At 39.0% G+C, this 72089-nt stretch overlaps 1 protein-coding gene and 1 long non-coding RNA gene across 3 annotated transcripts; both read left to right on the top strand.

Annotated features, from left to right (window-relative positions):
• Nucleotides 1-16828: 16828 nt before the first annotated feature.
• On the top strand, nucleotides 16829-55112 carry LOC138900754 (uncharacterized). The gene is made up of 4 exons (XR_011412001.1): nucleotides 16829-16930; nucleotides 53359-53744; nucleotides 54204-54327; nucleotides 54621-55112. It is a non-coding gene; the product is annotated as an uncharacterized lncRNA (long non-coding RNA).
• Nucleotides 55113-58044: 2932 nt separating this feature from the next.
• On the top strand, nucleotides 58045-64491 carry LOC104103037 (uncharacterized). 2 transcript variants are annotated; one of them, XM_009610903.4, is made up of 15 exons: nucleotides 58045-58513; nucleotides 58731-58803; nucleotides 59123-59144; nucleotides 59222-59300; nucleotides 59401-59433; nucleotides 59783-59931; nucleotides 60062-60218; nucleotides 60639-60879; nucleotides 60963-61204; nucleotides 62170-62433; nucleotides 62506-62616; nucleotides 62997-63221; nucleotides 63289-63492; nucleotides 63585-63761; nucleotides 63849-64491. In XM_009610903.4, exons 1-15 carry the CDS (start codon nucleotides 58133-58135, stop codon nucleotides 64032-64034), a joined length of 2544 nt encoding a protein of 847 aa, XP_009609198.2. In that variant the 5' UTR covers nucleotides 58045-58132; the 3' UTR covers nucleotides 64035-64491. The 2 variants fall into 2 exon arrangements, with proteins under 2 accessions (XP_009609198.2, XP_018628630.1); XM_018773114.3 differs by lacking the exon at nucleotides 58045-58513 and having other exon boundaries at nucleotides 58741-58803; nucleotides 59133-59144.
• Nucleotides 64492-72089: the final 7598 nt, after the last annotated feature.

Raw genomic sequence — 72089 nt, 5'->3', positions numbered from 1 at the left:
ACTATGCCAGGATTACCTTGGTTAGAGTAGAGAGGTACCTTAGAGTATACTCCCAGTAGAGTTATTTCATTTCTTAAAGCTGAACGAATGGTTGAGAAGGGGTGTGATGCGTATCTAGCTTATGTGAGAGATGTCAGCATTGATACCCCTACAGTTGAGTCAGTTCCAGTAGTGAGGGACTTTCCAGATGTGTTTCCAGCTGATCTTTCGGGCTTGCCGCCCTACAGAGATATTGATTTTGGCATTGATTTGTTGCTGGGCACTCAGCCCATCTCTATTCCTCCATATCGTATGGCTCCTCCTGAATTGAAGGAGTTGAAGGAGCAGTTATAGGAATTGCTCGATAAGGGCTTCATTCGGCCCAATGTGTCACCTTGGGGTACTCCTGCCTTATTTGTGAAGAAGAAGGATGGTTCTATGTGGATGTGTATTGATTACCGCCAGTTGAACAAAGTCACAGTGAAGAACAGGTATCCATTGGCTCGTATTGATGACTTATTTCATTAGTTACAGGGTGCCAGAGTGTTTTCCAAGATTGATTTACGTTCCGGCTATCATCAGTTGAAGATTCGGGAGCCAGATATCCCGAAGACTGCCTTCCAGACTCGGTATGATCACTACGATTTCCTTGTGATGTCTTTTGGGCTAACCAATGCCCCGACAACTTTTATGCACTTGATGCACAGTGTGTTCCGGCCTTATCTTGACTCATTCATCATTGTGTTTATTGACGACATTCTGCTATACTCCCGGAGTCGGGAGGATCATGACCAACACTTGAGGACTGCGCTTCAGACCTTAAAAGAAAAGAAGTTATATGTAAAATTTTCAAAGTGTTAGTTTTGGCTAGACTTAGTGGCATTCTTGGGTCATATAGTATCGAGTGAGGGGATCCAGGTGGATCCGTAGAAGATTGAAGCAGTGTAGAGTTATCCCAAATCATCCTTGGCTATGAAGATCCAGAGTTTTCTTGGTTTGGCGGGGTATTACCGTCGATTTGTAGAGGGTTTCTCATCTATTGCAGCACCTATGACCAGGCTGACCCAGAAGGGTGCTCCGTTCAGGTGGACAGAGGAATGCGAGAAGAGCTTTCAGAAGCTCAAGACAGCTTTGACTACAGCCCCAGTATTGGTATTGCCTATAGGTTCGGGGTCTTATACTGTATATTATGATGCCTCGCGGATTGGTCTCGGCGCGGTGTTGATGCAGGATGGTAGGGTGATTGCCTACGCATCCAGACAGCTGAAGGTGCATGAAAAGAACTATCATGTCCATGACCTTAAGTTAGCAGCTATTGTTCATGCCTTGAAGAGTTGGCAGCATTATTTGTACGGTGTTCCTTGTGAGATTTACACTGATCACCGGAGTTTGCAGCATATGTTCAAGCAGAAGGATCTTAATTTGCGTCAGAGGAGGTGGTTGGAGCTACTTAAGGATTATGATAGCATAATTTTTTACCACCCTGGAAAGGCCAATGTGGTGGCCGATGCTTAGAGTCGCCGGGCAGAGAGTTTGGGGAGCTTAGCAAATCTACCAGCAGCAGAGAGGCCCATGGCGTTGGATGTCCAGGCCTTAGCCAGCCAGTTTGTGAGATTGGATATTTCTGAGCCGAGTCGAGTATTGGCTTGTGTGGTCTCTCGGTGTTCTCTTTATGATCGTATCAAGGAGCGTCAGTATAATGACCCCCATCTGCTTGTCCTTAAGGACACGGTTCAGCACAGTGATGCTAAAGAGGTCACTATTGGAGATGATGGTGCATTGAGGATGCAGGGCAGTCTATGTGTGCCCAATGTAGATGGTTTGCGTGAGTTGATTCTCCAGGAGGCTCACAGTTCGCGGTACCCTATTCATTCGGGTGCCGCAAAGATGTATCAGGACTTGAAACAACATTTCTGGTGGAGGAGGATGAAGAAGGACATAGTAGAGTATGTGGCCCGAAGTCTAAATTGCCAGTCGGTGAAGTATGAGCATCAGCGGTCAGGTGGGTTGCTTTAGAAGTTGGAGGTTCCGGAATGGAAATAGGAGCGGATCACTATGGATTTTGTTGTTGGACTCTCACGGGCTCCGCGGAGGTTTGATGCAGTTTGGGTGATTGTGGATAGGCTGACCAAGTCGACTCATTTCATTCCTGTGATGACTACCTATTCTTCTGAGCAGCTAGCTCGAATCTACATCCGTGAGATCGTCAGGCTTCATGGCGTACCAGTATCTATCATCTCTGACCAGGGTACGCAATTTACATCATAGTTTTGGAGAGCCGAACAGCATGATTTGGGTACTCGGGTTGAGTTGAGCACAATATTTCACCCTCAGAAGGACAGACAGTCCGAGCGCACTATTCACATACTGAATGATATGCTTCGCGCTTGTGTGATAGATTTTGGGGTTCTTGGGACCAGTTCTTTCCACTTGCGTAGTTTGCTTACAACAACACTTATTAGTCCAGCATTCAGATGGCACCGTATGAGGCTATGTATGGTAGGCGGTGTCGGTCCCCAGTGGGTTGGTTTGAGCCGGGCGAGGCCAGATTATTGGGTACGCACTTGGTTCAGGATGCCTTGGAGAAGGTTAAGGTGATTCAGGATAGACTTCGCACAGCCCAGTCCAGACAGAAGAGTTACGCGAACCGAAAGGTTAGCGATGTTGTATTCATGGTTGGAGAGCGGGTCTTGCTCCGGGTTTCGCCTATGAACAGGCGTTATGAGATTCAGAAAGAAGGGCAAGTTGAGCCCAAGATTCATTGGTCCTTTTGAGGTGTTGCGGCGTGTTGGGGAGGTTGCTTATAAGCTTGCCTTACCTCCCAGCCTAGCAGGAGTTCATCCGGTATTTCATGTTTCGATGCTCCAGAAGTATCACAGTGATCCAGCTCATGTATTGAATTTCAGCTCAGTCCAATTGGACAAGGATCTATCTTATATTGAAGAGCAGTGGCTATTTTAGACAGGTAGGTCAGAAAGTTAAGGTCAAAGAACATTGCTTCCGTGAAGGTTCAGCGGAGGGGACAGCCGGTCGAGGAGGCGACTTGGGAGACCGAGCAGGATATGCGCAGTTGTTATCCTCATTTTTTCACCACTTCAGGTATGTCTCTATGCTCGTTTGAGGATGAACGGTTATTTTAAGATGGGGAGGATGTAACGACCCAGTCGGTTGTTTTGAGAGTAATAGCCCCGATCCCCTATTTACTGCTTCTCCCATATCTATTTCTGCTATTGTGACTAGCCGGGAGGTTTTGTTTTGGGTTTTGGAGTATTTTGGGACACTCAGTCCCTAAATGGAGGTTTAAACCTAAAAATTTGAACCATAGTCGGAACTGTGTGAAGACAACTCCGAAATAGAATTTTGTCGATTCTGTTAGCTCCGTTAGGTGATTTTGGACTTAGGGGCGTGTCCGAATTGTGTTTTGGAGGTTCGTAGCTTATTTAGACTTGAAATGGCAAAAGTCAAATTTCGATTCTGGAAGTTGGAGTAGGTCGGTAGTGTTGAATATGACTTGTGTGTAAAATTTGAGATCAAACGGACGTGGTTTGGTTGGTTTTAGCATCGGTTGTCGAATTTGAAAGTTTCAAGTTTCTTTAAGTTTGAATTGGAGGGTGATTCGTGATTTTAGCGTTATTTGATGTGATTTGAGGGCTCGACTAAGTTTGTATGGTATTTTAGGATTGGTTGGTATGTTTGGTTGAGGTCCCGGGGGCCTCGGGCGTGTTTCGGATGCTCAACAGGTCATTTTTGGACTTAGGGAGTTGGCATATTTTCTGGTGTTATTGCAGACATTTTTCTTCATCGCGTTCGCGAGGGAGATCTCGCGATCGCGTAGGTCATCTGAGAGGTCAGCTAAAATTGTTCTTCGCATTCGCGAAGATGAAGATGCGATCGCGTAAGGTTATCAGGCAGTGCACCGCGAACACGTGGGCTAGGCTGCGTTCGCGAAGAAGAAGTGAGGCAGCAGTGGAGTTTGAGTGTTACTCTTCGCGGTCGCGTGAGGACAATTGTGATCGCGTAGGTGTGATAAGCTAGTGCATCGCATTTGCGTGAGGTGTTACGCGTTTGCGTAGAGTAAATTTCTGATGGAGCGAAGTTGTTCTTCGCGATCGCGAGGCTGTTTCCGCGATCGCAATGAAGGAATCACTGGGCAGTGCTTAAACACTCCAAAAACGAGGGTTTTGCCATTATATCAAAAACTTGAGTTGGGAGCTTAGATTTGGACGAGATTTTGAGGGAGTTTCAGAGATATCGATTGGGTAATGATTCTACACTCCATTTTGGTTATATTCCACTAATCTATCATTAATTTCCTTTTTAATTTCGGATTTTTGGGTTGAAATTGAGAGAAAAATGGAAGAACTTCTTCAACAAAGATTTCGAGTTTTGAAAGGGGATTTGTGGTCGGATTTGCGTAATTTTTATATGGTTGGACTCGTGAGTGAATGGGCGAGTGAATGGGTGTTCGTATTTTGTGACTTTTACCCGATTCCGAGATATGGGCCCCACAAGCGATTTTTGAGTTAATTTCGAAATTTTTTTAAAGTGTTGATTTCATTAATTAGATGAGTCTATTATAGTTGTATTTATGATATGTAATTGATTTTGGCTAGATTTGGGCCATTCGAAGCCGGATATTCGTGGGAAAGGCATTGTGACGGATTGATTGAGCTTGGTTCGAGGTAAGTAGCTTGTCTAACTTTACGTGGGGAAATTCTCTTAAGATTTGGAACTATTGTGATATTTGAGTGCCATGTACGCGAGGTGACGAGTACGTACACGAGCTAGTTGTGGAAAAAGTCCGATTTTCTTACTGAGCAGCAACCTGTTTTCCTTTTATTTTGAGTTACACCATTTTAATGAGTATTAATCTATTTTCATTCTTAATTGAGTTATTCCAATATGTATAGCTATCCTGTTTAGTCTAATACAGCATGTCTACGTGTCTTAATTGCTTATGTTAACTCTGTGCAGCATGTTTAGTGAATTTTCTGCTTCTTCCTTGACTGGTACTTAGTCTAATTCGTAAGATTTCATGATGTAGTTGTATTTTTATTTTTGCGCTGCATATTTGCTTTGGGACTATGGAACGGTATTTCGGGAGATCCCCCTGTACTGCATATTTACTTTGGGACTATAAAGCGGTATTCCGGGAGATCTCCCTGTCTTGCATATTTACTTTGGGACTATGAAACGGTATTTCGGGTGATCCCCTCTGCACATTTACGTTTGGGACTACGAGACGGTATCTCGGGAGATCCCCTATTGTAATTCTGTGTATTGAGCTGTTACCTTCTATAAATTTTTTCTTGTTAAATTTCAGTCTTTATTTTACTGCGATATTTCATTTTTGCCTTGCTTTATTATCATGTTCTAGTAGGGCCCGGACCTGACCTGACCTCGTCACTACTCTACCGAGGTTAGTCTTGGCACTTACTGGGTACCGATTGTGGTGTACACATGCTACTCTTCTGCACATATTTTGTGTGCAGATCCAGGTACTTCTTATCAGCCCCGCTACTAGCTGAGAGTGTTTGCTGTTGTACGGAGACTTTAAGGTATATCTGCCGCGTTCGCAGACCTTGGAGTCCCCCTCTATTCCCTCCTATGTCATTTACCTTCCTTACTTCTATTATTAGACTCTGGTATATAGAGATACTAGTTTTCTTCTGTAGCTTGTGACTTTTGATATTTTGGGTTTTGGGATTACTGTGTATTTTGAACAGTTAGTTGTTTAATTCATGTTTTTATTTCATTATTCCGCAAATGTTAGGCTTACCTAGTCATAGAGACTTGGTGACGTCACGACGTCATACGGATGGGAAATTGGGTCGTGACAGAGAGAATACTACATTTTTTCATCATCGATTGTGTAAGGGTCTGGAAGGGGTGTAAACGATCCTCGGCTACTTCACGCACTGTCGTAAGGTCTTGAATTATATGTTCATATTATTTCGCAATATTCATCCGCTTAGGAGGAGGAGAAGTGGTGTCCCTCTACACTAGGACTTCAGAATGCTAAAATAATGTACTGAAGCCAACAAGGTTGATTCATTTCCAAAAACGTTTTTGTTGTAACAGGGAGAGCAACGTGCATCTTAAACTGTTGATCAGTATAAGCACTATACAATTTCAATATTTCAATCAATCAAGAAATAATTTAAGTATAACAAAAGAAAGGAGCTTTTTGCTCATTAATGTGACGTCTCAAAAGAAACTTGGTTGGTGTTGCAGGAGCTCAAGTTGAGCTAGTAGTTTAGCCTCTATAGGTTTTAACAATGATTCACTACTCTGTGCTAGATCAATGAGCACGACTTGTGATATTTATCTTTTTGTTATGATTGACTGTTGTTACGTAATTAGGCTTTGGCTGTGTACTAATCCATTTTGGCTTACTTCGTGGCATTTCTTCTTATCATTTAGAAATATTAATAAAAGTAGGAATAGGTCTATCAATCACTATCACCATCTAATTTATTATTTAAAATAAAAAAACATATTGATAGTGGGATATTGTATGGAAAAAACTTCAGTGACATAGTTAATCAGTGGACATTGTCTTCTTAAGTTGAAGGGAAAAATATTTGGAATGAAATAACAGCAAGTAACATTCATTTGATGCAAATGAAATAGTAGAATAAATCACAAGTTTTAGTTTCTTCATTACTTTCTTTTACTACAGATTCACATATTTGGTATCTGGTAATAGAACTTACAACAATGATCTTCTTTCTTGTCTTTACCATTCATTTTAAGACAATCACATTACATTTTCTGTAGAGAATATTTTTGTGAGTATTTTCAATGCACAATGTGTTGAACTTGATACTGACCATGACTGCAACTTATTTTTGCCTTTGTAGAAGTGAACTACTGACGCTTCTGTTACATTCGGTACCACAAAAAGAGTTGCTCAACATGCTTACAGGTAACCAACTATCTTATATTTATATATTTGTAAACGCAGGCTCCTATTAAGACATTCTCTGTTTCTCCTGCCTGTTGTACTGCTAATCGTTAATGTTGTGGACCATTTTTATTTCTACAGGTTGTGCTATTGTGTCTATCTATAATTTTGTTTGACGATAGCCATTGTTGGTGCTCACAGCAGGTGTTGTATATATCGAGGTGCAATATCTTTTTGTGCTTCCACATACTCGCTAATAGAAACTGATACCTTGCTAAAGGGTTGTGTGATAGTTTGCACAACTTCATTTAGGAGTAAAAACTACGACTCTGATGGATCATACACACAACAATAAACGTCCCCTCTCAGAAACAGATAGAAATGTCAGTCGACGTGAAAAATACAAAGAGATGACAGTAGAGAAAAAGCAAAAGTTATTGCTACAACGTCGACTAAAATACTAAGAGTCAAAGAGATATACGCTTTCTGAGAATATAATTGCTGTTCCCTTGATTGGAACAATAGCTGGTAAAGAAAGAGATGAAACACGTCCATTCTCTGTCTATGAAAAAGGTGAGTATGCCACCTTCTTTGCTCGCTTTTAAACTAGCTACCACTATTTAGTGTCACTTAAAGACCACCTACCTTTGTTTTAGGTTCAACGTCAACTGTATCCAGTGAACTACATAACAAAGTCTCCATGATAACACCCAAAGGTCTATTCAGTTTTGTCTCCCATTAACAGTCATGACTGCTTTTGCTTTGCCATAGTTTTAATTATCCATTTCGAATACATATGGTAAAACAACCACAAAGTTTACTCCAAACATCAGTCGGTTGCGTTCAAACTATGTTTCACTTCAGAAAGTTCCAATATGCAAATTTTGCTCAGCAAAAAGATTTGAATATGAACCTCCTGCATTCTGTTGTCGTACTGGGACAGTAAAGCTAACTTCTCATCAAATGCTTGTGAAATTGCGTAATCTATATCTTGGAAATAGTGTGGCGTTTAAGCACTTTTGAACATACATTAGAACATATAATAATCTTTTTGCATTCACGTCACTTGGTGTAAAGTATGACAAAGATCTAGCAAAAAGAAACTCTGGTATTTAGATCTTCAGAGTTCAAGGGAAGATGTACTATTGGATAAATAATTTACACCCTACAGATGACAAACCAAGAAACATACAATTATATTTCTATGATAATAGCAATGAGCTGACACGTAGGATGGCATGTTCCGAGAGAATACATGAATCGGTAGTGAAGGAATTGATAGATATATTATCAATAAACCCATACTCTGTATTTTTACGATCTTTGGTACATATACCGAACCTACTAGATTTCCATATAGCTCTCAAATATGACTTAAGACTTGGACCAGAGAGTATATAATTTACCAACTTCATCTAAAATTGCAGCAATATGGACCTAGGAAAATGACGACGCAGCCTTTAATGCACCACATATTCAAATTTAGCCTCACACTGATTGAACACAAATAGTGAATTACTATTATGGCTGTTACAATGTATTGCAATATCCGTTATTATTTCCGCTAGGACAACTTGGATGGCATTATGGTATTAAGAAGCTCCCAACAAATTGTCTTGCATACGTAAGAATTGTGCAGCACGAAGAAGTACCAACCATATGAAATGTTACCTCCCTTGACGGATATCTTGAAACGGAAGCTAAAATTCTAAAAAAAAGGGCAGCGACGAAGGGATACAGTTTCTGTCCATGACTATTATTGTTACAAACTACAAATGAGAAACGATGATGAAGATGAAATATTACATACCGGAAGAATATTTTAGCAATATTCAGTTGATGAGTTCATTAAACTTGAAACACAAAGGTTGGATTTTGCAGTATTCAATCAAGATTTATTCAGAATGGCTATGCTACAAGGACTTCATTTTGCGATTTGGGGAACGCGATGCTTCTAATATCGGGAAACAAAATTTCCTTTCAAGTTCTTTTATTGGAGGGCCCCGGGATATGCGTCAATGGTACATGGATGTTATTGTGCTCGTGCAGCATTTCGGTAAACCTGATTAATTTATAACAATGACATGTAATCCCTCTTGGACAAAAATAAAAAAACATTTAATCTCAACTGATAAGGCATATAACAGGCCTGATTTGATCAGCCGAGTATTTAGAGCGAAAATAGAGGAATTCAAAAAGGATATACTAAAGCGAAATATCTTTGGGAAAGTTGCAGCTTTTATGTATACTGTAGAGTTCAAAAAGAGAGGTTTATCTCACGCCCATTTTCTTATAATATTAACTAATGAATACAAGTTACTTACTCCATAGGTCTACGATAATATTATTAGTGCAGAAATACCTGATGAAAAAGCAGAATCAAATTTATATTCACTTGTTCTTAAACACATGATGCATGGTCCGTGCGGTAATTTAAACCCAACAAATTCTTGTATGAAGAAAAAAGGTTATTGTAAATTCAAATATCCAAAAAGCTTTGCGGATCATACATCAAAAGGAACAGAATCTTACCCAATTTATAGAAGACGCAATACAAGAATGGTGGTAAACATGAGAGAACGATACTTGGATAACTCATGGGTTGTTCCATATAATCCTTTTTTGCTCAGAAAATTTGATTGACATGTGAATGTTGAGATATGTTCTGCTATTAAGGTCGTTAAGTATTTTTATAAGTATATATTTAAAGGACAAGATAAGATTACATTTTCTGTACTCAATAAGGACACAAACTCAGAAGTATTAGACGAGATAAAAGAAAATTAGTCTGCTAGGTGTGTCTCGCCTCCGGAAGATATGTGGAGGTTGTACGGTTTCTCCATTAGTGAAATGTCACCGAGTGTATGCCCTCTTCAGATTCACCTTAAAGGACAACAATTTGTTTCATTTAAAAGCAGCGCAAATATAGATACGCTTATAAATAATTCGATGATTAAGCAGACGATATTAACATAATTTTTTGAAATGAATAGAACAAACGCAGACGCTGGAGAACTCAATCTATTATACCGAGAATTCCCCGAATATTTTGTTTGGTCTGCAACAGACAAGATATAGACGCGCCGGAAAAAATAACGTGCTATTGATCGTGTAGTAATATATCATCCAACAGAAGGAGAGTAGTACTATCTTAGAATGTTACCAATGAATATTAGAGGATTAAAATCATATAGGGATTTACTAACTATTAACGGAGAATGCTGAAGCAATTTTAGAGAATCTGTGAAAAAACACAGATTGCTACAGAGAGATAATAGTTTGACAGAATGCATGTCTGAAGCAGCAAGTTACCAAATGCCATACAACTTGAGACGTTTATTTGCTATATTATTGATCTACTGCAATCCGACTAACCCCGAGATAACTGTGGGAGCAGTTTGAAGAGCACATGTCCTAGGATTATAGCTTGTTACCTAATATTCACAAAAGAGACATACGATACATGGTTATAAACCATATTAACGACATATTGTACTCTATGGGTGGCGACATAAATGAATATCATCTCATTCCAGAATCAATAAGGTCTTCTATAGTTGTAAAAGACACAAAAAAGGTATACTATGAAAGGACCATCACTGTCACTGAAGAGGATATACTACTACACAAAAAGTTGAATGAAGATCAACTCAAAGCGTACAATGTAATTATAAAGAGAATTTTTTCAAACAAAGCGGGAGCATTCTTTATTGATGGTCCGGGAGGAACTGGAAAAACCTTCTTATACCGTGCGTTGCTGGCAACTATACGATCTAAAGAATATATAGCATTGGCAACTGCCACTTCCGATGTTGCTGCTTCTATACTTTCTGGTGGACGAACTGCACATTCACATTTTAAAATTCCAACAAATATTGACGAGAATGTTACATGCAACATCAGCAAACAAAGCTCACTAGCATGTTTGATTCAGGATGAAAAATTAATCATATGAGACGAAGCATCTATGGCGAAAAAGAGAATGATTAAACTGCTTGATTTACTTTTAAAGGACTTAATGGATTCAACAATACTATTTGGTGGGAAGGTTGTAGTTTTTGGGAGGTGACTTTAGACAAACACTTCCGGTAGTTCGAAACGGGGAAAAAGAAGATTTTATTAAGAAAAGTTTACTATATTCTCATATTTGGGAAGAACTTGAAAGGTTGCGATTATTTGAAAATATGAGAGCAAAAGATGATCCTTCATTTTGTAATTATTTGTTGAGAGTAGGAAATGGAAAAGAAAAAGTTACCTCAACAAATAAGATTGAAATTCCAGCATCCTTCATCATTTCCTATACAACTGAAAAGGAATCTTTCGATAAACTGTTCACGATAACTTATCTAGATTTGCATATATTTTTTTTTTCCTCATCCTGCACAAGCTCCCGTGTTATCCTAACAACTAAGAATGATTTCGTTGATGAGATTAACGACATGCTTGTTGCTCGCTTTCCAGAGGAAGCAAAAACTTTTATTGGCATTGATGAAACCATTGAACCTACTGATCAATCACAGTATGAGGATTTGCTGCATAGTTTAAATCCAGCTGGTCTGCCGCCATACAAATTAACATTGAAAAAGAACTGTCCAATTATATTATTACGAAATTTAAATTTGTGTGAGGGTTTATATAATGGTACACGTTTGACTTGCTATGACTTTAAATTGCATGTCATTAGCGCCAATATTTCAGTGGGTGACTTGAAAAGTACACATGTGTTTATCCCAAGAATACCCTTACTATCATCCCAGGATGAAAAATTGCCTGTCCATTTAAAAGGACACAATTTCCTGTAAGATTGTGCTTCGCCATGACAATAAATAAAGCATAAGGTCAGACATTGGATTTTGTTGGAATTTATTTGCGAGAACCTATTTTTTCACACGGTCAACTTTATGTTGCTTTGTCTAGAGCAAAGAGTTCGAACCGTGTAAAAGTGCTAATTCTACCCACTATACCAGGTAACTATGATGATCACTGCACAGAAAATATTGTTTACAATGAAATTATTCAAAAGGCTATTTTATGAGGATATTGCAACTAGAGCACATAGTATCCTAGCTAAAAGAATATATGAAGAAGCAGAAAATACTGCTGATGCGCAATCTGGTTCGTAGTAATCAGAATGCATTCACTGAAGTGATGTCTAGAGAGGACTTTGTACATGATTGTTTTGACCCAAGACAAAACAACAAGGGGATGCAATATTGGCTAACATGGTCATACAGAGACACTTGGGTGCAGATCTGGTACATGCTGTCAATACTAATAAGTAATATCCGCAAAAGTGACACTTTTATGTAGGGGACAAAAGCTAAAAACATACACATATGCTGGTAGAAAATGATTCCTATATGTAATTTTTGCAGTCTAGGAAGATCCAAGAAATGTTTTTAGACAAGCAGTAATCTTATCTTTTAAAAAATATAAATGTTTACACAACGTGAGTGTTTGGTGCAGTAGGACTACTATAAATGACAACAACAATATGTTAGACTTTGTTAACTCACTACACACACTTAGCTTTTGTAACTCATAGTGCCAAATTCGTGTTCTAATTGTCATTACATGTACTTTAGAAAACAAATAGCGTCCTAACAGTTCTTCTATTTTACTATATGTGGGTGTCTATAGTTTATCTTTCAGTATATGATGATTTATTATTATTTTTTCTTCTTCTTCTTTTCCATTGCAGAGTGTACAGAACATATGGAGTACAGACTAACCATTGATAAGATCACTCCACGAACAAAAGAGTGGACATCAAAGGTACAACTCATTTAGAAACATCGGCCAAGGAAAAGTAAAGATGGAAAGACCCGATTCCAGATTGCTGTTGTCCAAGACAAAAATGTATTCTTCTCTCTATCGTGCTATTTCTTCTTCTATTGTTTGAAATATAATTGCAATCACCATTATTTTTTAATTTAAACAAAAGAAAGAAACTTATTAGCTTAAGTTATCATACAATTAATTATTTCTCGTGGCGCAGACTATGTTAAGAAGTAAATATTAGAAGAGCTCTCTAAAGTCAGATTTTACGCATTTACCATTCACTCCTGCTTGATATTTTCTTGCCCAGCCTCTTTGGATAAAAACTTTTGGTACCAAACTTTTGCGTTTCTGTTTTGGATTAATTACTTGCGCCCTTTTAACTCTTGATTTGTCTAAAATGATATTTTTGCATTACTTTTTGCACTCGCCCTGTTCGAAATTTGCCTTCATTTACATATATAATTATTGTTGGCTACTAACAGGACTAACCAGTTCTGCTAAATTTTATACATTCTGGGAGCTAACAGTTTGGATTTTAGGAAGCCTTTTCGAAAATAACTACTACATGTGTCATCATAATATTTGAATTTTATGCATGCTTAGCACTTTTTACATGTGTGTTTTTGGAATCTCTCTGTATAATGGTATAAAAAATATAGTTAGGCACTTTGCACCAATTAATATATCGAGCGAAAATGTAGATCTAAAGAAATATAACTATAATATCCATATCATTATTGCTGCTCTATGTCTGTATGCTTACTTGTTCCGCTGTGTTGTAGCTACAAAATATATTGAACAATAATTGTCTCTTCTGGGACTTATTTTGATTTGTAGTATCATTGTACGAATATTGGCTCGGTTGTGAAAACATAAATTTTTCTTGTAGAGGAAACTAGAATAGTAGCAGTTGAGTATATGTGATTGGCATGCATATATATTTTCAGAAGTGATCAAGTTTTGATGTCAGTTCCAAATCCAAAGAAATACTAATTAAACAAGTAACTGACTCATGATTCCCAATTGGAGAACAATCATTATTAATGTGATCAAATATTCATGTTGTTGTAGCTATTTGGAATATACCATTATCTTTACATATTCTTGATATATAGTGTTGCTGCAATGCTCTACAAATGACTTCTCTGCAGACGTGTCATGTATTTGATGAGTTTAAGGCGACACGTACTGTACTTGTTGACTATTTGAATATTTCAATACTCTATATTTGTATGTTCAACCGTTTTGAATGGGTTATCGACAAATTCGCTGTTGTCGAAGAGGTGAAAAATGATAACAAACAAGACCCACCGCTCCCACCTCCGACGAGGTTGAATACTGTACCCTTTGCATATCTACGCGAGCAACACCAAAATACAGAATTTGGTAACCATTATTTTACGTGTAGTATCCTTTCACAATTAAATTTATTTGTATCCTTACATTTTGGGACTGTGTATATTGGTCTAAATTATAAGCCACTTGCAATTTCCATTAAACAGATATAATTGTCGTTGTGATCAGTTGTGGCTCGGTAAAGTATGTTGGCTCTAACAGTAACAAATGCCGTGAAATCATCGTAATGGATACCAGGTAAGTCTGCTGGCATTCTATTTACCTTATTACTTTCGTTACAGCTTCCAAAAAAATTGGCTACAAATATATAGCCAGATACTGTATCACGATGTCGTCTTATTTACTTGATTACTTTGGTCAGATACTTTCAACTAAGAAATTATAACCTCATGAGATTATAATCTCAATCATCTCCTCATCAGTGCCACCTTCTTCGACTAAAGCTGATAGGAAGAAATTTATCGAGACTCACTTATTGCACCTTGAGCTTGATCCATGCCACTTAGGTAAGCTTACCGTTTTGTTCAACAAATTTAATCTTTCTATGAACAAGGCATAAGATCCCCAAAAGGAAACTGTATAAGCTTTCAGACATAATCCAGTTTTCTCTTTGTTTTGACATTTTGAGCTAAAATATTCCAGTGTAGAGAAAAGAAATGCAAATAAGTCTGAAATGTGTCTATCACTGCTTCTTTTAATGTAAACATTGACTGTTATCATCTGAAACATCTTAGTCAAGAAAACTTGATTAGTCAATGGGAGATCAAAACTCCTCATTTTCTATTGTCCATGTCGTTTCTGTAGATAAGCATGATTCATATATATCAGTTAAGACGGTTTGTTACTCATTTTAGATGATTATTTTCAAATGTGCACTTAACTCTAATATATGGATCAAGCTGAAGGTGTAATAAGTTTGGGATTTAAAGGGTAGTTTGGTCATTTTAGTTAAAATAGAAGATAATGGTTGGTCAAAAAGGAATATTATTGTAGCTGATGTATAAATTTTTGAATGTCTTGACTAAGTTGCCCTTTGCTTATATCATCGTCCATCATTATCCACTTTCCCATACAACAACATTAATTTGTACTCCCCGCGTGGACCTCACGCCCAAACTACTTCACCTCCATTTACCAAAATTCATAACATGTATTCTTCTCTCTATTTACTGTTGCACACACTTATTAATTTATTAATTTCATATATTTCATTATCAAAATTTACTTAAGGTCAATTTGATTAATTTTATAACAAATGAGAGATTAATTAATTTTAAATTAATATAATATTGTTACCAATACATATTGATTGAGAGCATTATTTGTATTAGGATAGAACTTTATGAAAACAAGTCCACAAAATTGTAAAGAAAAATTTAGAGAAAATTCACATAAAAAATTAAGAGAGGATTTAGATTGAACCCCAAAAACACTAATTTTGTTATGCAATTTGAAAGTTTCTATGTGATTAGCTTTTCAAATAGTTCTTTTAATTACTGCATTGCTTTCTTGAAATTTTTATTAATTATTTTTGCTCTAAGACTTTTCATTGGAAACTTGATCGTGCAAAGAATTGTGAATTTATATGTTTAAATCAATTTTTATCTCTTTTAAAAATTTTAAAATCTTTCAAAGAAAGATCTTAAGATTATTAGAAGATTTTTTTAGCGTCGACCGTATATAAATTGTATCATACTTGAAATATTTAGAATACTCTTTAAATACCTCATCTAAATAAAAATAATATTTAAATACAAGGGGGAAAATGAACATAAACCAATATAATAATAAAATGTGCTTATTGAACTAGGAGGAAACACAAAGTTGAAACATGAAGATGTCGACCTATCCCAAAGTTGAAAGTGAAATATCACTCCTATCGAGAGCTTTCACCAATTTAGCATTGTTTTTGCGGTTAGTACATAGTAGTAACTAATAAGGTGAGGTTCAAAAATAATAAAACTAAATTTTGACACAGAAAAAGATTTTCTTAGCTCAATATTACAGTTTAGATTGAGTTGAATCAGAAAGAGAAGATTGAAAAGGGAAGCGAAATCTTACAGCTACTAGATTACAGAAAAGCATAAATACAGCACACAGACAAACAAATGGCATTGATTTTGTTAAACGATGTAATAAATAGAGTAACAAAATACTTTATATAAATTATATTACTAATGATTTTAAGTGATTTTGGCATATCTATGATCTTTAGCAGAGAACCAAAAATATGCAGACAGATATCTATTTGGTAATTTATTTGTTCTCTAATTTTGTATCCTAAAATATATATCTTTACTACGTATTCGATGCATAGATTTTAGAAAATACAGTGATAACTACATACTTCAGTAGTCATTAGTTCCAAACTGGAAAAAACTGTATAAGTCATGCTGCATTTATTTGCTTAGGCATGCAAGATGCATCATTTGAAAAACCTTTCTGTCAACCTTCACTTATCCTGCTCCAACGTGTCACTTAATTCTTTTAGCATTGTTTGAATAGCGGTCTTACTGAATTATCTCTGTTATTTTAAAATTTACATCCTCTTCTTTATTATTCTTGGTGACATTATTACAATTGTATTTTTTTTTTGGGGGGGGGGTGTCCATTCCTTCTATTGTAGTGTGAAGCCTACTATCCTTTTTGCTGTGGGAAGACTTCACCGACGCTGATGGAAGCATCTAGCTGCACAGGTTGCTGAATATCCAATAATTGTAGCAAAACGAATTACCCGAGCCAACTATGGTGGTATGGAAAAACTTACGCTTTTTTCGTATGGTAAGAAATCTGTTAGGAATTCTTTACTAACATAATGTATCATATTGGATTATCATTATCGACAAGCTACAACTCAGTCATACTGATAAATCCACCATATTCTCATGTTGGAGGACTTCTGAACTGGTATGGAACAAATATTTATGTAATCGAATTTTATACTTCGCTCTTTGTTTCATGCAAACTAAATATGTGCGGTAAAACTAGATGGTCCAGCATATGCAATTCCCTGTCGTACCACCGTGTTTCCCTTCTTACCAAAAAAGGGACATACTTATAGGGCTATACGTTCAAAAAATTTCTTTCAGTTAATTACAGGTTTATAACAAATGGGTATCTATGTATCTTCATTGAAATGGTCTTCAACTACATTGCATTTCATTTTACAATATAACTTTATGAGTTTAAAATCTTAGAGCTTATATGCAAACTTTCTCACCAAAATAATTTACTGAACAGTTCTTGGGGATGTGTGACTTTGTCCTTAGGTCATTGACTATTTTTGTATGGTATATGTAACATTAGTAAGAGCAACCAGTACTTCTATGAACTTCCAATATGTACTGTTATCCCATTGATCATCTATGAAATAGCACTGCGCCATGTTGGTTGTTGCGATAGTTGCTCTACAATCTGACAAATAAGGTGATATTTTTGTTCAATGCTAACTAAATTTCTGCAAAATTAACTTATTCTTCCAACAGAAACTGGTGCAGTCACTGAGGCTAATAACCAGAGTTTCTTTTCTGTATTCTTAGAAAGTGTCTATACTATACGTCACGTTCCGAAATTTCTACCTTCGGGATCGTGATGACGCCTGACATTTCACTTGCTAGGTAATCCAACGTTAGAATACTTTTAACCATTTTATTTTAACAATTAATTTAATTAATAATAAAGAAACTAATAACTAGAATAAAATCTGAAATAAAGTGAGTAAACCATAATAATAGCGGTGTCTAACTACCATTTCAGAACTGGTGTCACAAGTACACGAGTTACTAGAATAATATAAATAAGGGTCTGAATGAAAATAAAGATGCCTGCAGAAATACACAGCTAAAATAAAGTAGATGAGGACTTCAGAGCTACGAACGTCGTGCAGCTATACCTCAAGTCTACTGTGAATAGCTGAATCCGAGCAAATCTACTATACGCCGTTGGGACCAACTCCGGTATCTGCACAAGAAGTGCAGAATGTAGTATGAGTACAACCGACCCCATATACCTAGTAAGTGTCGAGCCTAACCTCGACGAAGTAGTGACACATAATAATAATAATAACAATATAGGAGAACAAGAATAAAAATTAACCGATAAATCATATCAACAATCAAGCCAACTCGGCAGTCATAATCAATTATTACTTAAATCACTTTCCGTTGCGGCGTGCAACCCGATCCCACAATATATTCATTTTCATTTAATTCCGTTGCGGCATGCAACTCGATCCTCAATATATCTTTTCAATCAATTTTGTTGCGGCGTGCAACCCGCTCCTCCAAAATATTCACTTTAAATCAATTCTGTTGCGGCGTGCAACCCGCTCCTCCAATATATTCACTTTCATTTCTGTTACGGCGTGCAACCCGCTCCTCAATAATATAATTTACCAATTTTTATAAAAGAAATTATTGCAATAAATGCAACAATTAATATGAAATTATAAGACAATAAGCATATAATAATTATGAATTATTTAGAAACAAGTGATGACAAGTAGAAATTAATTGTGAAAATTAAGGAGGAAATATGCAATTTAATATTTAGTATGCCAAATGTCAAGTAACAATTAAGTCACATAAATCAAATAAGCATGTAGCAAATATAGCATGGATTGAAGGCATAATATTGAGAAAGGAATATGAGAGAAATAATTAATATAATAATTAATTTATGATTTAAAATAATTTATGATTTCCATATAAATGTGCAAACAATCAATTTGACGATGTATAGGTACTCGTCACCTCGCCTATACATCGTTACACATGTGTCACGACCTAGAATTCTCACCGTCGGGACCGTGATGGCGCCTAACATTCTAATTGCTAGGCAAATAACAGCAAATAAGCTAAAATGGAATCCAGCGAGTGCGGAATAATATAAAATTTTCATTAATTACTACCACCTGGATCTGAAGTCACAACTCACGAGCTACTATGATTTACTACAAACAGAGTCTGAAAAGGAAAAATACATTGTTTTGAAGTAAGGAAACAGTAAATGATAAAACTAGGAAGAGACTCCAGGGTCTGCGGACGCCAGCAGATATACCTTGGGTCTCCTGACAGCAAATCCAAGCTGCTAAGCCTCACGATCAGCTAGGACCGGTACCAAAATCTGCACAAGAAGTGCAGAGTGCAGTATCAGTACAACCGACCCCATGTACTGATAAGTGTCGAGCCTAACCTCGACGAAGTAATGACGAGGCTATGACCAGACACTCACATAATAAACCTGTGCAGATAACAGTATATGTACAAAACAAAATAACAGTAACAACTAAAGATGTACTATTGGGAGGGGAACATGCTGAGAGAAATTTGAGATAGAGAACTGCAGCAGAATAGTAACTTGAACAATCAATGTACTATGAATCAATAAGAACCAGTAAACACCGTAAAGGAAAAATGCATGGCATCACCCTTCGTGCTTTTACTCTCAACCTCACCATAAAGTCAATAGAAATGACACGGTATCACCCTCCGTGCATTAGCTCTCATAACATGGCACGACATCACACTTCGTGTATTAACACTCCCAATATGGCACGACATCACCCTTCGTGCATTAACACTCACAATATGGCACGGAATCACCCTTCGTGCATTAACACTCATAATACGGCACGTCATCACCCTTCGTGCATTAACACTTTCCCTTACCATAATGCAATGAACAAATAACAACAGGGAGATAGAATAACAAGTACAATCCTTACTTCAACATTTGGTTCCGCAATATCAACCTCAACTTCGGAATCAATACTCAATTATTACCAGAAGGTCCATAAACATGATAAGAATGATCAATTTAACAATACTAGTCTAAACATGGATAACATGAACAAAGGAAGCTATAATTGCAAGAAGCCAAGCCCCGCCAGCATGCTTTAACCCGACTACAATGCATAAGTACTCGTCACCTCACATATACGTTGTTCCCCAATATTTAAATAAGTAGCAAATAGACAAACAAGTCATATTCCCTCAAGTCAAGGTTAGACACAATACTTACCTCGCTCCAAAGGCCACTCAATAATCAATTATCGTTTTTCCTCTAGAATCCACCTCCAAACCACTCGTATTTATCCACAAACGACTCAATAATATTGAATATTGCTAAAGAAATCAATTACAATGCATGAATTTAGATTCCCCAAACTTTTTTCCAAAAAGTCAAAAATCGACTCCGGGCCCGCTTGGTCAAAACCCGAGGTTCGGACCAAAATCCATTCACACATTTACCCCTGAACCCGATTATATAATTTATATTATGCAAAAATCCCTAATTCTACCCAAAACCCCAATTTCCACCATGAAAATCCTAGATTTTTAGGTTGAAAACTCATGGAATGCAATGGGTAATTGAAAGAAAGTAGGTTAGAATCACTTACCAAAAAATTGAGGAAGAATATCTTATGGGAGAATCGCCTCTAGGTCTTTTAGTTTTGATATTTTTGAAAGAATGGAAAAATCCCATAATTGGGACTGTTTTATCACTGGGCGTCAGTGTTCATCGCGTTCGCGTGAACACTGACGCGTTTGCGAAGAGCAGAGCCTTAATGGATTACGCGATCGCGGGAGACTCAACACGTTCGCGAAGGTATAGCCCGCCTCACCTTCGCGTTCGCGAGACAGGGCTCGTGTTCGCAAAGAGTCACCCCTGATTTCCCTTCCCGGCCTGCCTATTGCTACGCGTTCGCGTATGACTATTCGCATTCGCGTAGAGCAATCCGCTCAATGCTCCGTGTTCGCGATAGTAGTCTCGCGTTCACATAGGAGAAAAACCCACCCAGCCCAGTTCACACATTGCGTTCGCGAGAGTGCCTTCGCGAACGCAAAGAAGGATACCAGAAGGTACCTGAAACTGCAGAAAAACCAAAATTTCTAAGTTCCAATCATCACGTAGCCTATCTGAAACTCACCCGAGCCCTCGGGGCTCCAAACCAAGCGTGCACACAAGTCCCAAAACATCATACGAACTCGTTTGCGCGACAAAACACCAAAATAACCCCTAGAAATACGAATCAGACACCAAATCAAATGGAATTTTCAAGAAAATGTTAAAACTTCTATTTTCACAACCGAACGTCCGAATCACGTCAAATCAACTCTGTTTCTCACCAAATTTGACAGACAAGTCATAAATATTATAATGGACTTGTACCGGGATCCGGAACCAAAATACGGACATGGTATCAGCAAAACCAAACATCAGTCAATTCTTAAAATCATTAAACTTTCAAACTTTTAACTTTTCATCAAAATTCCACATCTCGAGGTAGGGATCTCGGAATTCGATTCCGGGCATACGCCCAGGTCCCAAATTACGATACAGACCTATCGGGACCGTCAAAACATGGATCTGAGTCTGTTTACTCAAAACGTTGACCAAAGTCAACTCAAATGATTTCCAAAATAAAATTTCATACTTTCCACAGTTTTTAACATAAAAGCTTTTCGAAAATACGCCGGGACTGCGCACGCAACTCGATGAGGGTAAAAATGAGATTTTTAAGGCTTCAGATCACAGAATTAGGTTTTAAAACATAAGATGACCTATCGGGTCATCACATTCTCCACCTCCTAAAAACCCGTTCGTCCTCAAATGGACATAGAAAAGTACCTGGGGTGGTGAAAAGATGTGGATATCTACTCCGCATATCTGAATCGGACTCCCAAGTAGCTGCCTCAACGGGCTGACCTCTCCACTGCACTCGAACTGAAGGATAAATCTTAGACCTTAGCTGTCGAACCTGCCGGGCTAGAATAGCCTCCGGCTCCTCCTTGTAAGTCAAATCCTTGTCCAACTGGATAGAGGTGAAATCTAACATATGTGACGGATCGTCGTGATACTTCCGGAGCATGGTCATATGGAATACCGGATGAACAACTGCTAAACTAGGTGGCAATGTGAGCCTGTAAGCCACCTCGCCTACTCTCTCCATAACCTCAAAGGGCCCGATATACCTAGGGCTCAACTTGCCCTTCTTTCCGAATCTCATTACACCCTTCATGGGTGATAACCGAAGCAACACTCTCTCTCCGACCATGAATGCAACATCACGAACTCTACGGTCGGCATAACTCTTCTGCCTGGACTGAGCTATGCGAAGTCGATTCTAAATAATCTTGACCTTATCCAAGGTATCTTGTACTAGATCTGTACCTAACAACCGAGCCTCCTCCGGCTCGAACCACCCAACTGGCGACCGATACCGCCTACCGTATAATGCCTCACAAGGAACCATCTAAATGCTCGACTGGTAGTTGTTGTTATAGGCGAACTCTGCAAGGGGAAAGAACCGATCCCACGATCTTCCGAAGTCTATAACACATGTGCGGTGCATATCCTCCAAGATATGAATAGTGCGCTCGGATTGCCCATCCGTCTGAGGATGAAACGCTGTGCTCAACTCAACCCGCGTGCCCAACTCACGCTATACTACTCTCCAAAAGTGCGAGGTGAATTGCGTACCTTGATCAGAAATGATAGACATGGGCACACCGTGGAGACGGATGATCTCGCGGATGTAAATCTCTGCCAATCGCTCTGAAGAATAGGTAACTGCCACATGAATGAAATACGGTGACTTAGTCAGCCCGTCCATAACGACCCAGACCCAAACTGCATCGAACTTCCTCTGAGTCCGTGGGAGTCCAACAATGAAATTCATAGTGATACGCTCCCACTTCCACTCAGGAATCTCTATCTTCGGAAGCAAACCACCAGGTCTTTGATGCTCATACTTTACTTGCTGTCAATTTAGACACCGAGCTACATAAGCAATTATATCCTTCTTCATCCTTCTCCACCAATAATGCTTCCGCAAGTCCTGATACATCTTGGCGGCGCCCGGATGAATAAAATACCGGGAACTTCAAGCCTCCTCAAGAATCAACTCACGAAGTCCATCCACATTAGGCACACAAACACAACCTTGCATCCTAAAAACTCCATCATCTCCGACAGTAACCTGCTTGGCACCATCGTGCCGCACTGTGTCCCTAAGGACTAACAAATGAGGGTTGTTATATTGCCGATCTCTGATATGCTCAAACAAAGAAGACTGGACGACTGTACAAGCTAGAACACGGATTGACTCTGAAATATCCAACCTCACAAACTGGTTTGCTAAAATCTGAACATCTGAGGCAAACGGCCTCTCACCGACTAGAATGAACGCAAGGCTACCCATACTCGCTGCCTTTCTACTCAAGGTGTCGTCCACTACATTGGCCTTCCCGGGGTAGTATAAAATAGTGATATCATAGTCTTTCAATAGCTCCAACCACCTCATCTACCTCAAATTGAGATCCTTTTGCTTGAACAAATACTGAAGGCTCCGATGATCCGTGAAAACCTCATACGACACACCATAAAGATAGTGCCTCCAAATCTTCAGCGCATGAACAATGACTGCCAACTCTAAGTCATGGACAAGGTAATTATTCTCATGAACCTTCAACTGCCGTGACGCATATGCAATCTCCCTACCCTCCTGCATCAATACTGCACCGAGCCTAACACGCGATGCATCACAATAAACCGTATAAGATCCTGAACCTGTGGGCAACACCAACACCGGCACTGTAGTCAAAGCAGTCTTGAGCTTCTGAAAGCTCGCCTCACACTAGTCTGACCATCTGAATGGGGGTCAACCTGGTTAACGGGGCTGCTATAGATGAAAACCCCTCCACAAATCGACGGTAATAGCCCGCCAAACCCAAGAAACTCCTGATCTCCGTAGATGAAGTGGGTCTAGGACAGTTCTGAACTACCTCAATCTTCTTAGGATCTACCTGAATGCCCTCTGCTGATACAACGTGCCCCAAGAAAGCGACTGAATCAAACCAAAACTTGCACTTTGAAAATTTATCATACAACTGGCTGGCTCTCAGAGTCTGAAGTACAATCCTAAGATGCTGCTCATGCTCCTCTCGACTGCGGGAATAGATCAAGATATCATCAATAAACACGATCACAAAGGATTCCAAATAAGGCTTGAATACTCGATTCATCAAATCCATGAATGCTGTTGGGGCATTTGTCAACCCAAAGGACATCACCGAAAACTCATAATGCCTGTAACGAGTCCGAAAAGCTATCTTTGGGACATCGGATGCCCTAATCCTCAACTGATGGTAGCCAGATCTCAAATCAATCTTCGAAAACACCTTGGCACCCTGAAGCTGATCAAATAAATCATCAATCCTCGACAATGGATACTTGTTCTTGATGGTGACTTTGTTCAACTGCCGATAATATATGCACATCCTCATCGATCCATCCTTCTTCTTCAAAACAACACAGATACACCCTAGGGCGAGACACTAGGTCTAATGAAGCCCTTATTAAGCAAGTCTTGCAATTTTTCCTTTAAATCTTTCAACTCTGGCGGGGCCATACAGTATGGCGGAATAGAGATGGGCTGAGTGCCCGGAGCCAAATCAATACAAAAATCAATATCCCTGTCGGGTGGCATCCCCGGCAGGTCTACAGGAAACACCTCTGGAAACTCACGAACAACGGGTACTGAATCCATAGAAGGAACCTCCACACTAAAATCGCGGACATAAGCCAAATAAGCTAGATACCCCTTCTCGACCATACGCTGAGCCTGCATATAAGAGATAACCTTGCTAATAGAATGGCCAGGAGTCCCTCTCCACTCTAATCGAGGCAACCCTGGTAAGTCTAAGGTCACCGTCTTGGCGTGACAATCCAATATAGCATGATAAGGTGACAACCAATCCATACCCAAAATTACATCGAAATCAACCATATCGAGAAGTAGAAGGTCTACACTAGTCTCAAGACTCTCAATGGTGACTACACAGGAACGATAAATGTGGTCTACAACAATAACATCTCCCACAGGTGTGGACACATATGCAGGAGCACTCAAAGAATCACGAGGCATAACCAAATATGAAGCAAAATAGGATGACACGTAGGAATAAGTAGAACTCGGATCAAATAGAACTGAAGCACATCTACTACAAACTGAAATGGTACCTGTGATAACAACATCAGATGACTCAACCTCAGGCCTGGCTGGAAAAGCATAACACTGGGGCTGGGCTCCATCACCCTGAACTACGTCCCCGGGACGGCCTCTAGTTGGCTCGCCTCCACCTCTAACGGTGATTGTATCATAGAAAGCTCAAATCTATTCAAGGATAAGGATGAACCTTTGGAATCTCAAAGATGGCCTTTAACAAGATGTCAAGCTAAAGAGTTGCAAAACAAGGCCATTAGACTTCAAGTGCAAATAAAGAAGTTGTTAATTGGGAGGAAGAGCTCAAGGATAAAGGATGTGAATTGGCTAGGTGATAGCATCAAGGACACATAGAGTTTTGGAAGCTCCAAGAAAGCCATTTACGAGATCTTAAGCTAAAGAGTTGCAGACTAAGGTTGCTGGACTTCAGTGACAAATAGAGAAACTTTTAATTGTAGAGGAAGAGCTCAAGCCCAAAGGAGATAAATTGTCCAAGTTTTATAATTATTTGGCGGTCCATATTGAAGTCAAAGAGGAGGAAGATTGGGTCACTAAATCAACCCTTGAAGTCCACCAAAAGGCTCAAAATGAGCTTAAAAGAGGTCCAAAAGGGGGTGTTTCAAATGGAGCCCAATTGGAGTCCAAACCAATGGCCCAAACTAGTAGTTTTAAGGTCCAAATCTGCCCCAAAGTGATTTGGCCGCCCCCCACCTAATTTTAATGACTTTTCTTACTCCTTAGCAACCACCCTACCTAATTGTAATGACTTTTTGATGCCTTAGCAGCCACCCTACCTAATTTTAAGGACTTTTTATGCCTTAGCACTCCTATAAATAAGGAGTTCTTCTCATTCATTGAGACACTTCATTATTGATTAAGTATATCATACTTTGAGAGTTCTTTTGAACCTTTGCTACTTGTGCTTTGAGATTTATCTTTCAACCTTTACTAGTTCATAGTTCAAGGTAGTAAGATTACTTCTCTATTGTGATATCTTTGATTCATTTGTGGTATTCTTAGAAGGCGATTAATACTAGTTATTAATTGTTGTCTCAAGTTACTCGTAAAGCGGTCAAGATCCGAATCTATTATTTTGATTTGCTTTTAAGTAAAGGCGTTTGATTTCTTTAATAAATCAAGACGTTGTTGCTTTGATCTTGTCAAGGCTATAGAACTTGCGTTCTTGAATTTTTCCATATCCTTTATTTTCTGCCCTTTAGTTCTAGTTGTTCAATTCCTTATTGTTATTGCTTCCGTATTTTCTTTTCCAACTCTTACTCTAGTTGGATTCCCGGCCTAGTCGTTATCAAATGGCCTGACCCCCACCTCTAATAGTCTAGCCTCTACCTCTGGCTTCCTGACCCCTACCTCTGGCTGGCTGAGCAGGTGGTGTAACAACTGGTGCCGGAACTATGGCACGAGAACCCTTATGTTGTGAGCTGCCCCATGCCCGAGGAAAAAATCTAGCAATGTGCCCCGGATCACCACAAGTATAACAGGGCCTCGGCTGTTGTGACTGCTAACCCTGAAACTGACCATGTCGACCTGAGTAACCAACCTGAAAACTCTGGAGCGGAGGTGCACTAATAGGAGCTGGTGGTACACTGTAGGCTAGCTGGTCGGAATAAGGCATATGAGGGCCACGACCACCTGAGGCACCGTGGGATGCCTGGAGTGCTGAATGAAACGGCTTGGGAGGATAACCTCTACCAAAAGTACCCCTGCCTCCAGATGGGGCACCGCTGAACCCCCCGGAATGACGTGGTCTCTTGTCAGGCTCCTGACCTCCCTGAGCAAGAACCATCTCGTCTCGCCTGGCGACATTGGCAGCCGCCTGAAAAGAAATCTCACTCCCAGTCTTCTTATCCATCTGCAATCTGATAGGCTGAGCAAGTCCGTCAGTAAATCTCCTCACTCTCTCTCTCTCTCTCTCTCTCTCTCTCTCTCTCTCGGTAGGAAGCACAAGAAGAGCATGACGGGCCAAATCCACAAAACGTGTCTCATACTGAGTAACAACCATACTGCCCTGCTGGAGATGCTCGAACTGACGACGGTGCTCCTCTCTTAGTGTGAGAGAAACTTCTCTAGAAAAAGCCGAGAGAACTGGTCCCAAGTAAGAGCAGGCGACCCCGCTGGTCTGGTCAACAAATAATTTCTCCATCATTTATTGGCAGAACCAGTCATCTGAAATGCAGCAAAATCGACCCTATTGGTCTCCACTATACCTATGTTCTGTAGCATCTCATGACAGCTGTCAAGATACTCCTAGGGATCCTCTGAAGGAGAACCACTAAAGTGAACTGGGAAGAGCTTGGTAAACCTGTCCAATCTCCATAAAGCCTCAGAAGACATAACTGACCCATCACCGGTCTGTGCCGCAGCAACCGGCTGAACTACTCCGACTGGATGAGTGGCTGAAGTCTGATACTGGGGAGCCATCTGCTCCGGAGTGTGAGTAGCAGGAGTTTGGGCTCCTCCTCCAGCCTGAGAGACAACTGGTGCTATGGGAAATGCGTCAGTCTGGGCCACACTCTCCATAAGGCCCACCAAACAGACCAAAGCGTCCTGAAGCAGTGGGGTGGCAATGAACCCCTCTGGAACCTGAGCTGGTCCGACATGTACAACTTGGGCTGGAACCTCCTCATCAAACTCTACCTGCGGCTCCACCGCTAATGCCGCTGCTCGGGCTATGGGCTGAGCCCTTCCCCTGCCTCGGCCTCTGGCACGGCCTCGGCCTCGACATCTGCCCCTCGTAGGAGCTTCCACTGGAGGCTCTGGCTGCTGTTCGGCTGAAGATGCGGTACGTGTTCTTGCCATCTGCGAGAGAATAAGAGTAGAAGAGTTCAATTAGCATTGTGAGAACAAAATCGCACGATAGAGAAAAATAGAAGTGAAATTTGTTCTTAAACTTCGTAGCCTCTGGGAGATAAGTACAGACATCTCCGTACCGATCCCCCAGAGTCTACTAAGCTCGCTCGTGAATTATGAGACCTAGGCAACCTAGTGCTCTGATACCAACATGTCACGACTCAGAATTCTCACCGTCGGCACCGTGATGGCGCCTAATATTCCACTTGCTAGGTAAGCCGACGTTAGAGAATTATTAAGCCAATCCTTATTAAATTCAGTAAATAACAACAAATAAGCTAAAATGGAATACAAAGAGTGAAGAATAATATAAAAACTTCAATAATTACTACCACCCGGATCTAGAGTCACAACTTACGAGCTACTATGATTTACTACAAACAGAGTCTGAAAAGGAAAAATACACTGTTTTGAAGTAAGGAAACAGTAAATGATAAAACTAGGAAGAGACTCCAGGGTCTGCGGACTCTAGCAGATCTACCTTGGTTCTCTTGACAACAAATTCAAGCTGCTAAGCCTCATGATCAGCTAGGACCGGTACCAAAATCTGCACAAGAGGTGCAGAGTGCAATATTAGTACAACCGACCCTATGTACTTGTAAGTGTCGAGCCTAAACTCGATGAAGTAATAACGAGGCTATGACCAGACACTCACATAATAAACCTGTGCAGATAACAGTATATGTACAAAAAAAAGTAGCAGCTAAACATGTACTATTGGGAGGGCACATGCTGAGGGAAATACGAGATAGAGAACTGCAGCAGAATAGTAACTTGAACAGTCAATGTACTATGAATCAATAAGAACCAGTAAACACAGTAAAGAAAAAATGCACGGCATCACCCTTCGTGCATTAACACTCTTAATATGGCACGGCATCACCCTTCGTGCATTAACACTCACAATATGACACGACATCACCCTTCGTGCATTAACACTCTCCCTTACCATAATACAATGAACAAATAACAACATGGAGATAGAATATCAAGTATAAGCCTTACTTCAACATTTGGTTCCGCAATATCAACCTCAACTTCGGAATCAATACTCAATTATCACCAGAAGGTCCATAAACATGATAAGAATAATCAATTTAACAATACTAGTCTAAACATGGATAACATCAACAAAGGAAGCTATAATTGTAAGAATCCAAGCCCCGCCTACATGCTTTAACCCGACTACAATGCATAAGTACTCGTCACCTCACATATGAGTTGTTCCCCAACATTTAAACATGTATCAAATATAAAAACACTTGCCTCGCTTTAAAGGCCACTCAATGCTCAATTACCACTTTTCCTCTAGAATCACCTCCAAACCACTCGTAACTATCCACAAACGATTCAATAGTATCAAATATTGCTAAAGAAATCAATTACAATGCATGAATTTAGATTCCCCAAACTTTCCCACAAAAAGTCAAAAATCGACCCCGGGCCCGCTTGGTCAAAACCCTAGGTTCGGACCAAAATCCATTCACCCATTCACCCCCGAGCCAGACTATATAATTTATTTCAAAATTCGACCTCAATTCGAGGTCTAAATTCCAATTATGCAAAAATTCCTAATTCTACCCAAACCCCCAATTTCCACCATGAAAATTCTAGATTTTTAGGTTGAAAACTCATTGAATGCAATGGGTAATTGAAAGAAAGTAGGTTAGAATCACTTACCAACAAATTGGAGAAGAAAATCTTATTGGAGAATCGCCTCTAGGTCTTTTAATTTTGAAATTTTTGAAAGAATGGCAAAATCCCGTAATTGGGATTGTTTTATCACTGAGCGTCACTGTTCATCGCGTTTGCGTGAACATTGACGCGTTCGCAAAGAGCAGAGCCTTAATGGCTTACGCGATCGCGGGAGACTCAACGCATTCGCGAAGGTATATCACGCCTTACCTTCGCGTTTGCGAGACAGGACTCGCGTCCGCATAGAGTCACCCCTGATTTCCCTTCCCGGCCTGCCTATTGCTATGCGTTCGCGTGTGACTATTCGCGATCGCGTAGAGCAATCCCCCCAATGCTCCGCGTTCGTGATAGTAGTCTCGCGTTCGCGTAGGAAAAAACCCACCCAGCCCAGTTCACACATAGCGTTCGCGAGAGTGCCTTTGCGAACGCGAAGAAGGAAACCAGAAGGCACCTGAAAATGCAGAAAAACCAGAATTTCTAAGTTCAAATCATCCTGTAGCTTATCCGAAACACACCCGAGCCCTCGGGGCTCCAAACCAAGCGTGCACACAAGTTCCAAAATATCATACGAACTCGTTCGCGCAACCATAACACCAAAATAAAGCCTAGAACTATGAATCAGACACCAAATCAAATGCAATTTTCAAGAAAACTTTAAAACTTCTATTTTCATAACCGAACGTCCGAATCACGTCAAATCAACTTCGTTTCTCACCAAATTCGACAGACAAGTCATAAATATTATAGTGGACCTGTACCGAGCTCCAAAACCAAAATACGGACCCGGTATCAACAAAACCAAACATCAGTCAATTCTTAAAATCATTAAACTTTCAAACTTTTAACTTTTCATCAAAATTCCATATCTCGAGCTACGGACCTCGGAATTCAATTTCGGGCATACGCCCAGGTCCCAAATTACGATACGAACCTACCAGAACCGTCAAAATACGAATCCGAGTCTGTTTACTCAAAACATTGACCAAAGTCAACTCAAATAGTTTTCAAAACAAACTTTCCTATTTTTCATAGTTTTTAACATAAAAGCTTTTCGGAACACGTCCGGAGTGTGCACGCAACTCGAGGAGGGTAATATGAGATTTTTAAGGTTTCAAATCAGAGAATTAGGTTTTAAAACATAAGATGACTTATCGGATCATTACAACATGAAATTCACATAACAATAATTCAAGGGCTTTATTCCCTCAAGTCAAGGTTAACCACGACACTTACCTCGCTTCGCAACTAAATTCAAGATTCCAATAAACTTTTGCCTCACGAATTAATGTCCGAAAGCTTCAAATCTAGTCACAAACAATTCAATATTCTCAACACAAATCGTAGGAATTAATTCCATATGAAATTACTAATTTTCCGGATTAAAATTCGAAATTCATTTCAAAAACCGACAGTGGGATCCACGCCTTGAATCCCGAAAAAATTCACGTAATCCGAACACCCATTCCGATACGAGTTTCACCATACAAAAATTATCGAATTCCGATATTGGATTGGCTTTCAAATCTTAAATTTTTGTTTTTGAAAGATTTTATAAAAATCTGATTTTTCTTCCATAAATTTACGGATTCATGATGTAAATGAGTATGGAATATGAAATATAACTAATTTCGGATAAAGAATACTTACCCAACTCAAACTCGTGAAAAGTTTCTCTGAAATCTCCCAAAACCGAGGTCTAAAACTCTAAAAATGAACAAAAATATCGGACTTCGGACATATATATTCTGTCCAGGCAAGTGGCATCTATGAGATGCAACTTGCCTCAAAATTTCCAAGCCAAAAATTGCGGTACCAGCATTCAGTCAATCGATCATAACTTTCTGTACTTTATCTTTCTGGAAACTAGAATCAAAGGGCTACAACTTTCATGTTTTGATAATTTTCAGATTCCTTATAGATTGCGAGATATAAGCTTCCAAAGTGAGCTCTGCGCATCAGAAATTTCGCACACTGCTGTAAAAAACCAGCAGTTAAAAATGACCTAAAAATGGTCCGAAACCACTCCGAAACTCATCCGAGCCCCTCGGGACCCCGTCCGAAGTCACCAACAAGTCTCAAAACATATTATGGACCTACTCGACGTCTCAAATCACACATAACAACGGCGAAACTACAAATCGCGCGTCGATTCGGACTTATGAGTTTATGAAATTTTCAATTCTATAACTCGCGCTGAAACATGTCAAATCAATTCGGAATGAACTAAAATTTTGCATGCTAGTCATAAATAACATAATGGAGCTATTACAATTTTCAGAATCGAATTATGACCCCGATATCAATAAAGTCATCTTCCAATTAAACTTTTCAAAAATCTTTTATTTTCCAACTTTCGCCAAAATGCGCTGAATTGTCCTACGGACTTCCAAATCCAAATCCGAACATTCGCCTAAGTCCAAAATTACCATACGAAGCTATTGAAATCATCAAAATTTTATTCCGGGGTCGTTTGCTCAAAAGTCAAATCTTCGGTTAAACTTTAGAAATTCAAGCTTTATAAAATCAAACCTTTTATCTTTTTCAAAAACTAACGGAAAATGTACCTACGTACCTCGGAATAACTTCAAATTTTATACATAAGTCATAAATATTATTGCAATGCTGATAGAACTCTCGGAATCTAAATCGGGACCTGGTATCAATAAAAACCCAATTATGACCAAATTTAGGAATTCTTAAACCTTTAAATTTCTAGTTTTCGTTAAATGTCGATAATTTGAGCTAGGGACCTTCGAATTCGATTCTGGGCATACGCCCAAGTCCCAAATTACGATACGGACCTATTAGAACTATCAAAATAATAATCCGGGTCTGTTGGTTCAAAACGTTGACAGAAGTCAACTCAGTTGAGTTTTAAAGTTCTATTTCATATTTTAATTAATTTTTTATATAAAAACTTTCCGAAAAAAATTACGGACTGTGCACGCAAGTCGTGGAATATTGAATAGTTCTTTTTGAGGTCTCAAAACATAGAAATAAATATTTAAAATTAAAGATGACATATTGGGTCATCACAATATATGTCTATATACCACATATATGCTATATATTGATACCCAATTTTGCCCTCATATTTTTCAAAATACATATACACTTTCAAAATATCATATTTGCATCAATATTCAGTTTATAAACCTATACAATCATTTTCTATAATTTTTCAAAAAATTTTAGAGCTTTAAATTTATTTTCCTGTATTTAAATTATATGTAAATATCTAGTAATTATCCTTTTAAATTATTTTGTAATGACTTAGTTACCTAAAATAATTATTTTGCACCTATAATAAATGTTTCAAACATTTTATCTCATCCCATATAATTACATTAGCATTTTTTAAGCTATGTATTTAATTTTGCAATAATGGCCTATATTCATATACAAATGCTCCTTATTTATACTATGTGTCAAAAATAGCATTTTTATAATGTTAAATTATTATTCTTAATCATTTTAGTGCATAAAAAAATATATTTCACTCATTCACTAATTATTTTGCTAAATTATACGCGTTTAAGAGCTGGCCCAATTTTGAGTTATTCTCAGACCAAACAAACCCAAATCCTTGGCCCAAAACCTCAAGCCCAATCCCAGGCAACCCTGCCCAGTCCAAAACTGACCCAAACCCCCTTAAACCACAGTCGTTGATCAAGAACGATCAACGGCTCACAACCCTCAACCCCTCTTCTCTTATAACCCAATCCCTAAACCCTAGAGACCATTGTCTCTGTCTAGCTGCCCTCAAACGCTCCCCCCTCACCAAAAACCCTAATCGCCGCCTTCCCCAAAATTTTCTCCTAATCCCGGCTACAATGGGATTTTACTCTTATTTACTTACCATATTTGTATGTTTCCGCTACTGGTTGATTCTCCATGATATCACCTAGTACTTGCCTAAATATGAAAAGTACTACCTCTCCGATTTTGTCCGAATGAGTCCTATTTCTTGAATCTGGACCGTATTTCATCTACACGTGTCTGATTCTACGTTGTGTGAGTCCGATTTCATTTGGATTTCTGCTGATTTACACTTTCCTTAAATAATTAGGGTTTACCAGATTCCTCTCTTAAATCGATTTCAAATTGATTTGCATGTTGTCTTTCCTTATTTGTTGCTTAATTTACTCTGTTTCCTTATGTCTTTGCTCGATTTTTGACTGCTATATAAACTCCCTCATTTTCCCTTCTGAGGGGGAACGGGAAAAGAATTGATTCTTACTAAAATTTGATTTTTTTTGCTACTCTTTTGCTTGGTATTCTGTACTGGCTGGCTGATAGCCAAGGCCATTAAAATTTTGTTACTTGTTCTTGGTGCGAGCATTGTCCTGAGTTCATTGAAGCTCTTGGGAACTTTGATGCATCGAGGTTTCTGGGTTCTTGTGGATCTTTTGTTCTTTATTATTGTCCGTTAACTGGAAAGCTACTTGACTCTTGCAATTTCATCCCTATGTGCCTTTGATTTGCATGTGTTCTCGCCTCTGAAATTCCTGGCTTAATATGTTTTTCTGGATTACTTTTGTGCACGATTTTGTTAATTTTACTTTGTTCTAAGTGTTTTAGCATCTAACTTCTTCCTAATGCTACTAGTTCTGAGTATGCCTAAGTCTGACTTGGATAATCTGATCCTCTTAAGTGTATGGGTGTCTGGATGTTCCCTAATACATGCTTACTTGCTTTGTCCTTAATCTCTATAATGAATACTTCATACTTGTGTTAGAACTTCCTGTGGTAATTGTGACATGTTCACTTGCTCTTTTGTTACTCAGTATGATCCCCCTGCCCCATTAGTGATTGACTAAGATCTTGGCAGTCATCTCAACTTGATCTCTCTACCATGTTTGAACTATTTTGCTTTATGACATAACTTAGATCTTCTCTAGTTGGTTAGTCTATTATATTAATCCCAGAATACCTATATGTGTTTGCTATCACACACTGTCCTGAATCTCTGCAATGTCTGTCTTGCATGTACAGTGTGTTGCAATTTGTATTAAAACCATTTTCTATCGACTATGATCTTGCTTCCATGCTAATATGTTTCCAATATGTCTTTTATTCATTTGATACCCTGTCTCTTCTAGTGTTTATCACAATGTCTAAATACTTATTAGCATGACCCTAAGATGCATGCTTAGCTTAATCCGAACCTCTTAGGTCTCAATTGGTTTAATGTCATGAATGATAATCTACGTATATCTTGCAAACCTATTTCTTCCCTAATTTCTTTCAATATGAGGATATCTATGTGGTACTTTGCTGTATTGCTGAACCTACTGGCCTATTTGATTAATTACTCTATATGCTCAATTTGGCTATGTCTACTTTAGGATATGAATGTTTCTCCTAACTTCTGTCCATTTTCCTCACTGGCAACTTATGCTATTCTGAACTCTTCATTCTTAGCCAACTAAAATCCAAGGCTACCTAGGTTCTATTATTGGCCTCCCTAGTGTGAGCACTGCTCAGGGTCCAATTGAGACCCTCGTGAACTCTGACATACTAGGGCTTGGTCCTTAGTCACTCCCTCAATCTCATACTGTTCCTATTCACTCTACTTCCACCTGTTATGTGTTGTGTACTTTAATTAGCTTATTTAAATGGTGCAATACTTGGTGCCATGGTTGAGTAAACTGGTTCTAGACCCCTCTATGGATCCCTGAGTCATGTATTAAATGTGGCTCTTTTTTGAAGGCATGAGTATGCTGTGTAAGAGCTATTGAAGGCCCAGGCAATGCTGGGTATTTATTAGGCCTGCCATGGGCCTCTTATCACTGTTATGTAATACTGTTACTTTTACTCATTATTGGGCCTGTAATAATCTTTGTATAAACAATTGGGGTTGTTAGTAAAACGGAATGGGGTAGATTTTAATATTTACATGCGATGGGTAGATAACATGCTTATAGGACTTGATAATGTGTTTGCTATATGTGTAGTTCATTCTCTATGTACACTATAGAAATCATGCTATTAGGAGAAGCATACACTCACACTACTTGTCTACTAGCAAAGCATGAGCTCAAATGCTTCAATTATCCTTGTTGCTACATGTTATTAGAAAACATGACCATAGAAAATAAATATCGTTGAACTTTCCTTCAATTTGCATTGTTAGAAATCTTGCCTATAGGATTTGGATCATTTCATTTGCTACTGTATCGCACTGTTCACTAGAAACCATGAATATAGGACTAAGTATAACAATAAAATCAGTTCCAAGTGCTAATCGTTAAAGATCATGCCTATAGGATACCACAATTCGCCCTAATAACTGTTAATGATGCCCCTCTCAACATTGTTTATTGTTCACTTAGACCACTATCAAAGCGTGAGTAATTCTGGGTTTCTCCCGATAGATTCCATTGTTTTACTGCGTAAGTCACCTAGACACAACAGGGTAAATAACTGGAAATCTGTAGTTTCAACAATCAATATGCGACAACTGTACAATCCTGTCTATATGCGACGCTTGGTTTCTGAAACTGCTTGCATGCCTTAACGCCTTGTCAAATAGAAATCATGTCTATATGGATTTAAGTTCTTAATTCTGAAACTGCTCAACATACAATTTGTCTTGCGTGCATTTGCTTCTTAAGTGTGGAGGCAAACTTGAACCTTGACTGCCTATATGTGAAGTCTAATATGTTTTGTATGTTGCCTAGTTTAGACATTTCTGAGCAGCCTAAGTGAGGTCTAGAACTATCCAAAGTAAAGGTCCAATACCTCCTGGACCACAGGTACGGGACGGGTAGTGCACGCATAGGGTACGACCTATAATTGAATTAAAATGCTTTTAGGTAACAACTTTAACATAGTAATCGGGTAGCAGGAGATGATAGTCCATGCCCGCTCAATAATATGAGTAACACCCCATCTTGAGGGAGTTACGAAGTATTATTTATGTTACACGGGATGATCCTTTAGTCTAAAAAACTTAGGACCCCCTCCTCTTTATATGTTGTTATTAGATCTAAATAGTGGTATCCCTATATTTGCACTAAGAGCTATATTAATCATGTTGTAATAAAGTTCTGTGACTTCTGAGCTCCTTTTGTTTATTTGATTACCTAGCTTAATCACAATCTACGTAATCTTAAGTTCAGTCGGGACCCATAATTGTGGACCTCGAGGAGTGCTTAACATCTTCTCTTTCAGGTAACTTTAGCCCTTACCCGATCTTTGGTGGAGTTGACTAGTCAAACAGAGTTATTTGCATAATAGGTGCCCTAACGCACCTTAAACCGTTAGGTGGCGAACTCTCCTTTTTTAATACCTCCTTAAAAGAGTTGTCATATGTCGAAACCCGATTTCGCGAGAAAAAAGGGGCGCGACAGCATGGCGATTCTGCTGGGGATACTTAGGTTCTTACCATAATGAACTTGGCTTATGTGGATTAGTTTTCTTTGTTATAAAACGCACTTTCCTTTTCTATCTTTATTTGTTAAATTTTGCTATTACATGCACATCCATTTCCCATTCGCCTTTACTTGTTTAAACCCGTTATAACATGCACGTCCCTTCCCTTTTCCGCCTTTATTTTCTTAAATTTGTTACGACATGCACATCCCTTTCCCTATTCGCCCTTATTTGCTCTAACTGCTCTTCATTTGTTTAAAGACTACTATATTGTTTGCTTTATTATATTTTCGCATATATTCCACGGACTAACTTCTTCCTTTGTCTCTCTTTTATGTTTTACCTTAATATTGTATTTACCATTTTTTACATATTTATCATGCAAATACTTGGAAATGTGTTATTATCTTTGCATAAAGCATGCTCCACATCATATTCCACTCATGCCCAACTAATACCATAGCGGCACTTGATGAGTGTCTGCGCTCTTCCAAAATTACCCTTTAAATTGGAAACGCTTATTTGCGGTAAACTAGTCGATCAGCGGTGCAGTCGGCGGTTGCGTGCCTTTCCCTCTCAAGTTGTCCACTTGAGAGCATCGGTTTAGACCCTTCTAGAAATCTCATTTCAATATCAACGGTGCATACATCATGTCAAACCTAGTATGGGTTAGAACTTTGTCCACGTGATAATCCACAAAGATAAGCCTTGTTCAAAGCCCAACGAGATTTTCATAATCTCAATGGACACCATCACGTTATGTGCATTACTTGGAGAAAACATGTCAATATGTTGATCGTTAATGTGTAAATAGTCAGACCCGGAGGGGGAAAGGGCTAACTCTATTTGTTTTACAGAAAATGAGGCACGAAGTTCCTAGGTTCGGCATGGTTCAAAACATCCCACCTTTGCTTCTTGATTGGTGGAACAACCTCTCACCTAGTGATAAGAATCATGTGAAAAGGGTCCTCGGAAATTTACCTTCCTTATTGGACATTCGGCCAAATAACGCATTGATTGAGGCCGGCGCTATGTTTTAGGATGAGACAAGAGGCTTCGCTAGGCTGCCATGGATAGTCCGGGTTTATTAGTACCAGAAAATCGCACTCCCCACGGTTTTTTGAAAATGATAGGTTTCAAGAAAAATGATGAATTACTCTGTCTGAAGGAGTCATACATACCATTTCAATTCCTTTATGAACGTTATGGGCATAGCAAGTCATATCACCTTTACCGTAATAAACTTGCCATTACTTCTTTGGGTTGGACACATCGCAGAGTTTTCGTGTTCATTGTCTATTTCTTGGGGTTGTTGATATTTCCGATGAAATGGGGAAGTATCCACACTCGCTTAGCCATGGTCTCTAGGACTCTAATGGAAGTAATTGAAGGACAAACTTACACTATCATCCCCATGATCTTGGCTGAAATGTACCGAGCTCTAGATCGATGCAAGCAGGGGTCTGGGCATTTCGAGGGCTATAATTTGTTGTTACAGGTTTGGTTATTAGAACATTTCCAGAGAGGTGAATATCGTCAGGAACTTCTGCGACGACCATTGAATGACTACATAGCCTACCATCATCCAAAAAGAATGACATTTATCCCAGATAGGTTCACGCAACCTGGAAATACTGTGAGCTGAGTGCGTTTCTTCAGCAATTTGACTGACAAAAGGGTACATTAGATGTTCGAATGGTTCCCTAGCAGCGAGTTCATCATCAGGTCAAGAGAAACCACTCATTTAGTGTTGATCGGGTTAAGAGGAATCTATCCTTATGCTCCTATAAGAGTAATGAGGCAAGCGGGAAGAAAGCAGGTTATACCTCGGGTTTCTAACATGGTCCAGTATAAAGCAGACTTTAAAGGGAACATCATTCCATTCAAGTTCGAGGCGCAGCATATGATCAAAAGGTCATTGTAGAGAAAGACACTATCAAGCCAGACAGGTACCATGCCGGTCATGTATACTTCTACCCATCATAGTTGGTAGATGATATAGCGGGAGATGTCAAGCCAGGGATTAATCTGAAAAATAGGGTTATAGATGACGCTGCTGAAGCATAAGTCAAGTATAGGATGCTGCGCAAGAGGGTTTTCGAGTCTGAAGATAGACATTTGGAATAGCACAAAGTGGATATGGAAGCCATCGGCAAATGGAAAGAAATTGCTACTAAATCAATAGAAAGATTAGAATATTTGGATCAAGGGTTGATGGAGCTTGAGGGAAATATAATAAAGAGGTTTTCAGATTGTAAGAACACGGATGGCAATGAAAGGGGGCATCTAGCAAAGGCTTACCTATTGTTGGATATGCGCGACCTGGGGAATCTGATTGATGGAGTCAAGAGAGCTAAGCACGGGGAAGGTCCTTCTGGGACCAAATATATTAGAAAATGATGTTCTTTGCTGCTTTTTAGCTTAGTTTTAGATTTCGAATGTAATAAGGCAAATGCCATTACTAACTTTTTTTATTATTGTCATTTTAGTAAGGATTTGATTGATTTTCGCATTAATGAAATGACATAATTATTGGCATAAATTTTCTCCAAGTCTATGTGTCGCTTAGGCCTACCTCGGGCACAACGAGGTCCCCCAAATTAGGACGCGAATTTATTTGCTGATTCGGCAACACATGTTCAATATTGCAAACATCCTTTCAATATCCTTTACTGACTTGGTTACCTTTTTTGTTTTTCTTTTCTTTTGTTTATTCCCATTCCCCAAAGGTTGGTTTGTACATACTGGCATCATCCGCATATCACACTAGATATAGAGGTCATCCACCTCCTCCTCCACCAAGTGATCCTAAAGGCAGAAGCAAAGGGAAAGGAAAAATGGACGATTTAAGCAGTATCAGAAAGGACAATGCAGAGAACGTTGAAACCTCGGACAGTCTGAATACTCCAGCACAGAATGAATTGGTCCTACGTCTCGAACAGAAATTATTGGAGCTATATGGGGAACTTGAGCAGGTCCGGAACTTGGCAAACCTTTCGCTCACCCTAAACGTCCCCGACCTTAACAAATAAAACACAAATGTCCAAAACCCGCTACCTCCCCAAAACACACAAAATCTGCAAAATCCTCCCGCACCACATCAATACGCCACACCTCCTCAGAACCACAATCCTCTACCGATACCTACTCCTCAACAACACCGTCACCACCCAACTCAATACCCACAAACAATCACATACCACACCCCTTCAAATGCACCACAGCTTACTCCCGACCCGCAAAACTCTACCAATGACCATCATTATGCCCAGATTCCTGGAGTCCATTAAAGCAATGCCATATATATGGAAACCTTACCCCACACCCCACAACAAACCCCATACATACCCGAATCCGTCGAGAAGGACCAGCTCATCAAGAACAGGGAAGAGGAACTCAAGAAACTTACTGGCAGAGTTCAAAGTGTCGAAGGGTAAAATGCATTGAGGGTTTGAATTATGAAGATTTGTGTACTCAGCCAGATGTAGAACTGCTAGAGGGTTACAAACCTCCTAAGTTTGAAATGTTCGACGGAATTGGTGATCCGAAGGTGCACTTGAGAACATATTGCGACAAGCTTGTAGGAGTTGGCAGGGATGAAAGAATCCACATGAAGCTGTTCATGAGGAGCCTCACCGGAGATGCCCTATCTTGGTACATCATCCAGAACCCAAAACAATGGGTTAATTGGGTGAGCATGGCATCAGATTTCATGGATCGATTCAGGTTTAACACAGAAAACACACCTGACATTTTCTACATTCAGAATCTCAAGAAGAGGCCAACGGAAACTTTCCATGAGTACGCTACTTGGTGGAGGTCTGAAGCTGCAAAAGTAAGGCCAGCATTGGAAGAAAGACAGATGAATAAGTTCTTCGTCAGAGCTCAGGATCCGCAATACTACGAAAGACTGATAGTTATTGAAAACCATAAATTTTCTGACATCATCAAATTGAGAGAAAGAATAGAAGAAGGGATCAAAAGCGGAATGGTGACAAATTTTGAAGCACTCCAAGCTATAAATAAAGTCTTACAGTCAGGAGGTATCTCCAAAAAGAAAGAAGTAGGTGTGGTGATGGTAGCCCAAGGTCCAAAGTTTCCTCTTACATACCAAACACCTCCACCCACATATCAGCCTTCACCTCCCAGATACTAACAACCTACCGCCACTTACCATACCTATAACACCCAACCAGCATACTACCACTCACCATCAGCCTGCCAAAACTACCAAAAACCTAGACCAAGTTTCGACCGCAGACCACCCACATAATACACCCCAATTGCTGAACCTATAGACCAGATGTATGAGAGACTGAAGGTTGCCGGTTATATCACTCCCATTCCTGTTGTTGCTATGAAAAAATCTTCCCAGTGGATTAACCCAAATAAGACGTGCCTATCACTCAGGCGTGAAAGGTCATACTATTGATGAGCGTCGTACTTTAAAGGATAAGATTCATACATTAATTGACACCAAATTCATACAGGCAAAGGAGGCTGCACCCAATGTCCTTAACAATCCCCTCCCAGATCACAGGGGTGGAGGGGTAAACGTGATAGAGACCGATAAAGAATGGGATTCAGATGGGTCAATTGGACTCATTTGAGAAGGGGATAATTCCGAAACATCTCCAGTCACTCTCACACCTATCATGGTACAGACTCAAGCACCAATTGAAGTTGAGGTAGTTGTACCAACTCCGTTTGAGGTTGAAGTAACAATGCCCTTCACCGTGATGGTAGCACCTACGCTGTCTTATAAGTCTAATGCTATACCATGGGATTATTTTACGGAAGCAACAAGGAAAGAAAAGGCAAAAATGGAAGAAACAGGTGCAGCGCAAGGCATGACCGGAATTGGTAGGATTTATACACCCGAGTATTTTGGGAGGAACAAGAAAAGAAGCCGCCTCTAAACCGCTTGTCATTGAGACTGGCCCAGATGATCTTTGGAGAAAGGTGCAGGCAAGAGAGTATTCTGTGGTGGACCATCTGAACAAAACCCCTGCTCAAATATCCACTTTATCACTGCTGCAAAACTCCGAGGCACATAGGAATGCCCTGATGAAGGTGTTGAATGAAGCCTATGTACCTAAAAACATCACCAGTGGAGAGATGGCCAACATGGTAGGGCAAGTGTTGGAAAGCCACAATATCACTTTTCATGAAGACGAGCCGCCACCAGAAGGACTAAGTCACAACACGACACTACATATCACAGTGTAGTTTTGAGGACAAGTTCATTGCCAGAGTCCTGATAGATGGGGGTTCGAGTCTTAACATATGTCCACTAACTACTCTCAAAAGATTGGGTAGAGGCCTACACGAGATACAAGCGGGAAGTATGAATGTGAAAGCATTTTATGGGTCTCAAAGGGCCACAATTGGGGAGACCAACCTCAGCCTACAGATAGGCCCAACCTGGTTTGATGTTGAGTCTCAAGTGTTGGACATATCTGCTACCTACAGCCTATTATTGGGACAACCTTGGATACATGCCGCTGGGGCCGTAGCTTCTACTCTACATCAGGTCGTGAAGTTTGAGTGGAACCATCAGGAAGTGATCATCCATGGGGATGGAAGTAATCCCATTTACACCAATCAAACTGTTCCGGTCATCGAGAATAGAAGGAAGTTGGGTGGAGAACCATACCATCGCATCGAGCGCGTCAATGCAATTGAAAGGGACAAATGGTGGAGCAATAAGATAGAAGGCATATTGGCATGGACAGGGTATTAACCTGGCAAGGGTCTTGGTAAGAATCTCCAAGGGATCACCAAACTGATACAGCTAAAGCGTCACGGCACAACTTTTGGGCTTGGGTATGAATACACCTGGCATGAGTATCGAAATTGGTCGCCACCATGGCGTGGTCCTTATTACCCTCTAGAGCAACCAATACTATATTTGAGCCAATCATTTCATCAAGCTGACATGATGTGGGAATCCAAAGAAGATGAAGTTCTAGCTGGCATAAAGAATCTGTTTTGGATGATGAAGACATGGATTGCAGTACGATAGTTGAGGAGGAGGAGGATGAGGAAGGCCTTATTATTCAGACTGTGGAGAAGGGAGTTGTTCTCAAGAACTGGACTGCTGTATCAAGGGCCCGTCGAGTTCCTGGGTAGCCTGGCAATTAGCATCATTTATTTTGAAAGCAATTTTATGAGCATCTAAGACATTTTCAGTATTTTGTTTTAAGCATATTTTGTTTTGAAATAATTGCTCGAGTCATCGAGCCGCACTTGTTTGACGTTTTCAAGATTTATCTAATGTATTGTTATTTTTAGTATTTATTATTATTCTTTACATTTTTTCTCTACAGCATTATTATTACCTATCTCGATGAACCTACGACTATGACATGTAATAAGACAGCGCAACAAAAGGATAGTGATTCAGAGGATCTGGAAGAGGATGTAATACTTGAGGAAATTGTCAGAGAAGTGGAAAATTTTGAAAACAAGCCTAAATCCAATTTGGATGAGACCGAAATAGTTAATTTGGAAGACTCCGAAATAGTCAAGGAAACACGTGTAAGCATTCACCTATCACCGTCAGAGAAGGAAGAGTACATCCGGTTCTTGAAGGAGTATGATGATATTCTTGCATGGTCCTATGATGATATGATCGGTTTGATCATGTCCATAGTGGCTCATAAATTACCTACCAACCTTATGTGTCCACCTGTAAAGTAGAAGCTCAGAAAGTTCAAACCAGATATGAGTCTGAAAATAAAGGAGGAAGTCACCAAGAAGATCAAAGCCAAGGTTCTCAGAGTGGTTGAATATCTGACTTGGTTGGCTAACATTGTGTCGGTTCCAAAGAAAGATGAGAAGGTCAGAGTGTGTGTCGACTATCAGGATTTAAACAGAGCAAGTCCCAAAGATGATTTCCTTTTTGCCCAATATACACATACTGATTGACAATTGTGCCAAGCATGAACTCCAATCCTTTGTGGATTGCTTCGCGGGATATCATCAGATCTAGATGGATGAAGAAGATGCCGAAATGATAGCCTTTATTATACCATGGGGAGTATATTGTTACAAAATGATGTCGTTTGGCCTAAAGAATACTGGAGCCACCTATATGAGGGCCATGACAACCATTTTTCACGACATGATACACAAAGAGATAGAGGAGTACGTGGATGACATCATCATCAAATCCAAGAGAAGCACAGATCATATAGCAGATTTAAGGAAATTTTTTGATCGACTTCGAAGATACAACCTGAAACTAAATCCCGCAAAATGTGCCTTCGGAGTCCCTGCTGGAAAGTTGTTAGGGTTCATCGTCAGTCGTCGAGGAATTGAACTAGACCCGTCAAAGATCAAGGCTATCCAAGATTTTCCACCTCCGAAGAACAAGAAAGATGTGATGCGTTTCTTGGGGCGTCTCAATTACATCAGCCATTTCATAGCATAATCAATTGTGATCTGTGAACCGATTTTCAAAATGTTAAAGAAAAATGCTGCAATAAGTTGGACTGAAGAATATTAGAAATCCTTTGACAAAATCAAGGAATATGTATCCAAACCACCTGTTCTGGTCCCACCAGAACCTGGGAGACCTCTGCTACTCTATTTATCTGTACTGGATGGAGCTTTCGGTTGTGTCTTGGGACAACACGATGATACGGGAAGAAATAAATATTCCATATACTATCTAAATAAGAAGTTCACACCCTATGAAGCACGATATTCTTTGCTGGAGTGCACTTGCTGCGCTTTGACGTGGAAAACTCAGAAGTTAAGGCACTACTTATATGCCTACACCACATATCTCATATCAAGAATGGATCCGTTAAAATACATCTTCCAAAAGCCCATGCATACGGGAAGGTTGGCAAAATGGCAGATACTACTGTGTGAGTTCGACATCATCTATGTAACTCAAAAGGCATTCAAGGGGCAAACGTTGGCAGATCATCTGGCAGAAAATTCTGTGGGTGGAGAATACGAACCACTGAAAACGTATTTTCCTGATGAAGAGGTATCATTCATAGGAGAAGATATCAACGAAACCTATGATGGTTGGAGAATGTTCTTCGATGGAGCTGCAAACTTCAAAGGAGTAGGTATTGGAGCAGTTTTAGTATTAGAAACAGGTCAACACTATCCAGTATCCGCAAAGCTCGGGTTTCCATGTACCAACAATATGTCAAAATATCAGGCCTGCATCTTGGGGCTCAAGTTGGCCATTGACATGAACGTTCAGGAATTGCTGGTAATTGAAGATTCAGACCTTTTGGTACATCAGGTTCTAGGAGAATGGGTTACAAAGAATACCAAAATATTGCCATATTTGTACTACGTACAAGAGTTGATGAAGAGATTCACAAAAATAGAGTTCAAACATGTTCCGAGAATCCAGAATGAGTTCGCAGATACGTTGGCCACTCTATCTTCCATGATACAACACCCAGACAAGAATTTCACCGATCCTATTCCAGTAGGGATCCATAATCAGCCAGCTTATTGTGCTCATGTTGTAGAAGAAACTGATGGGAATCTGTGGTTCCATGACATCAAAGAATACTTGGCAAAAGGAGAGTACCCGGAGCACACAAATCATACTCAGAAACGCACACTCCGAAGATTGTCCAACCATTTCTTCCAAAGTGGAGGAATTCTGTACAGAAGGACTCCAGATCTAGGATTATTATGGTGTGTCGATGCCAAGGAAGCATCCAAATTGCTCGAAGAGATACATCCCGAAACTTGCGGACCACACATGAATGTCTTTGTTTTAGCCAAGAAGATATTAAGACCAGGATATTTCTGGATGACTATGGAAACGGACTGCATCGGGTATGTCCAAAAGTGTCATCAATGCCAAGTACATGCGGATATGATACGAGTGCCACCCAATGAACTCAATGCAACAAGTGCACCTTGGCCTTTCTCCGCTTGGGGGATGGATTTCATCGGTCCAATCGAACCCGCCGCTTCAAATGGGCACATGTTCATTCTAGTGGCCATAGACTATTTCACAAAATGGGTTAAAGCCGCATCTACAAGGCTGTAACTAAAAAGGTCATCGCAGATTTCATTAGGGATCGTATTATCTATCGATTCGGGGCATCGGAATCAATCATCACCGACAATGCCGCCAACCTTAACAGTGATTTGATGAAATCCATGTGTGAAACCTTCAAGATCAAGCATAAGAATTCCACTGCATACAGGCCACAAATGAATGGAGTTGGGGAAGCCGCCAATAAGAACATCAAGAAGATATTAAGGAATATGGTAGATAATCACAAACAATGGCACGAGAAGTTACCATTTGTCCTACTTGGATATCGTACCATGGTTCGTATATCAACTGGGGCAACTCCTTATTTGCTGGTCTATGGCACTGAAGCCGTCATTCCCGTCAAAGTGAAAATTCCTTCTTTGAGAATCATACAAGAGGCTGAACTCAGTGATGCATAATGGATACGAAGTCATTATAAACAACTGGCTCTCATTGATAGAAAAAGAATGAACGCAGTATGTCACAGTCAACTTTACCAGAACATAATGTCCAGAGCTTTCAACAAAAGGGTCAGGCCTCGACAATTCACACCGGGGCAGCTGGTGCTGAAGCGGATCTTCCCGCATCAAGATGAAGCCAAAGGAAAAATTTTACCCAATTGGAAAGGGCCCTACATGGTTCACAGAGTACTAACAGGAGGAACGCTCATACTCGCAAAGATGGACGGAGAAGTTTGGCCAAAACCAATCAACTCAGACGCAGTCAAGAGATACTATGTTTAGATTATTTACATTTCTTCTTGTAATTGAACTACGCTTGACTTGATTCCCGTTTAAGAGGGGATACGTAGGCAACCCTGTGGGTTCGGTCACATATCAATAAATCTTCATTTTTGCCATGCTCAGAAACTGGGGGAAATTTTTGAGTAGGACCCTCAAAATTCTAAATCAAGTCCAGCCAATTTCGTCATACGCAGAACAATCAAAGAATTGCTTTTAAACTGGGGCAGAATTTTGAGGAGGACCCTCAAAATTCTAGAGCAAGGAAGTCGCAATGTCTCTAAAATATGTCACAGTCATTGGTTCATCTAAATAACTTAGTTGATATTGCATACTACTATATTTTAAATAACTATATTCATCAAATGAACACATCTCTTTCGAAAAACTTTATTTCTATAAACAACTAGATGTTACCCAGGGTGACTCAAACAGGATCTCAAGACAGGAGCACATGCAAAGCAGAAGACAAAAGCGTGAACCAACCTTCCCCTACAAAACTCACTATTTTTCTTTGGATACAGACACAGTAAGACAATAATATCTGCAGACACATCAGGTCACTACCTTCAAGATAGCAGATTATCTATCCTAAGCATCTCCAGCTAAGAAGCACTCTACTATCACTCATCGTTTTCCTTACATTGAGACTAAACATTGTCTCCTATTTTGCATGAGGCTAAGCCCTGCCTCCCTAATTGCATAAGGCTAAGCACTGTCTTTCCTTGCATGAGACTAAGCATTGTCTCCTTTCTTTGCATCGAGACTAAGCATTGTCTCCTATTTGCATGAGACTAAGCATTGTCTCCTATTTGCATGAGGCTAAGACCTGCCTCCTTAACTGCATAAGGCTAAACATTGCCTTTGTTTGCTTGAGACTAAGCATTGTCTCCTATTTTGCATAAGGCTAAGCCCTGCCTCCCTAACTGCACAAGGCTAAGCACTCCATCTCCTTGCATGACACCAAGCATTGTCTTCTTTCTTTGCATGGGACTAAGCATTGTCTCCTATTTTGCATGAAGCTAAGCACCGCTTCCCTTACTTGCATGAGACTAAGCACTGTCTCCTATTTTGCATGAGGCAAAGCCCTTCCTCCCCCTCTTGCATACGGCTAAGCTCTGCCTTTTCCTCAAGATAAAATACTATCTCTACTACACCATCTAAGACCTAGCACTATCCTTTGTTCACCTGGGGCTAAGCGCTGCCCTCATCTTACACAAGACTAAGCCTTGTATTGTCTCATCTTCGCATGTGACCAGGCATCACATCTTTGCACTTCATAGGCTGAAATATCGCCATTTTGTTCGAAGGTGTCATAGTCCGAAGACATCATCCTCAGAGCCGGGAGACACTATTCCATGGCCTAAGGATCTCTCGAAATTGTACATTATTATTTAAAGACGTCAAAGTCCAAAGGCACCATCCTCATAACTCGAGGACATCATTTCATAGCCTGTGAATCCCTTATCATACACTTCATAGCCTAGGACGCCATGGTCTAAGGATATCATCCTCACCGTCCGAAGACAATCTTCATGGTCCAAAGGGAATTTGCATCAAGTTTGAATTTTCGCAATAACCCATATATATTTGTATGCATCGTGTTTTAAGTTTTGCAGGTAATCTAGGAAGTAACGTTCTCCTAGCGGGAGCAATCTTCACTTCGGTTTCCGTTCAACATTCACATCCCGCAATTACTTCAAACACAACCAATCACCATCAGTTACCCACTCTTACTTGATAACCGTTCAGATACTCGTTTTGAGACACATCCATAACATTTAAGACTCACATTCATGATTTCGTGCAAATTTATCTGATATTGTCCTACCCAAAAGAACCCTTTCCGAAGCATACGAACGTTCCTATAACAACTCCATCGGTTCAGTTCACTGTTGGATCCAAAACTACACACGGCCTGATTCCCATAACACCAGGGATATGTAGGCAACTCAGGAACTAGGGTTCGACCTCCATTTTTTAAATCGCCTCATTCGGTCAAAATCGGTCATCATTTTCTTTACCCAACAACTCTTTCATCATTCCCGGGTAAAGATGGGCAGCTGCTGATACCCAATTTTGCCCTCATATTTTCCAAAATACATATACACTTTCAGAATAGCATATTTGCATCAATATTTAGTTTACAAACCTATACAAGTATTTTCTATAATTTTTCATAATATATAGAGCTTTAAATTAATTTTTCTGTATTTAAATTATATGTAAATATCTAGTAATTATCCTTTTAAATTATTTTATAATGACTTAGTTACCTAAAATAATTATTTTGCACCTATAATTAATGTTTCAAAGATTTTATCTCATCCCATATAATTACATTAGCATTTTAAAGCTATTTATTTAATATTGCAATAATGGCCTATATTCATATACAAATGCTCCTTATTTATACTATTTGTGTCAAAAACAACATCTTATATTTTTATAATGTTAAATCATTATTCTTAATCATTTTAGTGCATAAAAATATATTTCACTCATCACTAATTATTTTTATAAATTATTTTGCTAAATTATACGTATTTAAGATCTAGCCCAATTTTGAGTTATTCTCGGACCAGACAAACCCAAATCCCAGGCCCAAAACCTCAAGCCCAATCCCAGGCAACCCTGCCCAGTCCAAAACCGACCCAGACCCCCTTAAACCACAGCCGTTGATCAAGAATGATCAATGGCTCACAACCCTCAACCCATCTTCTCTTATAACCCAATCCGTAAACCCTAGAGACCATTGTCTCTATCTAGCCGCCCCCAAATGCTCCTCCCCCACCAAAAACCCTAATCGCCGCCTTCCCCAAATTTTTCTCCTAATCCCGGCTACAATGGGATTTTCCTCTTATTTACTTACCATAGTTGTATGTTTCCGCTACTGATTGATTCTCCATGGTATTACCTAGTACTTGCCTAAATATGACAAGTACTACCTCTCTGATTCTGTCCGAATGAGTCATATTTCTTGAATCTGGACCGTATTTCGTCTACACGCATCTAATTCTACATTGTGTGAGTCCGATTTCGTTTGGATTTCTGTTGATTTACACTTTCCCTAAAAAACTAGGGTTTACCGGATTCCTCTCTTAAATCGATTTCAAATTGATTTGCATGTTGTCTTTCCTTATTTGTTGCTTAATTTACTCTATTTCCTTATGTGTTTGCTCGATTTTTTACTGCTATATAAACCCCCTCATTTTCCCATCTGAGGGGGAACGGGAAAAGAATCGATTCTTACTAAAATTTGGTTTTTTTTTCTACTCTCTTGCTTGGTATTCTGTACTGGCCGGCTGAAAGCCAAGGCCATTAATATTTTGTTACCTGTTCTTGGTGCGAGCATTGCCCTGAGTTAATCGAAGCTCTTGGGAACTTTGACGAATCGAGGTTTCTGGGTTTTTGTGAATCTTTTATTATTTATTGTTGTCCGTTAACTGGTAAGCTACTTGACTCTTGCAATTTCATCCCTATGTGCCTTTGATTTGCATGTGTTCCTGCCTCTGAAATTCCTGGCTTAATATGTTTTTCTGGATTACTTTTGTGCACGATTTTGTTAATTTTACTTTGTTCTAAGTGTTTTAGCATCTAACTTCTTCCTAATGCTACTAGTTCTGAGTATGCCTAAGTCTGACTTGGATAATCTGATCCTCTTAAGTGTATGGGTGTCTGGATGTTCCCTAATACATGCTTACTTGCTTTGTCCTTAATCTCTATAATGAATACTTCATACTTGTGTTAGAACTTCCTGTGGTAATTGTGACATGTTCACTTTCTCTTTTGTCACTCAGCATGATCCCCCTACCCCATTAGTAATTGACTAAGATCTTGACAGTCATCTCAACTTGATCTCTCTACCCTGTTTGAACTATTTTGCTTTATGACATAACTTAGATCTTCTCTAGTAGGTTAGTCTATTATATTAATCCCAGAATACCTATATGTGTTTGCTATCACACATTGTTCTAAATCTCTGCAATGTCTGTCTTGTATGTACAATGTGTTGCAATTTGTATTAAAACCATTTTCTATCGACTATGATCTTGCTTCCATGCTAATATGTTTCTACATTGTCTTTTGTTCATTTGATACCCTGTCTCTTCCAGTATTTATCACAATGTCTAAATACTTATTAGCATGACCCTAAGATGCATGATTAGCTTTATCCGAACCTCTTAGGTCTCAATTGGTTTAATGTTATAAATGATAATCTACGTATATCTTACAAACCTGTTTCTTTCCCAATTTCTTTCAATATGAGGCTATTTATGTGGTGCTTTGCTGTCCTGCTGAACCTACTGGCCTATTTGATTAATTGCTCTATATGTTCAATTTGGCTATGTCTACTTTAGGATATGAATGTATCTCCTAACTTCTATCAATTTTCCTCACTGGCAACTTATGGTATTCTCGACTCTTTATTCTTAGCCGGATGAAAGCCAAGGCTACCTAAGTTCTATTATTGGCCTCTTTAGTGTGAGCACTGCTCGGGGTCCAATTGAGACCCTTGTGAACTCTGACACACTAGGGCTTGGTCCTTAGTCACTCCCTCAATCTCAAACTGTTCCTATTCACTCTACTTCCCCCTATTATGTGATATGTACTTGAATTGAGTGATTTAAATGGTGCAACACTCGGTGCCATGGTTGAGTAAACTGGTTCTGGACCCCTATGTGGATCCATGAGTCATGTATTAAATATGGCTCTTTGTTGAAGGTCTGGGTATGTTGTGTAAGAGCTATTGAAGGCCCAGGCAATGCTGGGTATTTATTAGGCCTGCCGTGGGCCTCTTATCACTGTTATGTAATACTGTTACTTTTACTCATTAGTGGGTCAGTAATAATCTTTGTATAAACAATTGGGGTTGTTAGTAAAAGGGAATGGGGTAGATTTTAATATTTACATGTGATTGGTAGATAACATGCCTATAGGACTTGATAATGTGTTTGCTATCTGTGTAGTTCATTCTCTATGTACACTATAGAAATCATATTATTAGGAGAAGCATACACTCACACTACTTGTCTACTAGCAAAGCATGAGCTCAAATGCTTTAATTATCTTTTTTGCTACATGTTATTAGAAAACATGCCCATAGGAAATAAATATCGTTGAACTTCCTTCAATTTGCATTGCTAGAAATCATGCCTATAGGATTTGGATCATTGCATTTGCTACTGTATCGTACTGTTCACTAGAAACCATGCCTATAGGACTAAGTATAATAATAAAATCAGTTCCAAGTGCTAATCGTTAAAGATCCTGCCTATAGGATACGATAATTCGCCCTAATAACTGTTAATGATGCCCCTCTCAACATTGTTTATTGTTCACTTAGACCACTATCAAAGCGTGAGTAATTTTGGATTTCTCTCGATAGATTCCATTGTCTTTACTGCGTAAGTCACCTAGACACAACAGGGTTAATAACTGGAAATCTGCAGTTTCAACAATCAATATGCGACAAATGTACAATCTTGTCTATGGGCGACGCTTGGTTTCTGAAACTGCTTGCATGCCTTAACGCCTTGTCAAATAGAAATCATGTCTATATGGATTTAAGTTCTTAATTCTGAAACTGCTCAACATACAATTTGTCTTGCGTACATTTGCTTCTTAAGTGTGAAGGCATACTTGAACCTTGACTGCCTATATGTGAAGTCTAATATGTTTTGTATGTTGCCTAGTTTTGACATTTCTGAGCAGCCTAAGTGAGGTCTAGAACCATCCAAAGTAAAGGTCCAATACCTCCTGGACCACAGGTACGGGACGGGTAGTGCACGCATAAGGTACGACCTATAATTGAATTAGAACGCTTTTAGGTAACAATTTTAACATAGTAATCGGGTAGCAGGAGATGATAGTCTATGCCCGCTTAATTATATGAGTAACATCCCATCTTGAGGGAGTTACGAAGTATTATTTATGTTACACGGGGTGATCCTTTAGGCTAAAAAACTTAGGACCCCCCTCATCTTTATATGTTGTTATTAGATCTAAATAGTTGTATCCCTATATTCCCACTAAGACCTGTATTAATCATGTTGTAGTAAAGTTCTGTGACTTCTGAGCTCCTTTTGTTTATTTGATCACCTAGCTTAATCATAATCCATGTAATCTTAAGTTCGGCCGGGACCCATAATTATGGACCTCGAGGAGTGCCTAACACCTTCTTTTTTAGGTAACTTGAGTACTTACCCGATCTTTGGTGGCGTTAACTAGTCAAACAGAGTCATTTGCATAATAGGTGACCTAACACACCTTAAACCGTTAGGTGACGACTCTGCTCTTTTAATACCTTCTTAAAAGAGTTGTCACATATCGAAACCCGATTTTGCGAGAAAAAAGGGCGCGACACTATGTATTGGAGCTGTGGTCAACTGAAAAATTATGTTATCTGCGTTATAATTGTGGTCAACTGAATGATGTAGGTTTTTTTTGTTCTTTCTATTAATTTTTCGTGTTACTGGTGTAGCCGCCGCAATAATTTCTCATTGAAACAACCTATTCCTACTTTTTCCTACGTTTTTAAAGCTTGTCACAACCTTTCTGTATCATTTTAAATCTACCTGACATTTTGTTGGAATTGAAATGCTCTATACATGTACAGGGTCAGAGACAACAGACCAAGATTGATGAGATACAGTCAGCAAAATTCCCCGCTGACTGATTCGTCACTTGTGCTTGCGCCAGAACACAATGATATTGTACCAATTGTTGATATCCAGTCACAATCTCCTGTATGTGTATTTCATGCATGCTAATATGTGTACATATAAAGTACTTTAGTATTTTAATCCCAACTCAATAAATCTACTTCTATCCCCCTCTTTCGCGGATACAACTCTTTCAAATGGAAGGTAAATTATCATTGTCGACTGATGACCAAGATTTCTATAAATTATTGTGTTCACACTGCGGGCAGAAGTATAGAACTCATTCTTCAAAAATTATTCATTGTGCGAGCTGCAATTAACGTGTGATGTTAACACCCTGGTATTGCAGTTTCAAGTCCAAGCCTAATAAATTATGTTCGTTCGACATCTTCAAACAAAAACAAGTATCTTCTGTCATGCTTTATGAAAATCAAATAACGTAAATAAAACAAATTAGTTAATTTACTTGATGCTTAAATCATGTTCTCTTATATATATTCTAGGCTTTGGCAGTACATCATGAAACATTTAGTTTATGGATTCCTCTGCTTGTAAAATTCAATATGGTAGATTTGCTCTTTCGTGTTAAAGAAACTTTACTCCCTTGAAGATTTGTTACACTCCAGAAAAGAAAAATGGAGAACTGAACAGTTTCATGTTTCTAAGACTTCATCTTTTTTGGTTTATGGAGAGCATTTTCATTCTTTTCTCAGAAACCATGCAAGTCGACTGTTACTAACAATTGTTTCTCCAGTGGGGTTGTTAGTGTTAATTGTGTTTTTTCTTTTTTTTGTTGTAGGGCCCGCTTTGAGGTTGTAATGACAGATGGCAGTGGATCAGTTGTTGCAACATTATTAGGTGAATTAGGAGAGAAATTTTTTGATATGACTGTCGCAAATATCTGTGAAATAATCTTAGTAAAGGTATGTTGTTGATGGCAATTCGAGAAACTTCGCTAAAATTATGATACTGTGAAAACAAGTGTACTCTTAGTTCTTTCTATTATGTTTTCCTTGACGTTTTCCTTTGGGTATACTGAAAATAAGCACAGGTTGGTTACTCCTGCGTTCTTAGATACACCTTTACTTTAAATGGACGAAAAAATTAGGTGTCTTTTAATTTCTTATACATCCCAAGTACTTTATAGGCTAAAAAAGATTATATTACTTTTGATCACTATCTTGATGTGTTAAATTCATCTTTTTCTCTCTTACAGGAACAACCATTACCTCTTGAACATGTTCGATAGTGTCTTCCTCATAAACTCTTCAAGATACAACTGAGAAAAACACTTTCTAGAACTTCTGATATGTGGTTGTTCATTGTATCCTACTTTGTCAAGGAAGATTTGTTTCAGTTGCCCACACCAGTAGCCTCTGAAAAAATTGGAGAAAGCAGTAACACTAAATTGAAAAATATTGCAACAATGAAAGAGCTGAAGAAAGAGTTAGAAAGCGGAGAAAGCAGTCACTCGAATATGGAAGAAGTTACACCCAGAGAAGAGCTGAAGAACGAGTTAACTACATAAGGTAGCTCTTATACCAAGAGGCAATAAATTGAACTGTAGACCCCCTCCCCCCTCCCCTCCCCCAGAAAAAATGAAGGTTAATAAACTTTGTCTCTACTTTTTAATTACTCTTTTTAACATGCAGAATAAATAACTCAAACAAAACTCAAATAAAAATAGACGTAACAATGGCGTCGTCAAAATTGAAACAAAACTTTACAATCTCATGTGGTCTTGGTACGTTCGAACCTTGAGTTACTTCAGCTCAGGTTTTCGCTTTTCTTTTTGGGTTAGTATCCAACTTGATCATATATGACTTGAGGGAAAATTAATTCACACGAAGATGTTAAAATTATATGAGGTAGTCAAAATATACTCTTTTCATTTTCGAGAAACACATGTGTCAACAAGTTTAAGATAAAAATATCATATGCTACTTTCTCTTTGGGTTTAGAAAGGTAACTATTTTGCACCAACTATTTTACTATTTTCATATCCTTGTTTCTTGATAAATTTTTTCATTTCTAAATTCATCACTCAAAATTGCTTATTCAATCTTTCATCTGAATTCCTTCAAATGTTATTGGTTTATATATAAATTTTTGAGGTAAAAAAGAGAAACAAATTGTTGGTCCACATTTTATGTGTATGCTCGCAAAAAAATGTGATTAATTGTGGACTCTGGAATGCAACGGGATGGGTTGTTTAAAGAGATGGCCATAAGGTGTTTGATCACTTGCTTGAATGAGTTATTTCACTATGTTCGTCTTCCTATACTGTAATACTGAATCTATATGACTGAAAGCTTCTCATTTACACTACTAAATAAGGAATAATGGTGAAGTTTGAGTACAAATTAAAATCGTTTGTTGTCAAAGGCATTAGCTTTGGACGAATTGGGCAGAATTATGCAATGACAAAATTGATTTCTGCCATCTTTAATGGAGTTAGATGATGTTAAAAAAAAATTGGGGCAGATTGGTTAAGTTAAATTTTAGTGGTGAATTTTCCTTATTGTTTTTCTAAAAATGGAAGTTTTGGTGCATATTCAAAGACACAGCACAAGGAGGATCATAACGTTAAAGTAATGATTCAAAAATATAAATTAGCACTTCTGTACTACGCTAAAGGAGAGGAAAAAAGGCACAATACAAACTATTTAGTAAGATAATTAGTCAATTGCACCATTGTAGGCATCAGTAATTAAGAAAATATTTTCCCAGTTACAAAAATATTTCATCATGCTTTTATCTTTTTGTTCAAGTATAATCACTTCTATATTCATTGATGCTCATATTCATCCTCCTCTGTAAAAGCAACACTTGTAACACTTTGGATTACCAACTAAAGAACAAACAACTCAAAAAAACTTCAAATGTTGATCGGTAAATTTTTATTTGTTCACATCATAGAACAACAAGTTTATGTCACTCTTCAACTACAGTGTCTGAATATCCCGCTCCCGTCATTGGCTTAATTTTTTTCTTTTTTCTTTTTGTTGTGAGAAGAGGATGAAAATGGGAGGAAATGAGTTAAGATTTTATCAAAGATATCGTCTTTAGATTCAATTACAGAACGTGTCACCTCAGCTTATTCTTTTATTGTCTCCATTACTTAGCATCTTACTAATGTTCACAAATCACTGCTGGATAAATTTTGAGCACACCATCTTTCATTAGGTTTCAGTAATATTCTATTGTTTATGCGTGAAAAAGACTTCGCTAAGCCCTTCAGTTAATATAGAGTAATTGTTCCTGCATTCTTTATGCCTAACAAACACTTGCTTATAATGCTATTCTAAAAAATCTATATGTTGCAATTAGATTCTGAATTTTCTCCTATTATACAATATGTTTTTCAATATAAACTACTGGTGTACTTCAATGAAAACATTCACTAGCATGAGGTTCCAATACTTAAATATTTCTCTGTCGCTCTTACATTCATCCTCTTCTTTGTAGAGACGTCTTTTGAAGTTATGTACATACGTGATTCAAACCCGCCAGCTTGTGTATGACAGGTACTGCAAATAACAACCTACTACTTTTTTTTATTTACCAAATTACTTTGTCACTTGACATTACTGACATCCTTTTATTTTCCAATACTACAGAAAACATGAACAATGCGCTTCACTTTATGTAACTTACTGGCATGTACATGTATATTTTTGGCTAGCCGGTAAAATATAATGATCCTGTAACTGATGTAAATAGTGCTTGATGAAAGACTTACCAGTAAATATGATCTCCTTTTTGGCTTGAATTTGTTTTCTTCGTTTTATGATCTATCAAAGTTTTAAATAGAAACAAAGTCATTGTTTGTCCCACTGGCAATATAAAATCTAGAGCATTATTTAAATTGTTATAAGAAGCAAGTAATTCGCAATGAGTTTATTGCAGGTAAATCATTCACTTTTTTTAATTGGGAATTCTTCTACTATTCGTCTCAATTTTTTCATGATAACTTAAAAAGAATTGCAATATTACTACTATGTTAACAATAATATGCGCTATCAGAAAATGCGGTAAAGGATACAAATAAAAGCGCATAAGGAATTCATTTTTAGTTGCTTCTACTACATAAATATTGATTACCTATTGATCAATAGTCTTTATACCCATTAAGTTTATTTGAGTTTATATACATGTAAAAGATCCTTACTTTTGAACTTATTAGAGAATAGATCTACTAACTATTATCCCTGTTTCAGTTTATGTGAACTTATTTCTTTTTTGATCTGTTCCAAAAAGAATGACTAATTTCTAAATTTGGAAACAATTTTGCACATAAATACTCTGAGCACCTTTTTGAATTGTTTAGGACCACAAATTCCAAAAGTCTTTATTTTTTGTTAAATTTCATGCTCACTCAAACAGGTTCACATAAATTGGAACGAAGGGAGTAATAACTAATAAAACGTTATTAGTGAGGATTATATTTGAATAAGAAATAAACAGGTACATTTCAAATCTGTATTTGACCATAATATAACTTATTCTCGATCAAAAAGTTATTCATTATTTTCATTAAAAAATATCAGTTGCTAACTTATGAAATGGCCCGGGCTGAGTTAGTCATATAGAACGAGGTGCAATTTGGAAACTGTAGTTTGCACCGTTTGGCCGCAGCCGTAGGTTTGTTCAGGAGCGGCCACGTGGTAAACTGGCAGGTCAATCATCAGCAGCAGTGAACCAAAGCACTCTTCCTCAATCCTCCAAATGGCATGGAGGTTCGCACCACCCCTTCAACCTTCTCTCCTCACTATAAAAAATGCCCATTTCAACTCCCCAAACTCCCTTTCCATTTTTGGCAAATCTCTCAAATCTTCTATGCTCAAGAGTCTCCTAATTTCTTCCTCATCTCGCTACTACATTTCCAAGAAACCCATCAAATTCCACTTGCATAATAATACTACTGCTCCCTTTGCCAAATCAACTGGGCCTTGTTCCAGCTTTCTTCGTCGGCCCATTCACTCTCTGAGTGTTCTTGCCATGGCTGAACAGTCGTCATCCAGCAGTTCTTCCCAGGCGGCCCATAAACATACCAATCGTCTTGCCTCTGAACATAGTCCTTATCTTCTTCAGCACGCCCATAATCCGGTATTACATATTACTACTACTACTTTTAAAATTTTATCGAACATTGATGAATCCCCAAATTTAATTTTAGGATTTTGGATTGAGGCGTAGTTGATAGTGATAGTCTGGGGACTGTTTGTTGGAATATTTAATTTTGTCATTAAACCAAAAGAGGAAGAAAAAGCTTATGCGTTTCTATTCTCTGCACTAACTTTGTTACTTTGTTCATGATGGGAAGGTTGATTGGTATCCATGGGGTGAGGAGGCCTTTGCTGAAGCTCGCAAAAGAGATGTCCCTATCTTTTTGTCAAGTCAGTAACTTTTTGTGTTTCATTATATTACTCACTATTCCATTTTATGTGGCATTCTTTCCTTTATAGTCTGCTCCATAGTTGTCCCAAACAAAATGTCACTTATTTTAGACCATAAGTCTGAAAGTCCTTTTTTTAAAAGACTCCGCGCCACATAAATTGATATGGAGGAAGCTTTGTGATTTTTGCAGTACCCCTTTTAGTCTATTGCAGTTATTCCAAATGATTCAATTATGATTTCCTAAAAGCTAATATTGAAATCTTTTCGTGCTGTATTTTGGTTATGGATCATGTGGTGCTTGCCATGTCACGTTTGAAGTTGGTTACAGCACGTGTCATTGGTAAGTTTTTGTTTTATTACCTGGAGAGTTTCTAGAAATTAATATAGTGGAAGACTAATGCTTTATTAATTGATAAGGTGTCATGTCATGGAAGTTGAATCTTTTGAAGATGAAGAGGTGGCCAAATTGCTAAATGATTGGTTCATTAGCATCAAGGTGAATCTGAAAGTTTATTCACGCTAACTTATCGAGCTACTTAGCTAGTTGTCTATAATCTTCCAACTAATAAACATTTCGTTACCTTGTATGTGTACAGGTTGATAGAGAAGAGCGTCCAGATGTTGACAAGGTAAAAAATCTCATTGGATTATGCTTTAGTTGATCGCTTTTCTAGTTGATTCTATTGGATTAGATTTGTTCCATTCAACTTGCATTGCTATTTGATGTATGCTATTGTATTTTGTTTTTTTTGTTACACTCAGCGTTGCACTTGGTGTTCTTTGATTATCCTCGTTGATAGAATCTTATTCTTTGCAAATAAGTTGCTATCATCACTTTCTTGCCTCTGGTTATGTGATGAACAAAGTACGGACACTGAATTTAGTTGACTAATATTAGTTCCTTAATGATTGTTCGATTTTAATGTCCAAAGGTGATGCTATCCGCAATGAGTGGCCTAATTTTTGTTCTATTCTCAGGTGTACATGACATATGTGCAAGCTTTATATGGTGGCGGCGGTTGGCCACTAAGCGTCTTTCTTTCACCTGATTTGAAGCCCTTGATGGGTGGGACTTATTTTCCTCCAGAAGACAGCTATGGAAGGCCAGGATTTAAAACTATACTTAGGTGTGCACATTCTCTACTTTCAGATTAAGCCGTTCAACATGAACTTGTGCTGCACTTTAAATATGAATGAAATTCTTTTTAAGCTCAAAGTTCTGAGAATATTTCCTGTATGCTTCATCATCATGCTTAGGAAAGTGAAGGAAGCGTGGAACAGCAAGAGAGACATGCTTGTCCAGAGTGGATCCTTTGCAATAGAACAATTATCAGAGGCAATGGCGGCAGTTGCAACATCAAATAAGCTTTCAGATGAGGTTCCGGAAACTGCACTGCGTAAATGTGCTGATCATGTAAGATTTTCCGTGAATACGTAGCCGAGTTGTCTTTTGTATGTGGTGGCAACCTGACTGTTTGGAGTTACTTACAAGAAAAGCCACATTTGATGCTTGAGAGAGACCTATTGCATCCTCCTGTCTCTTCTTTGTTGCTACTATCCTTATTATTTTGAAGTACTTCAGAATTCTTCAGCTTCTCTTGATAGATATTGCGTCTTTTTCTCTATGGTAATTGACCATTGAGAAAAGGGGCCATATATATCATGAGAAGCTGACCCGCAAACCTCAGGGTGCTGAGTCTCTGTCTGACTTGATAATTTGACATCTTTGCTTGTTCCTGAAATTTGACTATCTGAATGCTACTCTTAAGGATGAATCATATGATGTTGTTATGATGATGGTCTAACATCCACATGTCCCCTGCATTTGCTGCAGCTAGGAGAAAGCTATGATTCGAAATATGGTGGTTTTGGTTCTGCACCCAAATTTCCAAGGCCAGTTGAGATGCAGCTGATGCTTTACAGCTCAAAGAGGTCTGGGGAGACTGGAAAATCAGGTGAAGCCAAGAATGCTCTAAATATGGTCTTGTTCACTTTAGAATGCATGGCGAGGGGTGGTATCCATGATCATGTTGGAGGTGGTTTTCACAGATACAGTGTGGATGAATGCTGGCATGGTGAGCTGAATTATTATGTATGTATTGTGATAATTAATTTTAATTCTCGGTCAATTGATGTGTTCTTTTCCTGCTTCTTGCAGTTCCACATTTCGAGAAAATGTTATATGATCAGGGTCAACTTTGTAATGTCTATCTCGATGCTTTTTGTATCACAAAGGATGTGTTTTATTCAAGTTTTTCTCGTGATATCCTTGACTACTTGAGGAGGGATATGATTGGTCCAAATGGTGAAATATTTTCGGCGGAAGATGCTGATAGTTATGAATCTGAAGGTGCGTCACGGAAAAAGGAGGGTGCTTTCTATGTCTGGACTAGTACCGAGGTACTTATCGCTTTTGTTTTTACTGTCAAATGTTTGAATAGGTATCGTTTCTGTTTTGTTGTTTGAAGTTCGAGTATCGAGACATGTATGAATCAGCAATTTCTGGCTAACATCTGGAATGGATAGACTGGTCAGGTGGTCGTTGCTCCAAACACATGCCTCAGATGCTGTTGGCAATTGACCTCCAGCTTATTATATGTCTTGATATTTCGCTCTACACCATGCTCAGTTAGTGTTGCAAATCTTTAAAGTTTGGAGAAAGCTCAGATATGCTTTTGGCAAATGACAGTATGGTTGATATGGTATAGCAATTTAGAAGTCAGCTTGACTCATAAAAGTGGAACATTGAATTGTAACTTAAAATCGGAGTTGCTCAATAAATTTGATTTCTTCAAGTAAGCTGGACTAATCAGTTTCCAATGGAAATTTATATGCATCATTTTTTGATTATCCACTGGAAGTATCTAAAATAAAATGGCATGGAGGATCGACAAGCCAGCATACTTGTAAGGTGCAGATTGGACAAATCAAATTTTTATGCCAAGCTCAGCCAAATCTAGATTTTACGGATCCTGTTTTCTAACAAAATTTCAAATTAAGTAGCCCCACCAAGTAGCTCTTCTGGCCAAACTGGTTGCACAAGCGCTGTTATATTCTCAGCTGCTGCTATGGAAGGCGTCATTAACTTCAAAAACAGTCTAGTCCTTAAACATGCTAAAACTGTTGGATCAATGCTTAGCCCAATCCACATATAGGAAGCCAGTTTTAGCAAGCATTATAGCCTTGTAAGACATGGTTCCATGCATATCTGATTAGTAAAACAAAAATATAGGAGAAAGCATTTACTATGTGACACAATCAAAAAGGATAAAAAGAGGAAAACAGAAAATACCTACCGAGAAAGCTACTTGTGTGACACGATTTTCTGCCCAGCATTGAGCTTGAGTGCATTGATTTTTCTGAAGGTTGACAACATAGTTGGCGAGCACGCAATGCTTGTCAAGGATCACTATTATGTGAAACCCTCAGGTAACTGTGATCTTTCAAGGAGGAGTGATCCACATAATGAATTCAAGGGCAAAAACGTGCTAATAGAAAGAAGTAGTACCTCTGCGATGGCATCAAAACATGCTTTGCCTGTCGAGCAGTATCTTGATATCCTGGGGAACGCTCGGCAGAAACTCTTTGATGTGAGGTTGGAACGTCCCCGGCCACATCTGGATGATAAGGTATATTTCTTTTTCGCAGATGTGCTTACTATTTCCATTATGCTCAGTGCGATGACTGATCTATTCTTGTAGGTTATTGTATCATGGAATGGCCTAGTGATTTCATCCCTTGCTAGAGCGTCAAAAATTCTCAAGGGAGAACCGGAGGGAACAAGATTCTACTTCCCTGTGACAGTCACCAATGTAAGATTTCAGAGCCATCTTTGACTTTAAGAAATGGGTTAGTCTCATAAATTCGTGGCACTGTACTTTCTCAGCAGGTATGTGTAAAATCTTAAATTGGTAGTAATAAAATCTTTGTTAAGCAGTTGAAATTTCAGTTTGTTTAATGAAAATATTGATACTCATTGTCCTCCAAGGTTCTATATGCCTCTGAAACCAGGATCTTTGGTGCATTACTGGATTGATACCTATGTCTTTTGGTCAACTTTTATTTGTTATAAACTCTCATTTTTGCAAAGCATTTTGACACATTTAGTCAACTTACGTCTTAGATCAGGTACTGTTGGTAGGGTTGCCTTCTTTGTTGACTGCTTAAATTTGTTTCTGCTCATCATTTTCAGCCCAAGGAGTACATGGATGTCGCTGAGAAAGCAGCATATTTTATCAGGAATAACCTTTATAATCAACAGACACACAGGCTGCAGCATAGCTTTAGGAATGGTCCTTCCAAAGCACCTGGATTTCTAGATGATTACGCATTTCTGATATCAGGTCTACTGGATCTTTACGAGTTCGGTGGTTCAGTCTTCTGGTTGGGCTGGGCACTCGAACTTCAGGAGACCCAAGTAAGAAATTTTTTTATCTTTCGGTCAATAGGACAAGTTCTTGTTACTGTTAAACTATTTCTTGCAGGATGAGTTATTTCTCGACAAAGCTGGAGGAGGTTATTTCAGCACAACTGGTGAAGATCCTTCTGTTCTTCTCCGTGTGAAAGAAGATCATGATGGAGCGGAGCCTTCAGGGAATTCTGTTTCAGTGATTAATCTAGTGAGATTGGCCTCTATGGTTGCTGGTGACAAATCCAAACATTACAGAGAGACTGCAGAACATGTTCTGGTGTGCCTTTTGCCTTGAACTTTCTGGGTCTTATGTTGATTATATAATCCGTGTATTGTTGCCAGTAAATTTGTAACTTTTGCATTTGATAGGCGGTTTTTGAGAAGAGGTTGAAAGATGCAGCTGTCGCTGTGCCACTGATGTGCTGTGCAGCAGACATGCTGGCTTTTCCTACTAGAAAGCAGGTAGTTTTAGTTGGAGTGAAATCTTCTGAGGAGTTTGAAAACATGGTTGCTGCTGCTCATGCAGCATACGATCTTAACAAGACGGTAAGTACTTTCCGTGCAGGAGCTAAACCTTCATATCACATTGTACGTTGGTGAATTTTGCTTCTTACTAGTACTGATTCTAAATAGGTTGTTCACATCGATCCAACCGATGCGGAGGAGAAGAGATTTTGGGAAGAAATTAATGGAAATATTGCTTTGATGGCGAAAAACAATGCTGCTGCTGACAAACTAATTGCCCTTGTTTGTCAAAACTTCACATGTAGCCCTCCAGTCAGTGACCCGAAATCTCTTGAATCATTGCTCTCGCAGTAAATACTAAAAGCTTTGATCAAGAGTAGTTCAATAGTATGTACATAAGAGTTGCCACCAGCAACTAGAGAAACTGAAATTACTTGTTTGCCTAAATTATGTGTTACAATAAGGTTCTGCTATGGTGGCTCTGTTTTCTCGTGACCCAAGTGTACTATAGTTCATTAGCTTTGGCTAAGGGTTAGTTCAAAGATATGTGTACATAAGAAACCAGATACTGAGATCAGATGTTAGTCTAATGAATGTGCTACAATAGGGTTCTGGTGTGGTGGTTCTTTTTTCTTGTTAGTAAACACTTAAGTTGTGTCGAGTACTACTATATTTTATTTTTCCATTGATAGTGCTAGAGAGGAGTATTAAGTTTGTACTTGTTGAAGTAAATATTAAGAGTTTATGTCTATTACATAGTTTTACATTGTGATACCCTATTTTAATCAAATTGAATCGTCATTTTTTACTACTTGTTTATTATCACTTACATTCAGTAAATGCTTAATTATATAATTAGTTTCAGTACTTGCAATAATTTTTTCTCCACTTAATGTTTATCAGTTTCAATCAACTAAACTAAGAGTTACACCAAACAATCTCTTGGTTATATGTCCAGATTCATTAAATGGAATAATGTCTATTTGCTTTTTACCATTTTGTACTTTAATTTTCGATTTGGTACGCCCAGTCTAGAATACTTAGAATAGACACCACCACCAAATATCCCGCCGGAACCACCAGACCAAAATAATCTCATGGAAGTAGAAGGTATCACATTGGACTCCTACAAGAAAATGCTGCTGGACAAACAAGCAACAAATCAATTCGTATACTATGGGTAGGAGCTCCCTACAAACAATAATGATGATAAAGGCAAAGAAAATGATGGGCCAATAGCCTATCCCAGGAGGGCAAAAAACCGCATGTATCATCCTTGGCGCTTCTCGGTCATCATAAAAGTCTTTAATCGTAGAATGCCCCATCATTTCCTCTATTCCAAACTAGTTGACCTTTGGAAACCATCTGAACAGTTAATCTAGATTTGACCTAGGATGTGATTTCTTCATAGTCAAGTTTGGTTTGGAGGAAAATTTGGCTAAGGCACTACACCTAGGTTGTTGGTTCATATCTGGAATTTTCTCTCAGTCCGTAAATGGGAACCAAAATTCGTTCCACGGGAGGCAACTCTATCCTTCACTGCCATCTGGATTCGTTGTCACAACTGCCAACTGAGTTCTATGACAAAGAAATTTTGGAAAAGGTTGGAAGGAAACTAGGCAAACTACTCAAAATAGACATGTGCACGTCTTCCACCCTGAGGGGGAGGTATGCACGCATCTGTATCCCAGTGCCACTAGAGACTCCGGTGGAAATTTCAGTCGTTATTGGAGATCACAAACAGGCAGTGATCTATGAAGGGGAAGGAACCTTGTGCAAAGGCTGTGGCAGAATAGGCCACACCTTGAAATCATGTACACACAGGCAAGAAACGATAACACCATCACAAGAAGTCCCAGAATGCTATGAAGCGCATAATAACAAGGATGCCAAGGATGAATGGAAAACGGTAACCTTCCCAAGAAGAAGAAAACCAATTCAAAAGAACACGCAAGTTCAAAGCAACAAGACATAAAAAAATGCCAACCAAGCTGAACAATCCACACAGAAGATTCAGGTAAAAATGTTTGATGCAAATTCTGGTAAGTTCTTGGAAACAAAAACTTTTAAATACAATACTAAAATTATTACTAATCAGGTCATTAATCATCAACGGCATACTAACCTGTTTGACAAAAAAAAATCCAATATCCCTCCACCGAAAACCCACTTCACAGAGGATCAGTCCAAGTCCAATGCAAGGAGGAAAGGGGGACCGGGGTCGGAGGAGGCAAGCACAGGTACAATTGTTTTCCCTATTCAAGCCCAAACCACAAACAATGTGGCCCTCATTACTAATCACACATCAGGCCTGGACCTAACAAGCCAGAGTCGGCTGGGCTATCAACTTCCCACAACGCCCACTACCGGGGGCCATCCCCAATTGGTAAATGCTCGCCCAAATGATACACCCTGCCCCAATACCTACTCGACCCATAATCATCCCCTACCAGAGCAACCTGCAGAAACAACCTCACCATAATCCATGGTTACTTAAGTGCATCACCTGAGAAATCACCAAAACTCAAGTGATATGACAACTTCCGTCCACTCAAGCAGATTCATAATTAATTTCAAATCCCTAGTATTAGACGTAAATACTAAAGATCAAAATACCGAAAATGATTTGACAAGAAGCACCAAGCACTCTATTATGCACCCACTGTCCAATTCAATCTCCACTTTTACCCAAAGAGGAAAATAAAAAAACCAAAAATGGAACACCTTCAACAACCACCCATCCTCGTAACTTCCACCCCACTGCTGCCGAACCACAAACCGACATCTTGGCTGGAATTGGCGTTGCAGTGCTAGCAGCTAGCCTACAACTTCATATTAGGGAACCAACTGGTTACCCTAATCATTCAGAACCCAGCGCATCTGGCGAGAGTGACAATGGAAGCTTTGGACAAGGCCTTGGCAACCTTAGGCCTGTATCTAGGGAAATTGATGATCCTCACAACAAATACCAGCAGCATGCACCCCAACTTGGAACCACCGATAGTCAACAACTTACTAGTTCAAGCATTCTAATTGATTCCCTTCTTCCCAGAACCAGCAGTAGAGGACCTAGTGGCAACTCCCCAGTTTGTGGTTATCGGACCACCATCCCAACAAGTGCCATCGTCTTCAACTCCAGTAGAGAAGGGACAAACCCTACCACTAAGGAATATAACGAAAAAAATCAACAGAGCACTAGACCTGCTCAAGGGGAAAACAATCAAGGACACGAAAACATTAAAGGAAGGTTATGGACCACTACGGACGGACTCACTCCTACTGGACTCAGTCAGGGCGATAGAGTTCGGTGTGTAGAGCAGCGAGATTCTAGTCCTACTATGTCCCCGTGCTCTATCCAAGTGTGGAATAGGATTAGGATCCTACCAGAGTCAGGGTGTGATCAAGACATTGCTAATACTGATCCTTGTACTGAGCATGAAGAACCCAGAGAAGAAGAAAATTGTGATGCCTCCTCGGGGGACAGAGAAGGCACTGATGATGGACTCCTCAACCAAACCCACCCCCCTAATGAATTACCTCATATGGAATGTTTAGGGGAGGGAACAATGTAGAGTTCATAAGACATTGCTCAACTATGGTGCAGATGCACAAACCAACTATGTTAGTGTTGTTGGAAACAAGGTTGGCCGATCATAAGAAGCTGACTGCGAATCTTCAATTCGACATGCTAATTCAGTTCCCAGCAGTGGGTCTCTCTGGAGGCATAGTTATGATGTGTAAGGCAGAATATGTACAGGTAGACGAGGTATCCACTACACTCCAAGGTATCCATGCAATGGTCAAGGTATTACCCTCGCATACCCCCTGGGTTTTCTCTACAATTTATGCTAGCAATTTTTTATCTGAAAGGAAAGTGCTATGGGACTGCTTAGTTGATATCGCTAGGAACTTCAATGGTAATTGGTTCGTAGGAGGACATTTTAATAAAGTCCTGAGAGCTAGGGATAAGTTTGGGGGTAACAACATCAACTCTAACATAAGTAACCTTTTTCGGAACTGCCTTAATTAATGCAAACTAGTGGACCTAGGTATACAAAGGTAGTAAATACACATGGACCAACAAAAGATATAAGAATAGGAGTAGCCTAATCCTAGAGAGAATTGATAGATGCTTTGCTAATGACTGTTGGATCTCTGAGTACCTTGAGGCCAATGTCTCTCACATACCTAGGACCCACTCTGATCATTGTCCTTTGCTCATTAGTGCCACGCCCTAACCTCGGGGAGCGCGACCGACGCTCAACCGAGATAACCTGGTCAAGCAATCCTGCTAGATACTTTCTACTCGACCTTGCCCATGAATAGAGTGGAGATGTAATCCATTATTTAAACATTGAAGGATTTCATAATCAACACCAATTACATTACCATTAGTAGCTTCATTTATAATTCCCAAATTATATTACCCATTCATAGTTTGATGTGGAACATGTGATACAAATACACCATTTTCTAGTTTTGACTTTTACAACACCAATGTATAACTCACAACATGTCTACGGAGCCTCTAAGTATAACAGAAGAGTAATATGGAAGTGCCGACGACAAGGCCCCGGCTGTACCTCAAAACACTATGTACAATCTCAAGTGACATAAGGCCCGGAACAGAATAGGGCTCATCAAAACCTGCTGAGTAGAGGATAACTGCTAACGAGGATCAAAGCTGCCTGCTAACAAACCACCTACATCCATTAAAGATGCAGCGCCGCGGAAAAAAGGGACGTTAGTATATATAGAATAGTACTAGTATATAAAACTAAATGTCCTCTTTAGAAATAGAATGCCAATATAAGAAAAGGAAGACCATGGAAACAACAAGCAATGATCAATGATATCTAAATGCCAAGTTAAAACATAACATTTTTCAAAATACGAAGATAATACTGTGAAGATGATAATCAAAATATGAAGATAATACTATTTTTGGTTGGGAGATGTTAGTACCAATATACCACCGTGAATTTAGCACGGAGTCCGATCACGGCCCAATCGGCTAAGCCGTCTCACCAGAGACATGCAATCACAATACCACAGTACTTTTAGCACATAGTCCGATCTCAGCCCAATCGGCTAAGCCGTCTCACCAGAAACATCCAGTCATAATACCACCGTACTTTAGCACGGAGTCCGATCTCAGCTCGATCGGCTAAGTCATCTCATCAGAGACATTCAATAACAATACCACAATTTTTATACAAAATGGCTCTGCCGCCTCACCCCAATATATGTGGGTGGAGGTGTACTCAGAATATCACAATCTCAATCACAATCACCATCATGTGCACGGCATGGCGTCCGATCTCGGTCCGATCAGCTAAGCTGTCTCACCACAATGCCGTGTGGGTTGACATCACATTCCGGTAGCAATCATCTCATCCCAAATAAGGGGAATAATCTCATCACATCAATCTTATCCCAATTAAGGGGAATAATTTCATCACATCAATACGGGGATTTACCCCTCAATCACTCCTACACCGACATAGGTAGTTTCGGGGTTAGGTTGTTTTCACCTACCCTTCCTTGGTGACTAACGATACTCCCAAAAATATTTTTGATTTGTATACATGAAGTTGAATTTGCCTTAAGGATAGAGGTTTCAAAAATACATGAAGTTGTGTTATGCTCTTAACAGTATTTGACACAAGGAATCTATGCCACAAGCCCACGTGGTTGAAAAAGAAGTTGAACACTTGTGAGATTACTATCATTTTGACATCTTAACCCTTCTCGATAGTTGATCCTATATGAGAGGACTAGAAATACGACAAACTTGTCTTTAAAATCACTATGCTCATGATATGTGTCGGGATCTTAAACGTTCACCTGAAGTTGGGAGGGAAAAGTCATTGTAAGGCTGCTTAATTTCAATCATACACGAGTGGAACCATGTAGCTAGGACATCATAATATTGGGATTAAGTTATGCATTTGTTCTTGACGGACAACCTATTAAGGATCCTTATGAGAAAGGAAGTGTTATAACAATATATTGAAGGATGCGATCTCTCATGGTTATCCAACAAGTGTCGAAAAACTAGGACAATGAATTTACTAACTAAGTAACACAGTCAGAATACGTTGCAGAGGTGTAAAGATAAAGTGAACATTTGTGATGAGTTGGACATGTTTTTGTCATAGTAACTCTTAATCTATAATACCAGGCCACATCATGGGCATTTACAATACTAGGATCAAAGTGAGTTACTCACTGAGACATGATCTAGGTGGACCTGAAAGTTATACTAAGATAAGCGAACAAAAGATCTTCTTGTGACAAATTCGTGAAAACCTCAAATTTTCGAGAAACTTTATACAGACAAGTGACCATTTCAATTGATATGTACACATATGATAGGCGCTGAGATATGCTCTTATGTTACTAGACAGTGAGAAGGGTTTATGATAATATTCTCAAAGGAGTATAGTGACTACTCAAACCATAGGAGCCACATACACCGGAGAGAGAAAGAGTGGCTCAAGAAGGATCTCAACACAAGGTTGCTTTACATTTGATACAGCATAGGTAAACTTTATGATGGTGCATGCATAAACACAAGTGAGCAGATGTTATCCATTTGAATCAAAAGGTTCTATAAGAAATTCATCAAGTATAGTCCCTTGTTGAGAATTTAGGGAATCAAGTGAGAAATATTAGCCTAGGGTTATAACTCAATTTAAGAAAATAATTATAGAGCTCAATTCCTCAAGAGGTTGTAAATAAGAGAATTTGTGATAAAGTGTCTTCACGAAAAATGCGTCTTGTTCAAAGAGTAGGTACATGCAATGTTTTGTGATTCAGCGTTTTGTTAAGACCATATCTATGTAGGCTCTTCAATGCAGATGTACATATACGACAAGGAAAAGTATGTGGTGTTCAGAATGATGTAGCAAGGAGTGATAGGAATAAGGACACTTCCCCTAGCAACTATTTCTTTCAATCCCTCATTGTTGTCTCGAACTCGTGGATTACTCATCTGGGAAAATGAGATATAAAGAGGGAATTAGCTTCCTATCTTGAGCTCTGTCGCACGATCTGAAGTATCAAAGAAGGGTGGCATCCCTAAATTTCCAAGTAGCCTCCTAATTATAAATGTGGTCGACAACACACCGATAAGAACTCTACTAGACACGGCTCCGAGACATCCTAGGAGACTTTAAAATCTTAGACTCTGATAGCAAGTTTGTCATGCCCCGACCTCGGGGAGCGCGATCGGCGCTCAACCAAAATAACCCGATCAAGCAAGCCTGCTAGATACTTTCTACCCGGCCTTGCCTGTGAATAGAGTGGAGATGTAATCCATTATTTAAACATTGAGAGGATTTCATAATCAACACCAATTCCATTACCATTAGTAGCTTCATTTATAATTCCCAAATTATATTACCCATTCATAGTTTGAAGTGGAACATGTGATACAAATATACCATTTTCTAGTTTTGACTTTTACAACACCAATGTACAACCCACAACATGTCTACGGAGCCTCTAAGTATAACAAAATAGTAATATAGAAGTATTGGCGATAAGGCCCCGGCTATACCTCAAAACACTATGTACAATCTTAAGTGACATAAAGCCCGGAACAGAATATGTCTCATCAAAACCTGCTGAGTAAAGGATAATTGCTAATGAGGATCAAAGCTGCCTGCTGACGAACCACCTACATCCATTAAAGATGCAGCGCCCCTCGGCAAAAGGGACGTTAGTACATATGGAATAGTACTAGTATGTAAAACTAAATGTCCTCTTTAGAAATAGAATGCCAATATAAGAAAGGAAAGACCATGGAAACAACAAGCAATGATCAATGATATCCAAATGCCAAGTTAAAGCATAACATTTTTCAAAATACGAAGATAATACTGTGAAGATGATAATCAAAATATGAAGATAATATTATTTTTGGTTGGGAGATCTTAGTACCGATATACCACCGTGAATTTAGCACGGAGTCTGATCACGGCCTGATCGGCTAAGCCGTCTCACTAGAGACATCCAATCACAATACCACTGTACTTTTAGCACGAAATCCGATCTCAGCCCGATCGGCTAAGCCATCTCACCAGAGACATCCAGTCACAATACCACCGTACTTTTAGCATGGAGTCCGATCTTAGGCCGATCAGCTAAGCCATCTCATTAGAGACATTCAATCACAAAACCACAATCTTTACACAAAATGGCTCTGCCACCTCACCCCAATGTATGCGGGTGGAGGTGTAATCAGAATATCACAATCCCAATCACAATCACCACCATGTGCGCGGCATGGCATCCGATCTCGGCCCGATCGGCTTATCCGTCTCATCAAAATTCCGTGTGGGTTGACATCATATTGTGCTAGGCATCTCATCCCAAATAAGGGGAATAATTTCATCACATCAA

The sequence above is a fragment of the Nicotiana tomentosiformis genome, chromosome 1 (genome assembly GCF_000390325.3).
Source record: "Nicotiana tomentosiformis chromosome 1, ASM39032v3, whole genome shotgun sequence".
Lineage (NCBI taxonomy): Eukaryota > Viridiplantae > Streptophyta > Magnoliopsida > Solanales > Solanaceae > Nicotiana > Nicotiana tomentosiformis.
The sequence above is the reverse complement of the archived record's forward strand: the minus strand, read 5'-3'. Positions and strand labels throughout refer to the sequence as shown.

Excerpts from the sequence above, each read along its gene's own strand:
- LOC104103037 (XM_009610903.4), top strand. The coding sequence starts at position 58,133 with ATGGCATGGAGGTTCGCACCACCCCTTCAACCTTCTCTCCTCACTATA. Across the intron at positions 60,880-60,962 it reads TGTGGATGAATGCTGGCATG|TTCCACATTTCGAGAAAATG; the intron begins GTGAGCTGAATT and ends TGCTTCTTGCAG. Across the intron at positions 62,434-62,505 it reads GGCCACATCTGGATGATAAG|GTTATTGTATCATGGAATGG; the intron begins GTATATTTCTTT and ends CTATTCTTGTAG.